Below are 72,089 nucleotides of genomic sequence, written 5' to 3' on the forward strand. Positions count from 1 at the left end.
TTCTTGGGCTTCCAGGCTCATATTGCAAAGACCTGCTAAATTTTTCATCCACATGAGGCCACAGTAGCTACATGGCTGTCTACTCAGTTACAGAGTGAGGAAAGAGGAGATGGCGTATAGTCAGAATGCCCAATAACAACAGCATATGGCCAGTGATAGCTGCACTAATTTAGAAAAACTTTGCGCTTTAAAACAGCCTACAAAGCCACATAGCCAGATGAACACTTTCGAGATTTTCCTCAGAAAAAGAATGCATAAACATGCATTTAATAGCTGGATTTACATGATTCCCACAGTCATGGAAAACCTGTAAAAAAATAATAATATGGACATAATAGCCTAGAAAATAATGATTAGATGGGCTGCATTTTCTATATTGTGCTCTATAAGATTTAAAAGCAACTAAAACCACAAAGGGGAAGTTGTGGCCTAATGGTTAGAGTGTCGGACTCCCAATCGAAGGGTTGTGAGTTTGAGTCTCGGGCCGGATGGAATTGTAGGTGGGGGGTGTGCATGTACAGCTCTCTCTCCACCTTCAATACCACGACTTAGGTGCCCTTGAGCAAGGCATCGAACCCCCAACTGCTCCCCGGGCGCCACAGCATAAATGGCTGCCCACTGCTCTGGGTGTGTGTTCACAGTGTGTGTGTGTGTGTTCACTGCTCTGTGTGTGTACATTTCGGATGGGTTAAATGCAGAGCACAAATTCTGAGTATGGGTCACCATACTTGGCTGAATGTCACTTTCACTTCATATTTCATTGGCTAGAAACAAATTTTGTGTTGTGTAAAAGTTGTTTATAAGCCATATTGGTTTTTCTGAGGGGTGAGCAAATTGCTCTTTTCAAACCAAGTGTTCAAAATGATGAATCTGCAAAGTTATTATGAAAAATCACATAGAAACTCAAGGGAAACATAATGAAAATTAACTGAAATTCATCGGTCAAAACTCTAGGAACCTATAGCTCTAACATTCCATATGCATTCCTCGCTGTTTTAGTTTTTTTTGAAAATGTATAAAGCCATAAAACCTCTGTATACAAAGCTTTGCATTGCCCTAATTGCAGTCTATGTTTGATATCTCTGTCTGTGGAGGTTACTTTATATATTAGAAAATATAATTCCACTTGACCTGGTCAAAAGTCATTACAACACGCTGCAATTACCTTCATGGCTGTGCTGGATTTCAAGATGTAGCCTAACTTGTATACACAAAGAAATAACTGGTGACTTTACGCATGATGACAACACTTACCTTAGTAATTCATAAAAGCTCAATATTTTAAAGAATAAAAAAAAAAACACACAGAATAATCCTAAGAACACAGTTCCTTGGTCCACCCACCCACTCCAGTCATGAAACAGCGATTACTCACCTCCTGTGGCAGGCAGTCCTGCCCAAAATGACAGGTTATGGATGCTCATATGCTGCTGCATGAATGTGGCTCATATTCCAACATGTTTAAAGACTGTTTTTCCAGAATGAGGATCTGTCCTGTCCACTCGACAACAGCACATTCTCTATAGAGTGAGCACTGGACATTGTACAACACTAAACTTTGTTCATAGCTCTCAGCTTACAAGCATTTAAATGTGAATGCTTCGATTTCATCCTGGCGTCTTTCATGCATCTCACGTTGCAAGTAATTGCGGCTATACAGGTACACGCACACACGCCAAGTGCAACTACTAACTCATCCTCAGCCATTGCTAAATAACTTTACACATTCAATATGTTCTCATGCTTTCTGTTTTTAAAACAGCCACAACATTTTTCAGTGTCACAGGAGTTGTTTTTAAGCATGAATTGGTATGAGGAAGATTCTGAATTATTTAATTATAGAGTGTAGATTTAGTTGATCTTTCCTCAGAAAAATGCATTTATCCCTCATTATGTGAAGACTAAAACCTCAGACACCCACACAGCTGTCAGCTTGCACATTCCTGTGGTCAGGTAGCTACTACACACATACAGTATACAGAGTGTTCAATATGTTGTGCATGTATTACGAAGCTCAATGAATGTATCATTTAAAAAAAACCTTTTTTAATTTTTTTAATTTTTTTTTAACCTTTTTCTAAATATCTGATACCATTTATTAACTGCCCTCGGAACTCTGACATACATTAGTCAAATCAATTTAGAAAAAAACTGATTACAGTTTAGAGGGACCATTCAAGGACAAAAATATAAAAAGTATACCCCAAACACCCATGCATTTAAAATGTGAGACAAAAGTGAGAGCGAAATAAAAAGAAAAATAACAAATAAAAAATAAAGTAAAAATAAAATTAAAGGCTCGAGGTGCATAAAAAAACTATAGACAAATGCTTTCATTCACAAATGTAGATGCCCCTTCAACAGATATAAACTCAGAATTCAGAGGAAAAAAAGGTCAGAATTGTGAGATATAAACTTGCGCTATTGTGAGAAGTAGTTAGGATTGATATTTAAGATCCTGAGAAAGAAGGTCCAAATTGCAAGGTATAAACTTGCATGATGTTTACTTAAAATTGTAAGATATAAAATAAAAACTGCAAGAAATAATAATATATTAGATGGTCGCAATACAATGAAGTTCAGGAAGCTTACCCAAAGTACATCTCTATAACTTTTGATAGGTCTTAAAGGGTTAGTTCACCCAATAATCAAAATTATGTCATTAATATCTCACCCACATGTCGTTCCAAACCCGTGAGACCTCCATTCATCTTCAGGACACAGTTTAAGATATTTTATATTTAGTCCGAGAGCTCTCAGTCCCTCCATTGAAGCTGTGTGTACGGTATACTGTCCATGTCCAGAAAGGTAAGAAAAACATCATCAAAGTAGTCCATGTGACATCAGAGGGTCAGGTAGAATTTTTTGAAGCATCGAAAATACATTTTGGTCCAAAAATAGCAAAACTACAACTTTATTCAGCATTGTCTTCTCTTTCATGTCTGTTGTGAGATTTCAAAACACTTCAGTTTACTGATACACAGCTCGCGAATGAATCATTCGATGTAACCGGATCTTTTTTAACCAGTTCACCAAATGGAACTGAATCATTTTAAACGGTTTGCGTCTCCAATACGCATTAATCCACAAATGACTTAAGCTGTTAACTTTTTTAACGTGGCTGACACTCCCTCGAGTTAAAATAAACCAATATCCCGGAGTAATTCATTTACTCAAACAGTACACTGACTGAACTGCTGTGAAGAGAGAACTGAAGATGAATACCGAGCCGAGCCAGATAATTAACAAAAGATTGACTCGTTCTCTAGTCAAGAACCGGTTGCATCGGTTTTCAGATCACCAGTAGTTCTTTCAGACAGTTCGATTCAATAAATCGGTTGAAGAAAACGGTTCACCGGTTCTTTTGCGCTCGACGCAATGGCGTCATTTGCGATGACTGCCCTTGATTCAAGCCTTCGGTTTACCCCCGCTCATAACATTAGCATAGAATCAGTTCAGAATCAATCACCAAAAGAATCAGTTCAGTTCAGACGCTCTGTGTGTCAGTCTGCTTCACGCTGAATCACACATGCGCAGTATCATCAGCGCCTCGGTTCACGAATCGGACGCCTCTGACAGAACCGGTTCTTTACTCGAGAACAAGTTAATCTCTTGTTCATTATCTGGCTCGGCTCGGTGTTCATCTTCAAATCTTTCTTCACAGCAGTTCAGTCAGTGTACTGTTTGAGTAAATGAATTATTCTGGGATATTGGTTTGTTTTCACTCCGAGGGAGTGTCAGCCACATTAAAAAAAGTTAACAGCTTAAGTCATTTGTGGATTAATGTGTATTGAAGATGCGAACTGTTTCAAACAATTCAGTTCGACTTGGTGAACTGGTTCAAAAAGATCCGGTTACATCGAGTGATTCGCTCGCAAACCAGATATGACTACACTTGAGTGTTTTGAAATCAAAAGTGTTTTTCTCAAAACTTGTAGCAAGACATTTAGAGGCTTTTCTGAACTCAACTATGAACATGAATCGTTTGCTCACAAGGCAACAGTAACTAGAAAAGAGATGGAAGATGTGAAAAGGACCATTTTAATACATTTTAGCATTAAGCAAATATGCATGCTATGAGAAAGCGTCATCTCAGAACTCACAACAGCATTCACTGAGATGCAGTGAAGTGAGGAGAGACCCTTTTCAGTGCACTGTCAGTAGGGTGCCATAGGGCTTTGAGCTCCTAACAAGTGTTTTTTAAAAAAGTAGTCAAACAAGCTGCAGGACAAATAACACATCTGTCCCTCAAAGCCCATTAAGGTTTAAACAATCCTCAGAGTGAAAGCAGGACCAAATAAAGTGGAAAAAGAGTGGCATCAATTTGTGTTACCATGCAGGCCTTTCTCCTTCAAAGAAAGAGTGTCCTGTATAGAATAAAACTTTTAATTTGGAAGGTGAAAAGAAAGTTCCTTTGTATTCAGTAGCAGTGATGAGATGGGATTTTCATATGCAAATGCGAGAACTCAGTCCTGTATATTCACTGGCCAAATCCCAGACCGTCTGAACTGACAAGTGTCTGGCTGAAGGATTCTGAGGCGAATCAATCTTGCCAAATAAAACAGATTTAAATTTCAATGATATCTTGAATGCAAAAATTTTTCTTAACACAGAAGTAAGAGGTTACAGAAGCAACAGGTAATCACGCTGAATATGTTCAGAACTTCATTCATTTACAAAATATTAGACAGAAGCATCGGGACCACATTATCACAAATGAAAAGTATTCATTAAGAGACTGGAAAATGATGCATAACATGTTGAAGAAGAAATAGGTGTCTTGGCAATGAGTTACAAATGAATTCTCATGACTTATGTATGGCCACATTTTATTATAATAATCCCTCGTTTCAGTTAAATTGTGGCAATGTTGTACTAATTTGCTCACTTGCTTTAGTGTTATTAAATTATGCTCACTGTTTAAAAAATTGGGGGTAAAAAAGAATAAGGTTTTCACACCTTATGGTTAGGATTAGTTTAGGTAACCAAAGTTTTTTTTTAAAGAAGTTGATCCAACTTGATCCTCCTCTGGTAAAACAAACATGGTCTCTGCCATCTTTTGGGATGGACTGCTGGCGTTGAGCAAATGTTCATTCACTAGACCATCAACTTCAGAGATTGTGGGCTGGCAGGAGGAAAAACATGTTTTCTTCTGCAATATCTTGGTGTTTTAGAGCTGGGACAACAGAAGAGCTAACGATGACCTCAGTGGCTGAGGCCAAGGTGTGGTGAAGCAGGATGTGCTTTATGGCACTGCCATGAACTGCAAGGTAAACTCCAACTCTAACTCCAGCTTTATTTATAAAGCACCTAATAAAACAACTAAGTTGACCAAAGTGCTGTACAGTAAGTTCAATTAAACAACACGTCCAGCACCATTTTCATCACACTGAAAACTGGGTCCCTCCAAGGATATGTGCTAAGCCTCCTCCTCTTCACCCTGCTGACCCAGGACTGCACTCCGTCACACAACTCTCTTCATTAAGTCTGCAGATGACACGACTGTGGTGGGTCTCATTAGCAACAGAGACAAACTACAGGAGCGAGGTGAGCCATCTGGCAGGTTGGTACAGTGACAACAATCTCTCTCTGAATGTGGAAAAGTCGAAGGAGATTGTTGTTGATATCAGGAGAGTGCGCACTCTGACTGTCAATGGTGCGACTGTGGAGAAAGTGAGCAACACCAAGTTCCTGGGTGTGCACATCTCAGAGAACCTTTTCTGGATAGAAAACAGTCAGTTGGCAATAGGCAAATTAGCACAGCAGCATCTAACTTCTCTCGCAAACTGAGAAGAGCCAGAGCCCCGCCCCCCATCATGTGCACCTTCTACAGAGGCACCACCGAGAGCATCCTGACTAGCATCATCAGTGTGTCGTATGGAGCTTGCAGCGTGTCCTGCCGGAAGACCCTTCAACGCATAATGAGAGCTGCTGAGAAGATCGTTGGTGTCTCTCTCCCCTTCTTTAGTCTGCTGCCATCAGGGAGGAGACTGCGGAGTGACCAGGCCAGGACCAGCACACTGAAGGACAGCTTTATTCATCAGGCTGTCAGGAAGCTGAACTCCCACATGACCTTGCCCCCTCTCCCCTCTTTTTCCCCATGCACCACTGAACTCTGATCCTCTGATGCAATTTCAATTCTATGTTATGTGTTTGCTATACATGTGGAAGAATTGACAAAGCAGACTTTGACAAATGCATTCATAAAGGGATAGTTCACACTTTAACAGCAAATTGCTGGACATCTGGCACTATATATTACCAGTTTTCAACTATTCTGATATTTTGCTGGATATAGTAGTTGGCAGTGCAGCTGCGCTGATCAAGTGCTTCAGGACGCACAGACGAGGGAAGGGAGACGGTGCGCTTGTGAAGTTTAGGAAGTGCGAATTTCGAATGCCGTTGCCTAGCATCCACCTGGCGAAACTCCGCTCTCTACCTAACTAAACAGACAAACTCTTCCTGCTTTCCAGGACAAATAACGATTTCTCACACTCTGCTGCCCTGTGTTTCACGGAAACCTGGCTGAATGATGCCATACCGGACAGGGCGTTAAAGTTTCCAGCTGTTCAGAGCAGATCACATTGCACAATCAATGGGGTAATCGTGCAGCGGCAGGATATGCTTTTACATCAACGAAAGATGGTGTACAGATGTAACAGTGTTAAAGATGTGCTGTCCTGGTTTAGAAGTGCTCTTCATTAACTGCAAGTGGAAATTTTGCTCGTTCACTCTCGTGAGTGGTTACATTCCTCCGCAAGCTTTGGGGAACTCTGATCACTGTTTCCTTCATCTTATACTGACTTAAAGGCAGAAACTGAAATCAATTAAACCTGTATTAAGGACTGTAAATAGATGGACTAATGAAGTAGAGCAGGTGTGTTTTTGAAGCTTCTGCCACCTATCTGGACGAGATCACAGAGACTGTAACATTATATATCAGTTTCTGTGAAGATATATCTTATAAATTCCTACCAGGAATCATCTAATTTACAACAACGACAAACCATGGTTCATCGCAAAACTCAGAAAACTCTGTCAAGCCAAAGAAGATGAATACAGAAAGGGAGACAATGTATAAACATGCCGATACACACTGGAAAAAGACATCAGAGTTGTAAAAAGGATTTTTCTTGGAAAACTAAGTTCACTTCCAGCGATTCAGAATCAGCGTGGAAAGGCCTGAAGGAAATTGCCAACTACAGTACAAGAAACCATCCCCCAGCACTGTGGAGAATCAACAACTGGCAGACAATCTGAATGAGTTTTACTGCAGGTTTGAAAAAACACCCCACACCCACCCTGAACACCTCTCCACATGACCATCAACACCTTTCACATCTCCTGCAACCCTCATCTCCCCCACACCTGCAATTCAGATCAGCGAAGATGAGGTGCGCCAGGTCTTCCGGAAGCAGAAAAGGAAAAAAGCACCAGGCCCAGATTGTGTTACACCAGCCTGTCTGAAATCCTGTGCTGACCAGCTGGCCCCCATCTTCACACAGATCTTTAACATCACTGGAGCTGTGCAAAGTCACTTCATGCTTCAAATGCTCCACCATCATCCCCATTCCAAAGAAATCAAAAATTTAAGGGCTTAATGACTACAGGCCTGTGGCTCTAACGTCTGTGGTCATGAATTCATTTGAAAAACTGGTGCTGGCCCACCTGAAGGACACTACTGGGCCCTTGCTGGATCCTCTTCAGTTTTCCTACAGAACAAACAGTAAACATTGGACTACATTATGTTCTGCAACATCTAGACAGACCAGGTACTTATGTGAGGATCCTGTTCGTGGAATTCAGCTCGGCCTTCAACACGATCATCCCAAACCTCCTCCTGCCCAAATTAAATCAGCTCTCCGTGCCCACCTACATCTTTCAGTGGATCAACATCTTCCTGACAGACAGGCAGCAGCTAGTGAGGCTGGGAAAACTCACATCCAGCACCTGTATGATCAGCACTGGAGCACCTCAGGGCTGTGTTCTCTCCCCACTGTTCTTCTCCCTTTACACCAACGACTGCACCTCTAAAGACCCCTCTATCAAGCTCCTGAAATTTGCAGATGACACCACACTCATCGGCCTCATTCAGGATGGTGACGAGTCTGCTTACAGACAGGAGGTTAAAGAGCTGGCTGTCTTGTGCAGTTTTAACAATCTGGAGCTTAACACGATCAAAACTGTGGAGATGATCGTGGACTTCAGGAGAAACTCACCTGCTCTCCCACCACTCACCATCATGAACAGCACTGTGACTGCAGTGGAGTTATTCAGGTTCCTGGGCACCACTATCTCTCAGGACCTGAAGTGGGACAATCACATTGACTCCATTGTAAAAAAAAAGCCCAGCAGAGGTTTTGCTTCCTTCGCCAGCTGAGGAAATTTAACCTGCAACAGGAACTGCTGAAACAGTTCTACTCTGCCATCATATAATCCGTCCTCTTCAATTCAATAACTGTCTGGTTCAGCTTAGCTACCAAGCCTGAGAGGGTAGTCCGGACTGCTGAGTGAATCATCGGTACAACCCTCCCTTCTATTTAACCCTCTGGGGACGGATTGGGCGGTACCGCCCAAAATGGCATACTTTTACAAATGTGTAGTTATCTCAAAAACTATTAATGCTAGAGAGATGCGGTTTTTTTTGCCGTCTTCCTCAGATTCCGCTGAAAACAGCGGTGTTCAGTTTGTATATTAAACACTTCCCTTATTGCGCAATACCACTGCGTAAACAGGCCAATGAAAACGATTGTGTTAGGCAGATTCAACACGCAACAGCCAATGGAAAAATTGCCGCTGGGAGGAGTCTTTTTCTAACCCAATCAGAGGAAGGTTATGTCTTCTAGCCTTTCAGAGGACTGTGTAGCTCTGCTGTAGCCTTGTAAAAGCTGGCTGGACTATAGTAAAAGACAAGTAATCAATAAGCGTTCGGAGAATCAGCATCAGGGTGGAGAAAGCAGAACGCGATCGGAGTGTTACAGAGAGCGATCGGAGTATTAGCGAGCACAAAGAGCTAAATTCGAGCGATCGGAGAATCCGCATCACGTGGAGAAAGCAGAAAGCTATCGGAGTGTTAGCGAGCACAAAGAGATAATTTCTAGAGAGATACAGCATTATTACAGAATTGTTTTATCAAAATTGCAAGCGGTAAAAGATTTAGGGCAGAACAAGCTCTGGAACAATTACTGGAAAGGCCTGGAGAGGCCTTTCTTTGCTCACTGGCATGCCTAGGACTGTTTTTTAAAAAAGTTAATTATTTAATTGTTCTTTACACATTTGATTAAACAATAACACATTTCTGTCAAGCAAAGAGTTTGAAAAAATATATTTTCTTTGTTCAATAACTGGTCTATATTGTGTGTTTTTCAGTAATAAATGACAAAAATCTAATTTTCATTTTTGAAATTCTCTAGTTTATTGTAAGATTTTTCACTCATACTTCCTTTATATAAACATATTGCATGCATGCTTATGGTAGCTTAGGGTCTTCTGAATCCATAGATACCAAACACGGGGTGTTCCATCTCCTTTACATATTTATAAGCCCAAATATAAAAATAGAGAAAACAGACCAAAAAGGGCTTAGTTCCAAAAATAAAAAAAACGCCTAGGACTGTTTGTAAATAAAGTTAATTATTTAATTGTTCTTTACACATTTGATTGAACATTAACCCATTGCTGTCAAGCAAAGAGTTTGAAAAATATATTTTTGGGTCAAAAACTTTTAACTATTGTTGTGTGAGGTAGGATTTTCAGTAATAAATGACAAAAATCTAATTTTCGTCTTTGAAATTCTCTAGTTTATTGTACAATTATTCACTCATACTTCCTTTATTGACATATTGCAAGCATGCTTATGGTAGCTTAGGGTCTTCTGAATCCATTGATACCAAATACATGGTGGTCCATCCTCATTACATATGGTTTATAAGCCGAAATGTAAAAATAGAGAAAACGGACCAAAAAGGGCTCAGTCCCCTAAGGGTTAAGAACTGTACTCATCCAGAGTGAGCAAAAGGGCTGGCAAAATCACTCTGGACTCTTCACATCAAGCACACTCTCTCCTTGAACTGTTGCCATCTGGTCGACGCTACAAAGCTCTGGGCACCAAATTGGCCAGACACAGGAACAGTTTCTTCCCTCAAGGCAATCCATCTCATGAACACTTGACAATAACTGTGGAACACACAACACTATTTATACACTCATATACTTATCCGTCTAACACACACTTAGGCCCAATCCCAATTCTACCCCTTAGCCCTTCCCCTTTTCCCCTTTTGTCTCAATTCTCTTTTGGTTGGAGGAGTAGGGGTAAGGGGAAGGGTCGGATAGCACTTCAGACGAAGATTTTTCGGGACCACACTTCAAATGAAGGGGTATGAATTATCTCGGCAACATGGCTGCTACAGCAAACAAAAAGACACATAAATGTAAGCTTTTTTTTGCATAAAGAGTTTAATGAAAAGTAATAATTTGTTTTATGTTACGTTCAATTGTGAGTTTATATTAGCGATCATGTTACTCAAAGAAATGTTTGCAAAAAATCACTAATATTTGCTAAAGTCATATCATTACAGAATGCATGATAGTGCCACAGCATATGTCTGATCAGGGCGATAACTGCCATAGACATTAATGGGGGATAATCCCCCCAATAATTAGAAATCGCTCAACCATTTTCTCAAATATTGCCTATTTGAGAGAGAAAGAGAGAGAGAGAGAAAGAGAAAGAGAAATGGAAGTTGCGTGTATTCACGTCTGTGCGTTTATCTTTTTAGAGTGATTTTACTTAAAAACAGCGATTGTATCATCTCGTTGCTGGAAAATATAATGTAGTGATTCAGTATTTAAACTGTATTTAATAAAAGTCATGGGGCAGCATTGACAAGTTTATTTTCTCCTGGATGTGTGAGCTGCGGGGTATAAAATAGAATTGGGATTAGGCCTTAGTCTACATTTCAAATTTGCACATAATTTACCTGTACTTACAAAACTGTCTACTGGAATATACCTGCACACATACAATTGTAAATTTGTATATTGTTATTCCTTATTTACTTGTCCTTTTTTTCTCTCCGTTTTTGTTCTGTCGCTGTCATTCTGTTGCACTGCGGAAGCTTCTGTCATGAAAAGATATTCCTTGTATGTGTAAGCATACCTGGCAAAAAAGCTAATTCTGATTCTGATTCAAGCGGACCCTTGCGACTTCTAATTGTGATTGCAGATAGAGTGTCAATGGTTCATTTGAGAGATAGGTGGCGGTAATGCACTTATAAGTCTGCTCTGCCATAAAGCAAGAAGAATAGGAGGACACATTCAAGAAAGTTCTAACAGTTGGGACATTGTGTGAATCAGAGGTAAAAAATTTTAATAAAAATAAATACTATTTACTGTTCAGTTTCTTGCACAAACCGATCATTTTATGTCTTTACACATCAATGTATTGTCACGGGCTGCATAGTTTACTTTGGTTTTGTTTTTTAGTTTTATTGTATGCTTTATCCGTGATTCCCATCCACTTAGATCATAAGAGTAATAGAATGCAACGGTTTAAGTTAAAAATCTTGATTTGTGTTCTTCTGAAGAAACAAAGTCACGTGCATCTTGGATGCCCTGGGAGTAAGTATATAAACATCAAATTTTCATTTTTGGGTGAACTATCCCTTTAATGATTCTAATGTGTATGATCCTAATGAAAAGCTTAGTTGTCTATTACTGCCGGTTTCCCTAGAAATTATACTTTACTTCTAGATTTGAATGTAAGAGGCCTGTAGAAATGTTTTGAAAGCTCTGGCTTTATTCCATAAAAATATTAAATATATATAAAAAACTGACCTACACACAAATCATTATAATATTTTTTTATTGTTATAGTACTCTACATAAGAAGTGCAAATACATCTTTATTAACCATTAGAGGAGTGAATGTTATTCAAATCTGTCTTCATCTTAAATAAAATACATTCCATCTTGTCACTGATATATAGAAAATATCATAAAAGATTATTTAGTATAAAAGCCTCCGATATTATACTTATATTATGATACTTATTTGCATAGTAAATATTGGTTAAGCCTAAGAGTGTAATACACATTAAGAAACTAAAGAAATTTAGTTTATAAAACGGAAATAAAGGGGTTTAAAATTTTACCTCCCCGGAGCAGTACCCTTAAAAGTAAATTTTTCAAAAAAAATTTTTTTTACCCCTAATAAGTAAAGTAGTAAAACATACCCTTAAGGTACTAATGTTTACCTCACTAAGGGTAAAAAAAAAAAAATAATAATAATAAAGATGTCATTTTAAGGGTACTGCTTCAGGGACAAGCTACTGTACCCCAAAAGGTAAAATTATTTTGCCCCTTAATTTTCTTTGTGCAGGAAGATTTCGAATAACAAATTTCAGTTTAAAAATACCAGAAACACATCACAAATTTGTCCATTGGCTATGTAACAATATCATATATTTTATATCAATGCAGAATGAAGAATTAACCTCCAAAACAAAGTCACTGGTAACCTTTGTCACTGTTTATCTCAAGATTTTAGATGCTTCCCCCGGTTTTTGAATGCAACCACAAAGTGTATGTAAATTCAGTACTAACCCAAAGGCTTAATCAAGATATTTTGCAGACACAAGCACGTTTTTGAAGATGTAGCACTGTTTTACAGTGCTGCAGGCTAGCAGTTACAAACATGACGAAAACTTTTTTCTTAAATCTCTCCCAAACCCAAAAAGCAAGTGTTCTCTCTGTTTATTTCACAGTAAATCTTTGTGCGTAATGTGAAAAAATTATGTTAGTGCTCTGCTGTGAGAGACAAAACAACCTACTACTAAGCAAAAGATATGCATGTACCTAAACTGCGTCTTCTAACATATTACAAAAGTGCAAGAGCTAAACAGATTGATGACCAAGGCCACATAGTTAATATAACTAACAACTACTCTGAACCACCAGTGTTTTTGATTTTGCCTTTGTCAGAGAAACTATCTGCAGATGTCTTTCCCAGAATGCCACTTGCTCAATCACTTGGCAATAAGATTTGGCTTCAGCTGAGAGGTTTTCAAGCCAGCTGGCTGTAAAGTTCAAAGTTCCTGCAGATAACACTGTAAGTGAGAGAGAGGAGACGACGTGTGCGGGGTGAGCGAGGTTATCCCAGCAGCACTCTTTGAAGGCGATCGGCAGGCACGCTGTTGTCTTCGTCTGAGTCAGCGTCGCTCTGAGGGTTGGAGCTGCAGGGAGAGGTGCATTCTGGGGAGCACAGGTAGTGCATCAAGGGCAGGCGATACTTCCCGCAGAAATCCACAAACTTGATGTGACGCACGCATGAGTCAAAGTAAACACCTGGGAATGAGGTGGTGAGATATATTGTTAGAAAAGATCTATTCACACCAAGGATGATTTAAACACCAAAACAAGCTCTTTCTGTAAAGCTGTAACAATATGTATCATGAAAAGTACTATAACAATAACCTTGAATATATTGAATTGAATATATAAATGACTTTGCTTTCAACCCCTCTGGATGCTCTTAGCCTATATTTATTAAAACTTTTATATCATGTTTCTCCTCCCACCTGCACATTTGGGGTTGGGGCACTTGCTGGCCATGTCTAGGTAGTTGACGAGATGGCTCGGGAGGTCTTTATGGGAGTATGGGAGGTTCTTGCTTTTGACGGTTCGGCCAGCCATCTCCAGCAGTGACGGGGGGTCGTAGGTCATGTCCTTGATGAAGCGTACCACCAAAGGATTGCCTCTGAGACTGAGCTCCTGAAGGTGCACCAGGCTCAGGATCTCTCTCGGAAGATACGTCAGCAGGTTATTATGCAGACTAAGAGAGCGCAGGGAATGGAGCCTGGGAGGGTGGCGAGAACAACAGGGCAGGCCAAAAATATTTCTTTCATCAATACAACTACTACAATTACTTATATTAAGTATTAGAATATATCACAGCATATACAGCGTGCAGAAGAAAAGATGACAGCATGCTTTGATCTTCTGCAGACCGATCAGCAGAAAAGGACGTTTAATTCCCACCCACATGTAGAAATAAAGTATTCAGGCTGTTTATTCATTTGTCTTCCCCTGAATGAAAAATAAAGCCGAACTCTTGACATCTCAGGCTTACCGGTTGAGTTGAGGTGGGACGCTCTGGATGCGGTTATCACACAGAACTAGGTAACTGAGGCAGGGTAAGTTAGCTAGTTCGGCAGGGATGGAGGAGATCTGGTTACCGCCCAGATACAGCAGCTCTAAGCTAAAGAGAGAAAAAGAAGAGAAAGAAGAATGTTATAAACAAAACAATGTCAAAATAGTGACAGAATCACAGTTAAAACACGGTTGTACATTAATGTTCTGTAACTAAATTTAAATAATGTACTTATTTGGGCCTCCCTGGAAGTTTGCTATTGTCCGCTATAGAGGGTCCTGACCTCCTAATAAGAACCACTGTATTAAAGTACATTACAATAGTACAATAGTAATTCTGTCCTATGGTTACTGCCACTGACGAAGGATACGTGGAGCTTTCTTATCCTTGTAGGAAGCCTTCCAGTGAGGAAAGGCAGAAATGCAAAAAAGATAACCACTAACACGCAAAGGCTATGAGGAAATTGCTCACCTTCCGCTTCTTTTAAGCCAATACAGATCAATGTTTCATGATAATCAAGATATCTTCTTTCAACATCCTGTTTTTGGTGCATCACAAACACTTCTGTCCTAGACAACACACGCCCAGTACTTTATGAGATTACTAGATTAAGTACATAGTTTTGTACCTTAGTCTAGTCTGCCTCAAATCAACGTTTGTAACATTGTGATTCATCTCAAGAGCTGATTTAGTTCATTGCTGGGAATCTGGTTTTAAACTCCCATGGAAATGAAAGGAATTCTTCATCTAGAAAAGAATGAGGCACTGAGAGAAAAGGAGCGAGTGAGAGATCTAGCATTTTACCCTACTGGCCACTTTGTCCATTTGTTGTCCTCCCTGAAGAGAGGCATTCATGATTGCTTCAATACATCATTCCTTTCACCAGCCCATCTCGACTTAGTCTCTACAGAGTCTAGGCAGAGACGGCAGAGGGAAAAGGACCAACTCTGTGTAATGTGGGCCAACAGGGCACATCTCTTTATGATGGGAGGGCTCGCAGCCAAGTCGGCCTCAACAGACTCACGGTTCCAGCACGGCTCTACTCAGGCCACATGGCAAACTGATCCTGCGGCTCGGAGAGCTTCCTTTACGCTCTCACTGTCAGTGATAGTAATATATTAAAATTAAACTTATTTCAAATAACTGTTTTATAATTGAAAATACTTTAAAATGTAATTTACTCAAAGCTGAATTTTTTTTCATGAAGTCACATGACGCTGCAGACTGTATGATGTTTGTCTGCTGTTTCCCATATCAGTCATTGCCAAAATCAGTTAATAACGTACCGTAATCATCAACTACTGGGCTGGTAGACCGTGAGTCACATTTCCTTGACCTTGCGAAAGGGGTTTATTATTATGCACGTGACTAATAAATACAACAATACTGATAAGCTTCAGAGTGAACTTGCCAGCACAAGGAAGCAGGTATTTGGTAAATAAAGGTTAGCAAAGAAATGCATCTGCTAACTAGCAAAGACGTTCGGACTTTGAACCAAACTAACCAACTTTGAGATAAATTACATCATTACAAATTGTTTTTAAGTGGAAAAAAAGTATATGAATACTGAAAACAAGACCAACTATAAGACTTCTATGACTCTATTCACAGCCTGAATAAAAAAATACAACTACAAATTTGACTAATATGTTTAGTGCTGTCAAACGATTAATCACATCCATGTGCTGTGTATATTTATTATGCATATATACACACACGTGCATGTATATTTTTGAAAATATTTACATGTATTTGCATGCATATTTATATATTCACATCCCTCTTGTATTTCTGTGGTTCAACATAAAAATACATATTACATATTAGAATACATATTAGAAGATTAGAGTCCCTAATAAATTAAACATGAAAAATGGTTTACTCTGGTTTAATATGAGAGTATGACCTATAAATGATCAGTGTCTGATTAAACGTTGTGTTATTTCAAAAGATATATTACCAGTCATACTTTCAGACAAGTTGGGTAACTTTGGTACATATGACCTCTCAAAATCCCCGCTGTTGTGATATCAGGACACAGTCAGAACTGCTGCCTTCATACAACACATTTCATTTGCCCCTCATCTTTCATCTGATAACTAATCATCACCATTATAAACACTGAAACATATAATCAGTCAACCTACATGTGAGAGAGACCTTTTTTTTTAAACAGTATCTTTAGAAATATGCTCAGACCCAACTCAGACACTTAAATTATAAGTGTCTCAGAGCCAGACAATTATAACTGGATTATGTAGGCAACACAAGACAATAAAACTGAAAAGAGTTCAAGTAGTTTGGTCAGTGAGAGAGTTGCTACCTAAATGCTAACACATGAGGTATATTTACAATCAGGTAACACAAATTCACAAATATGCAGCCCCACTGTGATAATAGTAACTCTTGCCTTGATGACATATATGACCCTGGACCACAAAACCAGTTTTTAGTAGCATGGATGTATTTGTAGCAATAGCCAAAAATACAGTGGGTCATTGAGTATGGGTCAAAATTATTGATTTTTCTTTTATACCAGAATCATTAGCATATTAAGCATAGATCATGTTCCTTGAAGATATTTTGTAAATTTCCTACCTTAAATATATTAAAACTTCATTTTTCATTACTGTTATGCTTTTCTAGGGACTTTAAAGGTGATTTTCTCAAAATTTAATTTTTTTTTTTTTTTTTTGCACACTCAGATTCCAGTAGTTCATTCAAATAGTTTTATCTCGGTCAGATATTGGCCTATCAATGGAAAACTTATTTATTCAGCTTTCAGGTGATGTATGAATCTCAAATTCAAACAGATTTCGCCACCAAACTAACATTTATATTATTAACATTGTTTGGTCGCGTGTAAACGTAGCTATTGTTAAATATATATAACAACTACCGCAACGAGAATGTGAGTTTATGCGATTGTCAAATCAAGTAATTGTAATCATTATTAGCAATTTACATATTTACATTTTCTCAACTAAAATGATCTCACTTCCTGCAGCATGACGTCATTGTGTTTCTAGGAAGTTGGCCCTCAGGTACATTACCAAAATAACATCTGCTCAAGTTTGTGAAATTAATTTTTTTTTTCAACAAATTAGGACATATATGATTGGTGACACTGAACTACTTAACGGGAATGACCTAGAAAGTTAGGTGAATTAATCATTAAACTTTAATTACACCAAGCAAATCTGGCAAAGTGTAACTTAGTATGGTAACGTTAGTCCTCCAAAGAGTAAGTTGGCGGGCTCGACCTGAGATGCCTGGGCTGTGCAGTGTTTTGAGAAAGTCAAGTGCAGATGTTTGTGCATTACCTGGCGAGACTCTCGATTTCAGCTGGGATGCTCTTCAGTCTGTTTCCTCCCAGAGACAGAGACTGGAGCCGCAGCAGCTGCAGACACTGGCTCGGCATCTCCTCAAACCGGTTCCCACTCAGATTCAACACTTCCAGCTGCAGAGAGCCAAAGTGCTTGGGCAGAGAGAACTCATTCAAACGATTGTTCTTGGCTATGAGGGTTTTGAGTTTGGTCAGTCGGGTGATGTCCTCGCAGATGACCGACAGCGTGTTGTTACTGATGTCGAGAAACTCCAGGTTCGAGAATAAAGAGATGGACTCGGGTAAAAAAGTCATCCGGTTGTAACACAGGTACAGTTGCTTCGTGTCTTTCCGTCGTTTTTCGCTGACCGTGTCCAAACTATTATTGTTCAGATTCAAACGGGACAGATCTAAAACACTCTCGCTGCTGCTGGCTCCTTCAAAACCCTCCATTTTAATAGACGATAACGGTAAATAAAATAAATTTTTTTTGGTTCAAGCTGTTTCCCAACAATATGTCCGAATTACTGCCAACGCCAAGCGTCCCGATCTTCCATGTGTAACCTTAATAACTCAGCATTTACACGTTATAGTCATTATCAAAGACGGTCCGTCTATCAAGAGTTCACAATTTAACATTCATGTTTAGGGGCTCCACAGGAGTTTGGCTCCGCCCGACTGTGTTAACCCTTTACTAGAACTATGGCAAGCCGTTTTAGCTTAAAATACTCCCACCGTAATTGCATTTTTACTAGTAACAATTTAATTAGAAAGCTCTACAATTACATTCTTACTAGTAACAATGCCAATTACCGAGCTCTCTAATTAAGTTATTACTAGGGGTGTCACGATTCTCCAAATCCTCGATTCGATTGCATTTTCAATTCTAAGGTCACGATTCGATTCTCGATTTTTACATTTATTCTTTTTAAAGCACATATTGTCATTTTTCAAACTAGACTTTTATGTTATATAATATCTGACCTTTGTTTGCAATGTACCACATTACACTGTCAAATTTAAAACTTTTATTAACAACATAATGTAACAATAACTTATATCTTTAGTCAATTGAAAACTTAAAATAAACTGCCATCTAGTTTCTCTTTTGTAAGTGCAGTCTTCTTCACAAAAGATGACATTCAAGTTCATAACAAAACAAACAAAAACAATAAAAAATGACTAAACTAACCTTCAAATATTACGATGTATCTATTTAAAAGATTAAAGATAAAACACTTGTTAAACACTTCACTGTCATTCATTTAGATTTTTATATATATATATATATATATATATATATATATATATATATATATATATATATATATATATATATATGTATGTATTTATGTACAGTATGTGTGTGTGTGTGTGCATCATTACAGTCTGTAAAATATGTGTATCTCTTATTACAAGACTGCAATCACTCGCAATCAGAAGAATTCCAGTTAATCAAGTATCTACAAAAGATCTACTCTATAAACAATGCATTAAATTACATTAAAGACAAAAATAAATTAAACAAGCAAAAGAAATGATAACTCACATGTATATGGTCCACTGATGAAGTCATGGGTCAAGTCAAGTGAATTATTACTCATTTTCTAACAGGCGTCGAATACTGACTTTAGGAAAAGGGGAATAACCAATGACATTTGAGATAACAACTAAAACAGCAAGCCCCGCCCCACGACTGACAAAAATAAAATTGTTGAGATGATCGAGCGCGAGGATGTGGGGAATGAGCATGCGCGCGCGAGGGCTTTTATTGCGCGCAGAGTACATGTCACGCGCGCGCGCGAGAGTTTGAAATGAGCTCGCGGGCTCCCGTTTCTTCGCATCCGATTCAGTTTTCCACTCGTGGAAACCATATAGCGCGCGCCAGCATCAGTTGAATGCTCGGTTATTTTTGTCATTGATTTGCCGTCATACAACATGGGGGCGTGGCAGCATCGACGATTCCATTTTTTAATTCGAAGTTTGAGACTGTGACTTAATTTCGATCGATTTCGATTTAAAATCGAAATCGTGACACCCCTAGTTATTACTAGTAATAATAATAATGATTTATTACACACACACACTTATATATATATATATATATATATATATATATATATATATATATATATATATAGAGAGAGAGAGAGAGAGAGAGAGAGCTTTTCTAGGCACTCAAAGCACTTTACATTGTGAGGGGGAGTCTCCTCATCCACCACCAGTGTGCAGCATCCACCTGGATGATGCGACGGCAGCCATAGTGTGCCATAACGCCCACCACACACCAGCTGACTGGTGATATGGGGATTGTTAGGAGGCTATGATGGTCAGAGAGTCAGGACCTCGGTTTAACATCTCATTCGAAGGACAGTGCTTGTTGACAGTATAGTGTCCCCATCACTATACTGGGGCACTCGGACCCACACAGACCACAGGGTGAGCACCCCCTGCTGGCCTCACTTGGGGAAGTCATGGCCTAATGGTTAGAGGGTTGGACTCCCAATCGAAAGGTTGTGAGTTCTCGTCTCGGGCCGGACGGAATTGTGGGCGGGGATAGTGCATGTACAGCTCTCTCTCCACCTTCAATACCATGACTTAGGTGCCCTTGAGCAAGGCATCGAACCCCCAACTGCTCCCCGGGCGCCGCAGCATAAATGGCTGCCCACTGCTCCGGGTGTGTGCTCACAGTGTGTGTGTGTGTGTTCACTGCTCTGTGTGTGTGCATTTCGGATGGGTTAAATGCAGAGCACGAATTCTGAGTATGGGTCACCATACTTGGCTGAATGTCACTTCACTTTTCTTTGCACCTCTTCCAGCAGGAGGCAGCAGCAACCTAGTTTTCCCAGGAGGTCTCCCATCCAGGTACTGACCAAGTTCAACCCTGCTTAGCTTTAGAGGGCAACCAGTCTTGGGCTCCAGGGTGATATGGCTGCCGATGTAACAATTGTAGTAACAATTATAAATTAGAGTGCTCTCTAGTTTCCAATTAAAGAGGTCTCTAATTCAGTTAGAGAGCTCTATAATTAAATTATTACTAGTAAGAATTGCATTTTAGAGCTGTTTAATTGTAATTATTACTAGTAACAATTGAATTAGAGAGCTCTTTAATCATAACTGTTACTAGTAAGAACTAAACTAGAGAGGTCTATAAATCTCTAACTAAATTAGAAAGCTGTTTAATTGTAATTTTAACTAGTAAAAGTTGATTTAGAGAGCTCTCTCATTGGAATTGTAACTAGTAGGAATTTAATTATGAAGCTCTCTAAATGAATTATCACCCACGAAAATGCAAGTATGACTATCTGGGAATATTTTAACCTAAAAACGCTTGCCATAGTAGAACTATCGCGTTGCCTAACATTTTATACTTTAAATAACTCGAACAAACTTTCCTTTCTTCTCTTCTAGAACGACATATCCAATTTCTTATCTTTAAAATCCATGAAATTATTCAAAAGCATTTATTTTCTTTAGTTTTTAGGGTCCTTTTGCTGGTTATGCAAGCACAGCTTATTTCATTATGCAAGAAGTCAGCGAGTTTCATAACCCATCCATCCTGTTTTATTTATATAGTCAGTTCCAAGTGGCAGAGTTTTTATAACTTTGACTTTTTCTTTTTTAACAGATAGATAGATTTAATATTACAAGGGAGTTCATTAATTAGGATATTTGTCAAACATTTTGTAACTGAATTGTAACATGATTTGTTTCCCTCAGAAACCAGTGTTTGCTATAGCTTAATTTATTAAAATCATAACTGAAATAAAGCTATAAAATATACATATTAGATACAAACCTAGAAAAAAAGGGACTGAAATGAACTACAATAAATAAATAAAACTTTATAATTATAATGAAAGCTGAAAATATATAAACAAAGGTTGTTCTAATAGTCTATAAATAATACTAAAATAAACCTAGAAATTATAGATGTCTAATGGCACACTTTTCAGGCCTGTTTAACCTCACAAAAAATTCAACAAACTAAAACTGAAAACTATACAATAATTCAAATGTTGAAGTGATGCAAAGTTACTATCAGCAGTGATTTAATGGCATTTTATTGACCACTGAATCTTATTACTGGTGTAAGTAAAATGAATAGAAATTATAAATTGTAACAAAATAAATGGATTAAAATGGACATTAAAGATTATGAAAACCTATTAAACAAAAAGCTTTTTGGGGGGCAATAGTATGTCTTTCACGTATCTTACAGCCTCTTCTGAATTGAGGGAAATATGTAAGCCACGTTCAAAACAGTTATGCAGGATACAATTTCTTTCCAAATGGAACATAAAAATAAAAAGTCCACACGATAGATCATAAGACATTTTTCTAAGGCTCAAGATATCAAAGGGTTGTACCTTTTATTTTTATTATTACATTATTATTAGCACAAATTACATTTAAAATAATAATCAGAGAATTCAAACAGAACAAGAGTTTTTACAATAAAATGTTTTAATTCTGCCCCATTGAATAAGACAATCATACAGACATATAAAAGGCAATTGCTAGTTGTCTACCATAATACTGGAAAATATGCAATATGTCATATATCAGGTGGTTTATACCTACAGAAGAAGCCACTTCATCCATGTCACATGGTTTGTTTGTGTATATAAGGCACTTAATACCACAAAGGATCCGTACTGTTAGTGGAATTTAGTGGAAATGAAACGAACACACACACACGCACACACAAACACACACACACACGCACACACACAAATTCTCTAGAGTGGGTAAGAATGCAGCTACACTACAGAGGCAATAGCGAATCTAATCCTTAGTCTGACAGCTATTTTACGTAAAAGGTATAAAGTAGTTGCTGGGTCCAGAGTAGTGGTACACCTGGAGGTTTTCGTACAACAATTTAAACATCCTAAACATCAGGCTTTGGTTTCAGATCACTCCATCTGTACTCAGTCCCAACAGCTCTATTTCTTATAAATCTGGCTTGTAAGTTAATTTTTGGTGGGACTGAGCACAGCGTGAGAGTTTCAGCATGAACTGCCTCTAGCAACTAATATAAATACAAGCTCAAGCGTAGCCAATGCATCCGTGCAGCAGTTTTCTTCTAATGGAGGTGATCTACTCTAATCGAAGTCGATAATGACAGAAAAAAGCATGTTTGCCAAGTAATAACAACTTGGTGGTTTTGTTTTCCCAAAATGATATTAAATTCAAAGGTATTGCCTGCTCTCTCCACTGAGCCACACTGTCTTTGCTTCTAGTGTTGTATATCCTACCGAGCGTCATCTACCGTCTAAAGCAAGAGAGCAAAGCAGCAAACAGAGGAATACTAACATTAGCACCTTTACGAAAGGTCTCAAGACTATGACTGCCTTCAAGATGAGAGTGAAACTGAGAGCGGCCACGAGTAACTTCATTTAATTTGCATTTACATCCATCAGGCTCCTACTAGCATGATCTACCCTCTGACTGAAGGATATCCATCGTTCTGATGCTCTAAAATCACAGTTTGATGGATGAACCCGTGTTGTTTTGTTCTCTCAGCATCACTCTCGAACCCTTTCCTATTCTTTATTCTTCTTCTATTGCCATTGTCTCAATAAAAAAAAAAAACATATGTCCACATATAACTGTAGATAGACAAACAAATAAATGGTATAAAGAATGATACATAAAATCAAACAATAGTGAATAAAACAAGGGCCCTCGTTATAAAGTGCCAAGGCCTATTTGGAGTGACACTATCAATTTACAGCACTTAAAGACACACAAATGAATAAACAAAGCTAATGAAATATGTAAAAAGGAAAAACCGTAACATAAAACAGAGAATAGATGTGGTATGGATAGCAATACAAGTAATAACCTATCTATAGAAAATGGTGTGATTCTTCCATTAACAGTACATAATCTCAGGAATCCTGATAGTGATCAGTAGGAGAGGAATTTGTCCATGTCATCTCCCTCCTCGTGTCTCTGTCCTGGTTTAGACCTCCTTTGTGCTGGTCTTCATCTTCTCCACAGTCTCCTGAAGGAAGGAAATCATTATAAATCTGCCTCTGGCAATTAAACTGACGGCATCAGCTTATATTTCACTCTCAAATCAAGAAGCAGTTCTTAAAATGACACCTAACAGCCCACGAGGAAGGTCACCACCTGCAGTTTACAGCCTCTAGAAAGAGTATTAGTCAGTTGAAATGACAAACTAAGTCCTGCCTGGGGCTCAGGGAAACCTGCCTGGACTTGAACTAGCCAGTTCTGGATTTTTGTGTCAATGACATCTAGAAATCAAAACACCACTTACTATGCAAGTCCCATGATTTTGTGGTTAATGTTACTTCACTTTACTTATTTTAAAAGCGTAAGTGAGAGAGCGTTAAATTCTCTTTAAATCAGCAGGCTCCAGTTTGACTGAGGGATTAGCCAAGACATTCAAGGACAGATAGGAAGCAATTTGACAGTTAATTTATAATGAATGAGATCAGTCAGCTGACCTGATGCTTGTTGAGTTCAGCCACACGGCGGGTCCATTCCTCTTCAGTCATCTCCTGATCCCCGTCAGTGTCAATAACTGGGCTTTTCTCTGTGGAGAGAGTCAGTCTCATTATCAGTTTATAATCAAATGGGATCAGTACCGCTCATGTGGGGGTGACAAGTCATAGTTCTATGGCCTGTATTATTGATGCTTCCTGAAATATAATTAGGTCCCAGTCTACTTTCACTGTGACTAGAGAGCAAACTGGCACAGCTTACCCCACTCTCTCTTTTTCTATCATGAATTTGGTGATTTAATCTCACCATCACATGTCATGGCAGTGCAGACCCAGTTTCCACAAGCGCAGACGCAGCGGTTGCACTCCACCTGCGTCTCAGCTCCATCCTCATAGGTCTCATCTTCCAGAGCACACTCTGTGATAACACAAACATTGTTACCACAATCGTTTTCGAAATAAGGCTCTGATTACCATCACTCTTTTATTATTCCCTATAAACTTAGGTGAAATCAGAAAAAGCAGTCTTGCATTGCACGGCTGTGTCTGCAACCAAATAACTGTATTCCTGTGGCCCAGATTCCCAAATACAAAACAGGAAATCACTGTGGAATGACTACGCTGCTACAACCCTCCAGGAGAAACTAGGGAAAATGAGTATGACTGAAGAGTGCGGTTCTCAACCATCATGGCAAGTCAAATCAAAAGCAGAAACCAGGACATCTACTTCTGATTCTGATCTCATATGACATTGCTATAATTTACCTTTATAAATGTCATATATATCTTTCTACTGATCATATATATATATATATATAGTTGTTGTTTTAAAGATCTCTATTTAACTTGGTTTTAGAAATGTTCGTCTTTCAACTTTAAGCTTTTTTGTTTAATCTAATATTTATCTTTTATTTGATTTCAGCTTTTTTGTTTGTTTAATTTCTCAACATCAGCACTGGTTTTGTGTTTGCGTGTGTAAAGGCTGCTTCACATGATGCCAGAGAAGGCAGCTCCTCCCACTGAACCTTCACCTAGTTCTGCATGTGGAGCCGGAGGAACATTCTGTGGAAGAGCGGAAAACCCCGCGTTCGCTCCCTCTCCGCATTCACAGAACAACAGTTCTGGGAAAACTCAGGAATGTAACTTTGTCTATAAGAAGAATCTTCAATAAGGAAGCAATTAAAATTTCTCCTTGACAGTAAAAAATAAAAAAGCACCATGGCTTTATTTACACTGCTAATAAATCTAGACAGTCCACATTGTAATTATGCAAGTGATGAAATCGTTTGTTCACATATGTGGCTTGAATTTCAGCTGTCATGTGTTTCTGTGCTGCTCAGAGTTTCTGGATGCAACAACATTTCTGACTTTCGCCTGCTGGCTCAACAAAGACTTTGTAAACTTTGTGCTGGTGGATGCAGACTGATGCAAGACAGACAGAGACTTACTCTTCTCAGGAGGGTTGAAGCCTGGTTTCAGGCAGTTGAGGAACTCATCAAAGCTCAGTTTCCAGTCGGCGTTCTCATCTGAGAGCTCAATAAGAGCATCCACACAAAGACTCCTGAGAGATACATGTAGGGATCATTTAAACATTCCTTTCAGAACAACACATTTTATTCAATGTGATCACAAGGGTCAAAAATATAAGACTTGTTTGTGTTTTCAATCCACTATCTGGCTAACCGGATATGAGGTGGTACACAGCTGTGCAGTGAAATGTTTGCTTGGCTTTATCAGTGTTTGTAGACTGATTTTTCCCCCTCTGGCTCATCCTGACAAACGGATGGACACAAACTCACATAACCTCTACTGTGAGGGAAACAGGAAGAAGTCCAGTGGGACAGAGATGATTATAACTATGGTGCAGGCTAGGGATTGTTCACTCAAAAATGTAAATTCATTCCTCATTTAGAAAAGATGATATTTTATGCTTCTCTTTTGAATGCCAGTGAACAGTTCGGTTAAAATACTGCAGATAATATGCACAAATATGTCACACCAGGACTGCATTTTGTAAACTATTGTTTAAAAGTTTGAGTTTGGTAAAGCTACATTTATTTAATCAAAAAGTTTGACTAAAATCAGTAATATTGTGAAATACTATTACAATTTAAAATAAAATAAATAAAATAATAAAAATTTATTTATTTCTGTGATCAAAGCTGAATTTTCAGCATCATTACTCCAGTCTTCAGTGTCACATGATCCTTCAGAAATAATGATTTGCACCTCTTACTATTATCACAATTGTGCAGGTTAATATTTTTGTGGACAGATTTTTTATTATTTTATTTCATTTATTTTTTCAGGAGAAATTATTTGATGGAGAGAACGTTCAAAATGAGCAACATTTATTTCAAATACAATATTTGTAGTCATGTTAAAGTATATATTTTTTTAAGTTAAATTCTTACTGACACCATCTTTTTGAACGGTAGCGTACACGTGCGCACTAGTTCTGTGTGGTTATGTGACTGTGTGTTTTCACCTGAGCAGACGGTTGTTCTCCTCTTCAGCGTAAGAGTTCATCTGAACCGCGGTTTCATTGTGCTGAATGAACTTGAGCAGCTCTGCAGAATCCAGCTGAGAGTCTCCACTATCATAATTCTATAAGAGACAACAAATTATTTTTGCACACTTCAGTTTCAGCATTGAGCAGGAAATGAGGCTGAAATGGGATTGGGACTCTTTGAGTGCTCTCTGTGCAGTTTGCTCTGACAGCTGTTCAAACCGTTTTGTTTTTGAAACATATACATTTCCAATGTTAATAACTGTGGAAACACATCATCCCATTCTGTAAAATATCTATGACACCTAAAACAGCCATAGATACAGACCAGTGATCACAAATCAGCTACTTTGAAACTTACACATCATGCTGTCAGTTTAATTTTATCTCAGCAGTTTATCAGGAGAACGTATTCTGCCTGATTCAGCGGATTTTGACACGTTCACCAATAAACAAGATGTAAAGGTCAAACTTTCACCAATTGGAGGAATAGTTCACCTAAAATGATTATTCACCCTCATGTTGTTACAAAACTGTTTCTTCTGTGGAAAACAAAAAAGGTTTTGTGTAACGTTTCCACTCTTTTTGTCTATACAATTAAACATCTGACCCCACTGACTTCTGCTGTACAGAAATATACTGTGTGTGTACATATACATATACATATATATGTTCCACAGAAGAAAGAAAATCATACATGTATGACATGAATTTATTTCTGTGTGAACTGTCCCTTTAATTATTTTAGAGAAAGATGTCTAACAGATAAAGCTAATTTGATAAGCATATGGATTATTGGTTTGATGATAGTGTTCAGTCAGATGTATGGATTGTGCTGACAGTTTTACAGTCTTGTTCGTCAGCTCTCTGAGTGCAAAGGTGAGCTAATACTGAAACAGACTGATTCATCAGAAGCATGAACTGCTGCTACGCAAACAGAAGTGGTTTTAGGTGTATTTTACACGCCTTAGGAAACTATCAGAGAAATGATGTGGCGTGTCCTGAAGACACTCTGAAGAACGGCAGGAGGCTGCAGAGACGGTAATATACACAAAGCCCTGACGATGAAGGGACCAAAGCAAATGACTGCTTTTATGCTGCAAAAAAATAATTTCTTTCTTTGAAATATACTGAATATGCTTCAGTCAATATGCTTCAAACATTTGTGTTTGTACATTTATAGACATTCAGAAACCAAAGCGTTCTCATATCATGTTCTGTCTCTGTTATTATGTAAATAATTCTGCATGTTGTTGGGCGTTATATGTTGAGAATATTTTGAGAACATTTTTTAAATGTTAAAGCCAAGACACCCAGATGAATAGGGTAAAAATTTAGTGAAAAAACAAATAATACCCTAATAAACACATCCATACTTCAGTAGTTGATTGTTTACTTTAAGAATTGCAGACATTTTAATTTAATAATTAAAGTCATATAACTGTCTAATTAAATATGCACTAGTTTGCATAATGCTCAAGAACACTTGAAAGGCAGATTCAAAACAGCATGAAAATAAACACATTTACACCATGTTTTTAGGAATAAAATGTTAATGCCAGGTGAATGATACATGAATCCCCTTGTAAAAAACTTCAGAATACAAATAAAACTGAAAAAGTTTAGTGTAAGTGCTACTGAAGTGGCTTTTCGCTTTGACAAAACCACCTTTGAAGTTATGTATTGTAACTGAACTACAGATAAAAAATAATAAACACTTAAATATGTATTATTCATGTTTTATCATGTTAAACTCTGAAACAACACATCGTAAGACACAAATAGCCCAAAATCTCTCAAAACTGACCTTTGGACCCAACACTGAAAAGTTGTGACTTAAAATACTTCTCTATACAAATTCTTTCTGGTTTAAAGTTGTGAAAGACTGTCTGTACACACCTTGAAGTACTTGAGGAGGATATCAGTGAAGTTGGAGCCCTTGGTGAACCAGCCATCTGGAACAACCTCGGTCTGCAGCCAGTCGATCACACGTCTGCGCAGCTCATTACGGTCAGCGACATAACACACAACTTCATCACACACCACCAGACGAGAGGATAATAAACCGTTAGAAACAAATACAGATACACGAGTCTACATATATCAGTCATGTTAATGGATTTGTCAGATTTCGTTTATCCTCTTAGGATCCAGCAACTCATTTCGGTCCTCACCAGAGAACATTTGATTAATGAGATCCACTCCTACATCTCGAAAAGGACTTCTCAGAAATGTTTGGGAGTTTGGTGACGATGCCAACTTCCTATCCTGGGTTTTTAAAATGTGTGATATATCATGTCTGATTTCATAAATGTCAGCTATTTGAATTAAAACAATTTTAAGAGAAAAAGGGAAAGTATGTTAATTCTCTGCCATGACATTATCTGTTAAGTTTACGGACCCTAAAACACAAAACAATGCAATGTAAATTCAAAATACAGGTAAAACGCCTGTGAAAAATCAATACGGAAAATTCCATGATGGAATTTCCATGAATATTCGAAGTACATTGTATCCTATTTTATAGACTTAAGTGTAGGCATAATATTTTGTAATCCTGTAATGTTGTTTGGTAAATATTTATTTGTGATTTAAAATAGTTTCTTACATAAATACCTTAAATGTTTTAAAAGCACTTATTAATCTTTATGTTCATTTCAACACTTATACTTTATTAAAATCAAAAGTCAAACCCGTTAATATTATTTTAATGGCCCTGAGCTAACAGATAGTAAGCAAACAATAGACAGCTGTTTTTGCATAAACTTATGTTAACTAAGATCAACAGATATACAGTAAATGTATTGTGTCACGATCATTAGATGGAGTGCCCATGAACTTCAGTAGAGGGCACTCCACTCAGGACCATTCCACCCATCAACCACCAGATGTCACTTGGACACTTGCACCTCTCATACTGTTGCACCACACCCGAACTACATTCCCCATGAGTCACTGCATCACAAACACCTTGCCACACCTGCACCTCATTCCCCAGCCAATTTCCTTGACACACCTGCACCTCATTTACACACACATAAAAGCAGCACAATCACTCTCACTCACTGCGAAGTCTTGTTTAGCCTGTCTAGCATTTCCAAGTGTATTCCCTTGTGTTTGTTCCTCCTGTGTATTATCTTGGCTTGTTTAAACCGACTCTGATTGTCTGCTGCCTGCCCCAATCTCTGCTTGTTACCGTTAATGATTCTGGATATCCCTAACACACTTGACGCCGTTCCTGATTTCTGCCTGTATGACCATTTTCTTAATAAAATTCTGCAGATGGATCCGAATGACTCTGACTCCTTGTTACATATTGTTCATTATCAGTTAAAGTTTGCTTAAGTATTAACTGACTTTAACTAATCAAGCCTTATTTTAAAGTGTTACCATATTATATAAACAAATCATTCCTTAACATTGTGTTTGAATTCTGGTTAGTAAATTAACTATTTAAATGGAAGTTAAAGTTTCAGAGGCAAATTATTAGTGTATTAATAGTGTCTTCGTTTTCCTCTATAGAGAACATACAATAAACTCATGCTACACATACTAGAACAACATAAAAACGACAAAGAATAAAGAGTATAGAACAACATAAAAACGACAAAGAATAAAGAGTAAAACTGCATCCTGAGAGGTTAAATACATTTTCTACATCTAAACAGTGCACACGTACTTCCACTGAAGCCATGTCAGAGAGGTTATGTCTGCTATCAGTATCTAGGAGCTCATAATAAGTTGGTAATTAATGTTAATCTGTGCAGCAGGCAGATAAGTTGAGTCATCACAGAGCCCTCCGGCTTGGCTCTGAGCCCGTGCGGGGTCATAATACAACTCACCTGGGCTGGCCGCGGCTTTCTCCTGCTTCTTCTCTGTAGGAGACAAGATAAACAAGATAACCCTGAGTGAAGCGATGCCTCGCCACTGAACAGTCTGCATGCAGTTATAGCTGTATCTTCCCTTGGTTATCACTTGAGCAGCGGCTTGCATTATAGATAAGAGGTTACAGCGTCACCTCAAACATGTCGTAGTGCAAGCATATAAGGGGCAGAATAACATGATATCGGATTGAGACCTGGATTTCACCGTATGTCCAACGTCCAATGAGCCATCGCTCTCTGCTGAGATGGTAATAAGTCAAGATCAGAGTACAGTAAAGAGTACATTCGTAAGAACTGGTCCCAATGGATCTTAGCAGGTGGATATGTGTACATGAGTTAATACTTAATGACTCTTCAGCGGAAATGTGTGATGGAGCTTATGCTCTATTAATCAGAATGATTTCTGAAGGATCATGTGACACTGAAGACAAGCAGTGACGATGCTGAAATGTCACCTTTGCATCATAGAAATAAATGACAATTTAAAACATATTCAAACAGTTATTTTAAATTGTAATATTACAGTTTTACTGTATTATACTCAAACTTTTACTACTGTAAAAACTCAAACTTTTGAACAGTAGTGTGTATTTATGAACCTTATAATATAAGAAAAAAGAAGACCATCACTGCCAAATATAATTGAGATTTATTAGTGCATTTACACCAATAAATGATAAGGCTTCCACAACCTCGCTTCATGAGTATTTCCAGACATTATAGAGGGCTCTCTATTAAGCATGTAAGTAAATATTAGATTAACTATAATATTGGGATGTCTATAGTACTCAGGTGGTTCTTAGGTTAAATTATGATGCATTTTTGTCCTAATTGGTTTATTTTGTAGTCATTTATTTAATAGTTACACTTTTTAACTAAAATAATGCTCACTGCTGGTGAGTTTTGTTTGCCAAGTGATGATATTTGTGCATGCATGTTTAACAACTGGTGCAAACACTTCTCCAGGGATATTAATTACCACTGCAAACACCCTGCGGATTAATTGTTTTCTAAAGATTTAGTATCTTTATTCTAATGTGATGATAAAAAGTTATGACCAGACTTGAGTCACTCACAAATCTTAGCTTAATTCTGAAGCTAAGAATAATATTATGCTATCTTTGCTATCTTAGCAAGTTTATGCAAAACCAATGCACACGTTATAATTTGCAAAGGAAGTAGAAAGGTATTTCCAATCTATATTATCTTTCATGTCTGCAGTTCATTCCTATTTTCCTGCATGTTTATCTCCACACACCTTTGCAGTGTCCGTCGTGGTCTACTTGGATCTTGAGTCCAGTAAGGCAGGCGTCACGGTGCAGCTCGCAGTGGTTTCGGTATGTTTTTCCATTACTGCCACACACTGAGCGCTTATGAGACTTGCATTGCTGCAGGAGAACACAGCATACTGTTAACAACACAACAGTTTCAACTATTTCCTATTAACTGTCACATCAAAATCTGATCCTTGCAAAATGTGTGTGTATATATACAGTATATATATGTATATAAAAGATGGCGACTAAATGTAACACTCTGGATGTAATTAAATGTTTCTCTGACGCCTCTTGCTGGAAGCTGACATTAAGCCTGTAATAATATGAAAGCATGGGGCCCAGCTGGTGGCAGGACAATAGGGTGAATGTCTGTGTGTTATATGGAATATTTTTTGCTGTATAATCTGCTGAGCTGAGTAGACACACGACATGGCATATACATCACACATGACCCCAATCCCACACACACTACTGTTATTGTATGAAACTGTTTAATACTTTGTTCAGAACGATTTTGACTTGAAGTCTAACAATAAAACATCAGCAACACAGATCAACTTAATATTTGCTATGATGGTGGAAAAACATTAGGAAAGGGAAAAGTTTCTAATGGTTAGAATTTATTGATGGTGAAAGAAGCGCACTTGTAGTGTATACTTCAAATCTTAAAAGTACAGTATATTAAAGAAAAACTGTAAAAGCAGATATTATTAATAAAATAAAAGTCTTACATAGGGCCCATTTTCATGAATGTTTCCTGAAACATTGAAGTGCCTGTTGTACTAATGTTAAATTAAAAGTTTTACTTTAAACAATACTTGTTTTAATAATCAGCTGTCATTTTAAAGTACACTTTTTGATGTATTGATTAACATACTAAAACACATATAAAGTACTTGATTATAATTTGACTGAAGAATGTTAATCGCTAATGCAATAAACTGCTAGTTTATATTAGTTTGCAAATTAAAAATATGTAATAAATATATATTTAAAAACATGACACACAATTTTCTACAGAAATAGCATAAATTATATTTTAGTTTAGTACACTTGAACCATATTTCAGAGACACTGAATAGAAGCAATAATGAAATTACATATAAAGATGCACGCAAGGCCTACTTAAGTATGCCAGAAAGCACTCTTAAGTTTAACTATAGTTGCATTTAATATAGATTTAGGCTATAATGCATTTTAATTTATTTGCAATTTTCTGTAAATGTTACATTCAGTTTGTACTTAAGTATATATTTTTAAACGATTTTATTTCCACAATGAGTAACGTTATATCGGTTTTTAGAAGTAGGCTAAAACACAGCTGTTTCCCCAGTCATGGAAAAGCAAAAAATGTCAGAGAATTTCAAAACCCTAGAGAGCCACTAAACTTACTGAAAGTCATTCAAATTTCCATCATGAATATACTTCTTTTTCTAGATTTACTCTGCTTTAAATATTTCATCAGCTAGAACCTGCTTTGTAGCAAGTGCACTGACTGCAGTCTCTCTAAAATGTTTAAAATTCCTCATCCAGTCATCCAAAGGAATAAAAGTCAAGGAAGTTGACTAGTCAAGGGCTGCATATTTCATCCAGGTTTTCATGAATTTCTTTGAAAAGAGGCCTTACCTCGATGCACAGACAGCTGGGCTCTCCTTTCTCATTGACGGCACACTCTCTCCCAGCACCACAGAACACATTAGCACACACCTTTGATTTGCTCTGAGCCTCCTGCTGAAACACAGAAATCAACACCATCAATAAAACACACAGCTGCAAACTCTAATGAGGTACTGGGCAGGAATACAATACGTTTGTGCACATACAGAATCTCACCACCAGAGGGCGGTATTATAAACACATAATAATATACAAACTCGAACTTGCAGCTCTATATTTAGTATTCATAATGTTTACTTGTAAAGGATGTGTTGTTGTCTGACATCTCACGAAACTAGCCACTAAACTAATAAGCTTTGGAAACAGAAACTAGCACTGGTAGGCTACAGGACCACAAACTCACTTTCACCACAAACACCAGGCAGACACTTGCTGTTTCTCTCTCACACAGTGTTTGTCAGTGTCCGGGGACACAAGATTGATAACTATCTCCAAAAATGGCCGAACTCTCCCCACAACAAACACTCCTGAGAGCCTCGTGCCAGCAGTGTCCCTGACAACTAGCGGTTCTCCTTCAAAACTAGGACAACTACAGATTTGGGACATCTACCTCTCGTGCTATAACAAATGTGTGCCCCACAAGGTGCGAGAGCATATCTGATTAACTGTGTTGAGGAGTTACTTGTTACATGTAACGGCGTTACGTAATTTAATTACAAAATAAATGTTACCGTACCTGTAACATTTACCGAGAAGAAGAAAAAAATGCATTAAAGTTAGCCTCCAGTTAGTCTACTTCTGAAACTGCTCATGATTACCAAGGGGTTTAAATCTGAATATTGGCACACACAGATATGATTGATATGAGACACCAATGTTTTCAGTCATAGCTATGCAATGATTTGATTTCAAAAACAGTATTGTAGCTATTATACTACATCTTAACTAAAAACACGTGCTAAAGTCTGATTTTGTGGAGGCTGTACTTTATAATTAAATTATTATAATCATTAATTTAAGTGATGAAGGCTTTTGAAAGTTTGACAGTAATCAGAGTTGAGTACTTTAAGGTTACCTCTGCCTGCCCTAAATGTTTGAAACAGTTTAGAAATATGCAGATTAAAATTTTTTTTTTTTTTTTTTTTTTTTTTTAGAAAAGTAATTAAAAAGTAATCAAATACAATCATTCACATTACTTTATTAAAGTAGTTAAAATAGTACAATTTCTTATTATATTTTAAATAAGGGAACATGTAATCTAGTAATAATTTCAAAAGTAAACTTCACAACACTGCTAACAAATGCAATTTAACGTTCATTTATATTATGTACTAATATCTGCGAAATGAAAACTAGCTTTTGTTGCTATTTAAACTGCTATTTAATTTCTATAAATAAGGACATACAAATCTAAAACATAATTACAAATATAAATCGGAAAACATAAAGATTATGTAAATATGCCAACACGAACAAATTGACTAAATTATAATACAAACGCGAGTGTTAATACAAACATAACATCAATTATTTATTTATTTTGAAAGAATTTAAGAAAAAAAGAATATATATATATATATATATATATATATATATATATATATATATACAGTACAGACCAAAAGTTTGGACACACCTTCTCATTCAAAGAGTTTTCTTTATTTTCATGACTATGTAAATTGTAGAGTCACACTGAAGGCATCAAGGGCTATTTGACCAAGAAGGAGAGTGATGGGGTGCTTCGCCAGATGACCTGGCCTCCACAGTCACCGGACCTGAACCCAATCCAGATGGTTTAGGGGTGAGCTGGACCGCAGACAGAAGGCAAAAGGCCAACAAGTGCTAAGCATCTCTCAGGGAACTCCTTCAAGACTGTTGGAAGACCATTTCAGCTGACTACCTCTTGAAGCTCATCAAGAGAATGCCAAGAGTGTGCAAAGCAGTAATCAGAGCAAAAGGTGGCTACTTTGAAGAACCTACAATATGACAAATGTTCAGTTCTTTCACACTTTTTTGTTATGTATATAATTCCATATATAATTGCACGTGTTAATTCATAGTTTTGATGCCTTGATGCAGGGTGAATCTAAAAATTTTTATAGTCATGAAAATAAAGAAAATTCTTTCAATGAGAAGGTGTGTCCAAACTTTTGGTCTGTACTGTATATATATATATATATATATATATATATAAAAGACATAATTGAACAAAAGGCTATCAGAAGTGATGTCGAGTCTTCGACCAGCAGGTGGAGCTCTGATATCAGGTTTGTTGAATACAGCACGATTAACGGGCCGTTCGCACAGGACGCAATCCTTCCTTTAACTACACTGAACACAATGAAATTCGGATTTCAACATGTTTCCACAATGTTTAACTTGACACACAGCATCTTTAAGCGTCTTAAAATGAAATGTAAGAACGCATCCTGTATTAAGCGCCCCAGAAAGAGTTCAAGTGCATGTTTAAAACAGACACTGGATCATAACAACACCAGACTTCTTTGGTGTTTTTTCTCTTTACACTCTTTTGTCCTTCTGAACTTGTTCTCCGGTCATATCTCTGAAATGTTTGATTTATGTGCAAGGTCACTGAATCTGCCTCTAATTCCCTAGCCTTTCCTCTTACTCTGTGTTCCCAGCTACAGGACCCCAGTCTCCACATCACAGCAAAGTCATGTGAACACTGTGCTAGCCAATCACGTGCTGCCAAGTTGTGCCTGGAGTAACGATTTAGGAGTTTCCTGAAATATCCCTCCTGCTTTCCAAAGACTCCCTAGCTTCCAACTATAATCAAATGCAGTCTGTGTGTATATGTGTGTGTGTGTGTGTTTAAGAAGGGTGTCGTCACATTTCAAATCTTGCCTGTTCTTTCCTTTCCCATGAACTGTGATTTCTGGTCCCACCCTGACTAACTTCAACACACACACATACACACACTTCACACACACACACACGGGCGGACCCCAACCCCCCTTCCAGCTCATGCATGAGTCATATACAGTGTAGGCAAACTTTCCAGGGGAGATTTTCCACGTTCAGAGGGAGTCTAAAACAGATCAACAGTCATTTCTAATCACAGTCTGCTCCATATGAGGTCATCAGAGGACTTTCAGACACAGCGCTGGCATATTAAAAGTTTATGGGATATTCATTTGAGAGAGTTTTGTCCTGACAATAGAGGTGGATACTATTGCGGAGCAGCGGTAACAGAGGTGCATTAAAGGAGAGAGAACAAAACCGAGCCTCATGCATAAATGAATCTCCTTCTCTACAGGGAAGCCATGCTGACATTTAAATGAATGAACGTCGTAGCGTGCTTTAGCTAAATCAAATCAAAAAGCAGATATGTTTCCATGACAACCAGGCAGAAGGGCTTGAAAAGAGCCATACAATTTACTGTAGGAGAGAGTCAATGAGGGATGGGGTACAAGACGCCTGCAGCTGAACTATGACCTTCTAAATAACCCTGCAAGCATGATGCTGTTACACTGTCTCTGATGATTCTTCTCCAACTTATGATATCTCGGTCTTTCTGAAAGTTGTGCTCTTTATTGATTTGCTTACATTGCACACACACACACACACAAATTGTTTTCCATACTTTAACAATATCCAAAATGGTGTAAAAGCAAAATGGTGCAAGCTAAGAAGACTTTCCAGAGAAAATACACAACAATTTAAATTTTGGGGTCAGTAAGAGTGATTTACATTTCATTTTTTCAAAAGAAGTTGAGCAAGGAAACATTAAATTAATAAAAAATGACAGTAAATACATTTATAATGGTAGGCAAAAAGAAATATTTCTGAGCAGAAAATCAGTGTATTAGAATGATTTCTGAAGGTGATGTGACACTCACTGAAGACTGGAGTAATGATGCTGAAAATTAAATTTTGCATTATAATACGAAAATTTTATTTTAAAAATACTAAAAATAATATTTCACAATATTGCTGTTTTTGCTGTATTTTTATCAAATAAATGCAGCCTTGGTAAGCATGAATGACTTAATCTCTAAACCTCATTAAACTGTATTAGATGTATGTCAATAATTCATTTTTTAAACAATTTAGGGGAAGAAATTATGAACTTAATGAAACAACCCTGTTTTTTCTTTTTTTTTTCACCCTCAAATAAATTCACCATTTTTTAGGGATGTTAATGTATTTTTTGCAGTATGAATGCAATCAACCTCAGGTGCTCAGGAGTTGTGGTTAAAGTGTTTACAGATCAGTAGTTGAGTGGGAAATGAGTCTTTCCCCCTAAGCACATCTGAACAGTGATGCTGTTGTTTCTCCAGAGGGCAGTTCTGGCAGACCGAGGGCCGCGGTGATTGCCGAGGAGAGAGGAGAGGGGAAAGACAGAGAGCAAACATTCCTGGTGCAGAAGAGTCGAGGAATGTGCGGTTGTGTCTGACTCACGAATCATGACCAAACAGAAATGTGACCTTCCACTCAACTGAATCACATTAAATATAGCTAACACATACACTAATGCAGTGCTATATGACAAACGACAGTGTCGGCAGATGTCACGGTGCCATAGTGAGAGTTAAAATGCAAATCAGTTCACATTCATATTAAAATATGAAATCAATCTCCTCACTCAATACTTATAATGACATGAATTACTCTCTGTTCCCCTTTGACCCAATGGTGTACAGTTGATTTTAACACTGGTAAAAACTTGACCAGTTTCTTTATTCTTTATTTCTTTATATTTCCAAATTCTTTAAAAAAGAATCAGCTACTATTTAAAGTATGCAGGTGTGTATTCAGATGCAACACAAACCACATCATTTCTGGAGTAATATTACATCAGCCTGAGCACTAGACATTCTCAGCGCAGATGTTGGTCAGTGGCTGTTAACCAAATGCTTACAGTGGTAATATAAGTTTAATATAGTGAAAAATTGTTATGTGGGTTTGTGCCTCAGGCAAGGAAGAGGCAACTTAGACAGTTGAAGCAGCTCAGAGCATGTGCATGTGTCTGAAACATGTGTATTGACTGTGTGAGGCGGCCATTGTATTGGTAACTGTATTGATAGATGCTTATCATATTTCTGAACCATGCCTCACCATCAAAAGTCTGCTAATGTTGCTGGAAATTTGCAAACTCTCAATGAAAGCGAATGACTGTAGGTGTGGACTACTTAAAATTAAAATTCTGTCATGTACTCCCCCTCGTGGTTCCAAACCTGTACGACTTCCTTCTGTGGAACACAAAAAGGAGAAACTAATGACTTGTCCAAATACCCACACTAGCGCTACAGGAAGTAAGTGCGCAAGATTGTCTAGATCTTAAAAATGCCAAAGCGCAGTGCCCTTAACGCACACTAAATCCACACTCTTGAATACTGCTCCAGAGCGGTATTCAAGGCTTAGTGTATCCCATCATGCATCATATTGTGGAAGTAAGCTAGACTTTTTGCTAAGATCGCGATAGTGACTTCCATATGCTCAAAAAAAAAAAAGAGAAAAAGAAGTCAATGGGAAGTGATACTGTTTGGTTAACAACATTCTTTAAGGGTGTCATGAACTGAAAAGACAGTTTTAGAGTTTTAGAACTACAAACATTCTCATTAGTCTACAAACAGCTTATTTTTAATCCGGTCTGCCAAAACGACAGCTTGTGGAATGTTCCGCTCTATGATTTAATAGTGTGGCTAATTTCTGCCTCTGCAGAAGAAGACCAACACCTGCTTCTGCATCACTGCCTGATTAGCCCCACCCACCAATTCTACAGTACTGCCTGATTAACCCCACCTACTGATTCTACATCACTGTCTGATTAGTCCCGCCTACTGATTCTATATCACTGCTTGATTGGCCCCGCCCACCAATTCTACATCACTGCCTGATTAGCCCCATTTACCGATTCTAAATCACTGCCTGATTAGCCCCGCCCACCGAATCTAAATCACTGGCTGATTAGCCCCGCCCACCGATTCTACTTCACTGTCTGATTAGCCCCACCTACCGATTCTAAATCACTTCCTGATTAGCCCCGCCCACCGATTCTACATCACTGCCTGATTAGCCCCGCCCACCGATTCTACATTACTGCTGGATTAGCCCCGCCCACCGATTCTACATCACTGCCTGATTAGCCCCGCCTACCGATTCTACATCACTGCCTGATTAGCCCCGCCTACCAATTCTACATCACTGTCTGATTGGCCCCACCCACCAATTAAAATGTAAAAAAATTATTCAATGAACTTTATTTTTTAATAAACATCCAGACCACATCAGTAAGAACTTGGTCTTTTGTTCACTTCATTTTACTGTGGAATCATTTAACAATCATTTAATCATTACAAGGCACAGATTGCCACTGGATTTTCAGAAAGGATTTTCGCTAGTGAGACTTGAGCACTTATTTTGATTTGTAGAATGTCCCAGGACATTTTTCAAAAGCAAACCCACTACTTCAACACTACAATCCCCCCCCCCCCAAAAAAAAACAGAGGCAGTTCGTGACCCTTTTAAAATATGTTCTTTTGTGTTCAACACAAAATATTGTACAGGTTTAGAACAACTTAAGGGTGAGTAAATTATATAATTTCTTTTTCTGGGATAACTATCCTCTTTTGGGATAATGAGTGGCATGAACAGCTGAAATCTCTCTGGACGGGACAACAGATGTTCATTACGACTCTCCAAACGGTTCAGACAGTGGTACTGTGGGACTAACAAACACAGAGAAACTAAAAGGTCAGATTATACAGATGTACTGTGCTTGATAATCAACACACCGCAAGGCAGTTATTACACTTATTTTAATTATTTCATTGTTTTAATTAAAATGACCGATTTAGGCCACAACAAGCTGTTGATGATCAGCCCAGAAGTTTAGTGGGTATATTCTACACTCGTTCAAATGCATCTATAAGGAAAGTGTGGAGAATACATAATCAGGAAAAAAACCCTGAAAATTAGAAGAGACAAGAAAGATGGAAAGAGTTGAGGACAGCTAGAGGGAAGACCCAGTGTCTTGGGAAGGAAGAGAGCTCCAATTAAATAGCAATGCCTAGGAGGAAGAGTCTTCAGCTACATGTCACCCTTATAAGGTTCTGCATTTATAACCTTTTCTATTTGAAGTTCAAATAGATATATAAAAATACAATACATCTCATCTGTGCAATGCTGTTCAAAATGTTGGTGTCTTCTCACCAAAGCTGTTTATTTAATCAAAAACAAAGTAAAAAAAATTATTGTGAAAAATTATTAGAATTTGTCATAACTGTTTTCTATTTTATTATATTTTTAAATATAATTTATTCCTGTGATCAAAGCTGAATTTTCAGCATAATTTCACCAGTCTTGAGTGTCATGTGATCCTTCAGAAATCATTCTGATATGCTGATTTGCTGCTCAAGAAACATTTTGGGCCCTATCTTGCACCCAGCGCAATTGACTTTGTACACCGACGCATGTGTCATTCCTATTTTGCACCCGCGCGAAGCGCGCTTTTCCCTCCACAGAAGCACGTCGCTAAACTAGTGAATGAACTTGCGCTCCCTGGGCGGTTCAGCGCAAAAAAGGAGGCGTGTTCCGGCGCAAACAATCCCTGGTGCTATTTTGCTGTTCCATTAAACAATTGCGCCACTGACCAGAAAAAACCTAGTCTAAAGTCAGTGGCGCGTTGCGCGTTGTTCATTATGCTATTTTAAGGGCGCATGCTTGACCATAATGTATAGCGTGCACAACGCGCATACACTTTGCTCATGTAATCTACACAGATGCAACAGTTATTTGTGAATCATATATTGCAAATCATAAACTGTTACACTAAAAAAAAATATTGTAACGATAAAAACTTCCTAATCATCGGGAAGAAGGAGGCGGGAACCGGCGCACAATCAAAACTCATTTTAATATCCAAAATAAATAAAAAACGGCGCACCAGCCCCTCACGGCCGACTGGTGCGCATAAATAAAAAGCACACACATTAAAATAACGTCCCAGGCCTGGTCCTCTCTCGTCCTTCACGGTCGTCACTCCAGTTTTATATCCTTCCATCTCCTACGTGGGACTCGATACTACCGGTGGGGCGCAGGTATAGCTCATCTCCAATCACTACACCTGGCCTCACTCCTCGTTCCCGCGCCTCTCGGCCCCGCCCCACTCGCCACAAATATTAACACATGAGATGACGGAAATCATTATGGTGTGCCACGAAGATGTGAAAAAATAGGCATAAATCTAGCTTACAAATTATTCAGGCTAATTGTAGTAATTAAGGATCAGACCTGTTTGCCCAATAGTGGCAAGGTATTTAGGCTATGTAAGGACATCTGACAAATATGTTTGTCCGTCAAGAACCAGGAAAAAAATTGATGAAACAATTGTGGCTATTTCCTCCCACGCCTGTTTAACTGATGCAATTTTGGGTGGGTTTCTCCCATCCCCATACAACACAACTTCTCTGTCTTTCACTGCTCTTACAAGAACATCAGTCTCCTCGGCTGTGAACCGCTCCTGGCGTGCGCCTGGTAAATACGCCATAATAATAGCAATCCATAATGGAACTTGCGCACCTGCTTTTAATGGGGAATGTTGGATGACGCTCTGATTGGTTTATTTCACGTTACGCCCAAACCACACCTATGAATAATGAAGCTACTTCAGACCAACCCATTTTAGATTTGCGCCGGGCGCAAGAGCCATTTATCCCGCCGGGAAAATAGCAACAGCGCCGAGACCCGCCCACAAAGTTACTTGCGCTTCGCGCTTTGACACTTGCGTTTCAGATCGTTAAAATAGGGCCCTTTCTGTTTCTTTTATGAATAGACAGTTAAAAATAACGGCCCTTTGGATCAATTTAATGCATAATTACAAAAGATAAAAATAAAAAATACTTACGAACCCCAAACTTTTGAAAGGAAAACCCTTTTAATCTAGAATTCCTAGAACTAAAATACAGTATGCGTCCTACACAAGCTAAAAAAACTCTCAGATATGAATGCTGACTTATAAGTTGGTGACTTCTAGGGTTCCTGTATTCCAAAGAGAATTTTTAAAGCAAGAACATGTAAAGAGTTCTGAGGTTTGTGAACTGATGGTATACTGTATGCCTCAGCAGAAGCAGTAACTCAAAGAAACTTCATTTTTAATAGCTGAATTCCTGATGTAGTACTACACTACCCAAATTCCTGAAGCGAGATCCACCAATCAAAAATTCACTGTTACCATAGAAACAGAATGGTGGCCACAGCCAGGAGTTCTTGCAGGCGAGCTGAGTTTGCTTGCCACATACCACTGAAGAGATAACTCTCAGAAAAAAATACATCTGTCATCATTCATTCACCCTCATGTCACTCCACACTGACAGCTGAGCTTCCTTGCTCACTGGAACACAAACGGAGAAATTCTGAAGCATGTGAGCAAGAAAAACCGTTGGTGGTAGCCACTGACATCCATAATATTTCAATGGGTACCAGAAACTGTTTAGTTACTAACATTCTTCAGAATATCTTTTGTGTTCAGCATTATAAACAAACTCATAAAATATAATACATATATAAATTTCACTATGGGGATTTTATATATGTTATAAACTACACCTACCCAGAGAATGTCCGTATTCTATATATAATTGCAAACTCATGGTAAGAACAGGGTGGGTTAAGCAGAATAAATGATTTGAAAAGACTCGCATAAGGCACCAGATACATTGTATGTAATTTGAAGGGGTTCAATTAATAAATAAATAAACATGCATGGACGAATCGGTCACCATAAGATCAAGAATTTCAAGAATCAAGAACTTGAATTTAGAAAATTGATAGGGTGAATGCCTTTTCAATTTGGTTTGGTCCTTTGAAAGACGCTTCCACATCCAAGACCGCTTAAAAAAATCATTTTCTTGTCCTTGTCTAGTCCGCGGAGACATGTTTGTCACATCTCTGTCATCCGGCTATCTGTTCTCATTTGTTCCTATGGACCTTGTGGAAGAACAGAACAGGGCACCTTAAAACGCCTCTCTTTCATAATAGCCCAGATAACATGCTACATCGCAACTGAAGATAACAGTCGCCCATTTTCTCAATAAAAGCAGAATCATGTCCTGTCTCAGTGAAAGAGTCTCACATGGCTTCAATCTTTCATTTACTTTACTCTTTCCTTTTATTCCTCCTCTTCCTGTTTTTGGCTCTTTCTTTATCACACTTTGTGCTTACTGAATTTCATAAATTAGGCTTCCAGCAGCAGAGCATTGTGCAGTGCTGACTACAAGTGTATAGAGGGCAAATGCAGACTCTCAGCAGAGAAAGGAATAAATTGCAGAATGAATAGGCTGAGAGAATGACAACAGGAGAAGGAGGTATATTAGTTTCAGGGGACGAATTAATGGGTGCATACAGAGAGCAGTGACTGATAGATTGAGGAAAGCCTGAACCCAGGGCTGCAGGTTAACTGACTTCACAATGCAAGGAGGAAAATGTAGATGACAGCTTATTTTTTTTCTCCCCTTGATATTTCTCTCCATGCTGGATCTCTATTCACCCAGAGAAAAGCACATTCCTGGACTTCCTCACTCCACAAACTGATTTAAAGAGTGTGTGACTATCTTATGGCTTCATAATGGAGATCGTCAACAAAACAGAGAGAGAATCATTACCTGATCGTCTCACCACAAAAATGACTAAACACCACACTTCCCTTCACAGTATGCAGTGCAAAAATCGTATTAAATAATAAAGGTGGATGTCAGAAATTCCCCCTAAATATGATGTTTCATGATATTTTTGTGCCTGCATATTTTACATTTATAACATGCATTAAACTAACTGATGTAATAATCCCTTAAAATACCTGCACAGTGCTGAACACACAAACACAATGCATTACACATAAAGTGTAGCATAAACCCCCTCTGTACATAATAACTGATAAATATAATAAAAATGATAAAATACTATAGAAATACTTGTATGAAAGTTTTTCTGCATTCAAAAAAGGAATATTAGCAATACTTTTCTGTAAAAGAGCATGTATTGCATTATAAAATAACTTTTACCGAAAGTGAAAGGCAATTTATAATTTTTATTTTATCGTAGAAAATGTTTGTTTTACAATACCATTACATGTATTAAAATCTAGTCTAATATCATTTTAAACATACAAAATCATCAAAATTGTTTATAATGTTATAAAAGAATGTTTTTTGAACGTCCTATTCATCAAAGAATCCTAAAAAAAAGATAAATAAAAATATTATTAAGGAGCTCAGTTTTTCAATATTGATAATAAGAAATGTTTCTTGAGCAACAAATCAGCTTATTAGAATTATTTCTAATGACTGAAAACTCAGCTTTGAGATACAGGAGCAAATTATATTTTAAAATATATTATAATAGAAAATACTTTAAAAAAAAACACACATCACAATATTACTGTTTTGTATTTTTCCTTCAATAAATACATCCTTGGTGAGCATACGAAACTCAACCAACTGTTAATCAAATAGCAGGTGTTTTTTACTGTATATAAGCATAATTGAGGATAATTATGCAATGTATTATGCAACACAAGCATAATCATGCCACGAGTGACATTTGAATTGCATCTCCTTCTGATCTGTGTTCATGTTTATGTGATTCTTCCACGTCTTTGTTTGCTTCCAGCTCTTAGTCAATGGCATCGGAATAATTAGCAAACATCTTTTAGTTACCAACTGCTAAACCACCAGGTCTTCAATGACCTTTTACCAACACAAAAGCAACTCAAGCTAAACACACATATTACAATATTTCATTAGTAATTCTAACATTTACATTTCAATGTACATATAAACTGTAGCCAGTGGAGCTTTGCTAATGGATAAAACTGATGTACCAGCACTAACATTATGGCAGCACACTATGCGTGAGTCATTTCACTCGTGAAAATGTACTTGTAAGTTGAATCTTTAATTACCGAAAAAGCTGCATGCTAAAAAGGCTGATGTTTACTGTTGAATTTGCTGGAATCAGATAATATGCCGTCCAGACCGCATCACAAATGCGGGGTGCACTTCAACAGGAGACCTGCGTCAGTGCAAAAACATCATCTGACATGCACAGCTAGTGGTGCCACTTATCTTAAGACAGCTTTCACTGTCTTTGCTTTTATAAAGCAGTTCAGTAACCAAAAGGCATGAGATTGTCGGGTTCCTTTCAGCACGGTGGTAAGAGTTTGGAGAACTGAATATAAACAGAAGCACTGAGGAAGGGAAGGGAGTTTGTGTTGGAGCACTGAAGACAATCTGAAAACAAAGAGATACAGCAGATACAGTACTACCGGTGGCAGTGATGGCAGGGCAGGAAAATGATTACAGTGAATGCAAGAGAAAAAAACTACATGTACTGGTCTTGTGTAGCTAGTATTTTGACTTGCAGCCATCAGCAAGCAGCCAAATTTTGTTTTAATATGCTGGAGAGAGAATGAAAAACTCTGTGACACCACAACAATAAACTGGCATGGAAAAGAACTCATGCAAATTCAAATAAGTGTATTAAGAGTTGCTTCATGAACAGTGTAGACTTTGTAATTAGAATTTCTGTCAATCCAAAAGTTAAAAGACACAGATTTTTTGACAGAAATGAGTCAGAAAACCAATTGCAGTTTATGAACATCTAATAAGGGAACATCTAGTTGACTTGCCACTACGTAAGTGCTTCAAATAAAACTCCAAACATCTTCAACGCCAATGGAAAATTCAAGATAATGCGCCAAGAAAACCCCTCCAGGAAACTATTTCCAGAGTCCGTTGACTACAACTCATTGCCCCTGCTTGTTTAGCTAAAGGGTTCATTGTTTTCTATGTATACCAATAAGTTGTGCTGATTAGAATGAGCTGTTTTCTCATAACTAAGTCAGCAGCTGTGTGCGCTTGATTAGACTCACAGATGGATGCGACCCAAACCCCTGTAGATGAGCGTAGGAAACCCCAAAGGAGCCTGTTTGTTTGTATTTGAACATTATTTCTGAGTCAATACTGCCAGAGTGAATGTCACCAGCCAGAGAAAACCTCCATTGATCTCCCTCCAGGAGCATCAACATCTCCATAACTCAAGCATAAATGTCACCCTGTGAGGAAACAGCAACACGCTGACTTCAGCTGTTCTGTATGCTGCTGGGCGGAGCTGTAAATGTGTGAAGCAGGGGATGTACAGAGGAAAACGGTAATGTAATCGTAAAACATAGAATGGTGGTGTACACAGATGTAAGTATTATGGGACAGCATCAAATTTAACCACAACAGATGTTCACTAGTCATTAAGGTATTTCATAGAGGTCAGCGTAAATGCTTTCTTTTTGGTCGGTGTTCATACAGTATATGGGTCAATGACAAGATGTCAGACATTACAGAAATTACACATTGTGACTTTAAAATATCCTACTACCTTTTAAAAATGTTCTGGCCCTTCTAAGCTTTATAATGTCAGTGAATGGGAGTTGAGATTTTGAAGCCCAAAAAAGTGACACCCATTCACTGCCCATTATAAAGCTTGGAAGAGGACATTTTTTTAATATAACTCTGATTTTATCTGTCTGAAAGAAGAAAGTCATATGTCACACCTAGAATGACTTGAGCATGAGTACATCATGGGGTAATAAAAATTTTGTGTGAGCTATCCCTTTAACAGTTTTAACTGTAAATAAATGATATTCAAATAATAATAATAAACAATGTCTTTATAGAATTCTAAGTTTTTAATAGGAGTTTCAATCTCCAGACAATGTTTACACATCCCAGGCCAGGCCCACAAAAAATAACTCCGAAATTAAAAACATGTTCATCATAAAAGGTGTATCCATAAATCATAGTCATCTGTATAATTATAATTTTTTATGTATTTTTGAATAACTTAATCAAAGAGTGTGTCATTCTACTGACCCGTATGTATTTGACAGCCACAAGAGTCAGAGAGGATAATTAAAAATTCTAGCTGAAGGCTTATTTTATAAACATAATTAACTCTGTCCCCAGGATGCATAAACACATTGATCTTACGATGCAAACCACCTGAGAGGATCATACATTAACTCCTGAATCACTATAAAAATGTGCGCTTTCACAGGCACACAATGCTTGTTTTAGCGGTTTGCATGGTGAATAGATGTTGTCAAAAACATAACTGCTGTGAGACTGTGCCACCATGATGACTAATCCCACACGTTATCGCTAATGTGTCATTATTTTCAACTGGGAGATAATATTTTTTTTTGAAAAACAATTGTTCTTGCGTGTCCACATAGCATACTTCACCCTTGCTCTATAAGGAAGATAAACGGTTGCACATGGCAGGCTGGGAATTCGAATTGAGATTTTTGCTCATAAGAATGCAAGTGCAAAAAAAGCAATCCTTCTCTAGACAAAGCCAAGCTTTCACTTCCTGACCTTCCCCCACACAGACACACTAAACCCAAGCAGAGTCTGCAGATACAGTGCTGCTGGAGCTCACACATTCTCTGCATCGAGAGGGACATGCTGGGAAACGGTGGACTGGAAATGAGCAGCGATGAGAGGATGCGGGAAAACAGATTGCAACCGAGCTAAAAAGCACAAGAGACTACAAACCACACTCAAGGCCTCCTTCTAGCATCACTATAAGCTGATTACGTTAGATGAAAGGCATGTCAAATAGCATCTCTATTACCATGGCAATCTAGCAAAGCCACAGCTGAGCAAGAATTCAACACACACGAATGCAAAGCTGTGCACCAGGATACACTTACATGGTCAAAATAATAAGAAAGAGAGGAAAAGGAGATACAGCATGATTATGATACCACAAAAAATATGATTGGTCTGGCCACTTTGTGCTTTAGCTGTCTAGTCAAGAAGAAATGAGGCAGCTGCAAAATGAATGGATCAAATTTAATTTAATTGTCTACTTTTACCTAAAATTGCAAGAGCTACAACACAGTGATATGGAAATATGATTTTTCATAAAAATGTATCCCATACTAAGGGAGAATAAGAATTTGAGAATATGTGGATGATTTACTTTTCAAAAAATAAAAATGCGCACAAATGAGTTGCATACTGCATTATATATACAATAAACTGTTAAGAAATGATAATGAATACATTATACTACCTTATTCCAAATACTAATTTATTTTGCTTAAATACATAATTCACATTTTTCTGCAACCAAGATAATGCATAATGCATAAACCAGCCTATACATATTTAATATTCAGAAGAATATTTATTTGATTGTTTATAGATGTTGTGTTGTGCTTAATAATTTGTGGTTAACTGTCAGTCAAATCATCTACTTGGTTTCATGCAATTCATCATCATCATATAATATCTATAGTATTTTAGACTTCCCAAATGTTTCCTTTTTAGTTAAACTACATTTTATTTGCATGTGCAAAATTTGCTTTTTGCAAAAAAGCTTGAACATAATTGCTTTACAATATGAATTTGTCTGTCACCGAAAACTGATTATGCATGCATGCAACTTTTCAAAGTTTTCTAGAGTTAATCGGAAGCTGTGGTGCATCTTACCCCGCTCTTCACAGTACAGTGTTTTACACTACAATGGAGAAACTTGCTTTGCAAATAGTAGGCAACAATGTGTAGAATGCATGCATATAAATACAGTATAAACACAAGCAGCAAAACCATTGTAAAATACAGCTCTAAATGACAAGCAAAGCATAGCACATCCTAATGAGGCAGAGCGTTTAGGTTTGTAATCAATGGCCTTGTTAGATGGTGATTGTTGTACTGCTGACCCAGCACCGTTACACAACACTGAGAAACACAGGGCTGTGGCATGCTATTTTCCAGAGCCAAGTAAAAATGTTGGATTATCAAAGCCATAGGAATAATTCAGATGAGACAACTTTTTCACACAGGTTTGAAGTAACAAAATTATGGTTAATGATGGTTCTGTTTGTTACAAACACATAGCTTTTCAGTTTACAAGACATTAATTGGTGAACTGGAGTGGTGTGTATTATTTTGTGATGACTTGTAGATTATTCTCAGCTGTTTGGACTCTGATTCTGACGGCACCCATTTAGTGTAGAGTGGTTCCCAATCCTGGTTCTGGAGGACCCCCAACACTGCACATTTACATCTCGGATACCCTGAGGGTGAGTACATTTACATTTTAGGTGAACCATTCCTTTTATTTCTTCACTTTACGAAATATAAATTCAAAAATAAGCATTGCCCTAAAATCTTGTGCATTTTGGGTGTGTATTTCATTAGTTTAAAAGATGATGTCACAGCTAATGAGCTCAAGTTCTCTCTAAAGTATGCAATGGTATGATGTCATTTCTTTTCTCTTCCCTCATTCATCTTTTATTTTCTCTCCCCTTTTCTTTCCTATACACAAGCTTCAGAGCAAGTCTGAATTCTCCCAAAGACAACAGCGTTAGTTATTTCCACTCCATAGAAATTCCTCCTAAAGAGAGAGCATGGAGGACAGAGAGGAATTCATCTCCCCTGAATTCTCTCATGGGACATTCCAGTAGAGTCTGTCCCATTTCAAATCCCTCAGTTATATAGGTCAGAGGAGCTGTCACAAAAATGCAGCTGAAATTCCAGTACACTTCAACTGCTCTCAAAAGACATGCTTTTTCTTATGAAAAACAAAAACAACAAAACCCTTCTGACTGTTATATCAAAACTCCCAACATATCAATCAGAGAAAAAGGTATGCGTGCCGTCCCATCTGTGCATTCTTCACCATTTCTCTCCTTTATTGAAATGGAATGCCAGTGATGTCATTCTACTTTAGTGCAGCACATTCCAGGTTGTATTGAGCTCTCAGTAATCGGCAGCGCTGAGGCCTCAGGAGCGTGCTCTCAATGACACACACAAAGGAACCGAGTGTGTGAATGTGGCAGAGCTGTTAAAAGTTCAAATGAACCATGCAGATTCTTCTGTAGCAGTGGGATACAGACAAGATGAACCACAAATGTTCATTATGGGGGGTGTACACTGCACTCAAGAAAGATAACAGCATTCTTTTCTCATTTCAATTGTCTATAAGAACTAAATAGGCTTTTAAAAAGCCATCAAGAAATAGACTTGCTCTTTCTGAAGGAATTAAATTAAATTAAATAACAGTGCTTGCAGACAACTGAAAATGACATTGTATGGAATTTTGGCAAAAAGATTTACAATACAAACAACACAACAAGATTATAGAAACCTTTGTGAGGGAACATTTTTACATGCAATGCAATGCAATAAAATAAAACTAATATTGTCTCCAAGTGGATTTTAATAAAGCAAGCTGTTAAATATGATAATATAATTTTAATCAATAAGTGCTGTTACTGCACTAAGTATGAATTCTCATAAACCTCGTTGACTGAATAAATCCCAAAAACGATCCCATCACTGAAGTGACACAATTTTATTGCCCATTCAGCAGTCTCCAAATCTAGTCTTGGCAATAAGACAGTGAATGGATGCCAGCGCACTGCGGGCAGCATGGGACAGTCTTTTTCCTTTTTATTTCCTACATTTTGACTGCTGTAATTACATTCTCTCTCTATTTCTCTTCTCCATCTCTCTCTTTAAAGCTTCCCTTCAAGTGGCACCATCTCTCGCTGCACCTCAGTGAATCGATCCATTTAACTCCTCTCTGGCCTCTAGTCTTTTGCCTCATTTTGGCTGTTGCTCAGGAGTACAGCCAGTCTTCTGCTTTTTGTAGATCCCGCCAACTTCTATCTTTCACCCAAGTTACTTTTCTCAATCTATGTGCCACCTTCCATCTGTATCAAGGCTCTGTTCCAGCCGTCCAGGCCTGTCTGCTGTGGTTCTCTGTGAAGGGTCATGGACTGGGAGAGTTACGTTAATGGCTGACATGTGTTTGCAGAAGGAAGTGTGCTTGTTTTCAGTCCCACATTCTTCACAATGGTCTTGTTCTTTGCACAAGGCCCCATAGTATGGTTAAGGACCTGTCTGCAAGTGGATGGATGTTGTATTCTCAATCAGAAATGGCCACGCACTGCTGTTTTCTTAGCTTTCATTAAAACCTCTTTAGTTGTGCATTATGGTAATTTATTCAAAGGAGACAGGGTGTTTTACGGTCCTGTGAGACCCGAGGCACCACCCTCTTGTCCCACACTAGACATTTGACGCAAGTCTGTTGTATCCAAAGTAGTCATCAATTGCACAGTCAACCTATTTTTGTTGCCTTTACATAGCGCAAGCTGTATTTACTCTATAACTCTCTGAATAGTTTAGCATGGTAATGATTATGACAATGCTGATGTATTTGGTGTTAGAGGAATCGATTTGCTATGCTGCTGCTGTTGATGCAGAGCAAGTGCAGAGATTTGTTACTGCCAATATGTCCTAAGGCAAGCTGCTGTGAACATCTACTTCTGCCACACAACATACATGATGCATATGTACACATATTGTACATAAATTACCCGGAACAGATCTATACAGGCGGAGCTGGGGGAGGTGGAGGGTTTCTGACATGGGTAAAGCAAACATTGAACCAAAATATTTAAATCAACTTGTGCCATGTAGTAAATTATGTGATAGCTATCAGATTGCATTAAGGTCATATCAGCTTGTGCCATCTATACTTAATGAATGAATTATATATTCATTGTCTGAAATGTTTGGATTTACCGGACAAAGCATTATGGTAGATTGTTTCCAATGGAAATCGAGTAGGAAAGAATAAGGAGAAAAGGTAACATTTCAAAACTGTGTAGTGCAATTCCATTCTAGTAACTACTCTTAACTAACAAGAAACTCTAATTAACAAATTTGTAAGTAACAACACTGAAAATGGTAGTTCACTATTAGCTAATCAGTACTGTTTTCATGCCTCTCAGAGAACTAGTCAGAACTACGATACACAGGTTCATAATTACTGTAAATAATGCAAAATGTATAATTCATTCTAAAGTGAAGGCCATGGTGATCCACTAGTAATAACTCAAGTATTACCAAACCCTTTAGAAAAGATTAGTAATTATTTGGATCAATATTCTAAAGTGAAGAGCATGTTAACTCCCTACTATTGACTTAAGTGTTGCCAAATCCATTGGAATTAATTACTATACAGAACCTTACAAAAAGATCAAAAGTTTACATTGACGTCAGTCAATATTAGGGAGTTATCGTGATCTTCACTTTAGAATACTGATCCAAATAATTAGTAATTCATTCTGAAGGATGTAGTAACACTTGAGTTATTACTATCCAATTCTTTACAAAACCCTAATTTCTAGAGAGTTGTCATTCACTTTAGAATACTTATCCAAATAATTATACTCATCCCTTCTGAGGTATTTGTTTCTTGTTAGTTAACAATAGTTACTATAGTATTGCCCTTTTTTTCCTGTTTAGTTGTTCATTAATGATGGAACAGTATTCTAAAGTATTACCAGAGAAATTAACAGAGCAGGATCACACAGAACATTTCTTAAACATTCTCCCTCAGTGTTAAAGTAAATATTTTAGTTCAATATTTTAGTTTTAAGTATTTCCATATTCACAGTTCTCCGATGTTGGTTAATGATCTCATGACATGCAAGTAAATAAAAAAAATAAAAAATAAAATATTATGTGCTTACTTTGATTATGGTTGTTTTATTTACTTTCATTTCACACTGTCTATGTTTGAATAAATTATTAGCGTTTCATCAACTCAACAACCCCCTGCAGTTCCTTCAGGAGACCCCAAGGTTTTAATATTTTAAGTAATTATATAAATATTGATATTTAAAATATTAATATAAAATGTTGGTTTAAAGTTGATGAAATAAGAGATGCTAAAAACTAAGCTAAAGCCTCTCAACAAAACTGCATGGAGAAACTTTCAGCTAAAATGTTCTCTGCCTCCTTTAAAGTTTAAACTGTTTAAAGTTTAAAGTTCTCTGCCTCCTTTAAAGCAAAACCTTCAACAAATTCTCTATATACACAGGACGATATATATATATATATATATATATATATATATATATATATATATATATATATATATATATATATATATATATATACACACACACACACACACACACACACACATTACACAGGGCTTCCTTGAGACCATCGTTTACACATCCCATTATCAACGTAATTTTGTGGAGAACAACTACAAGCACCATAAAAAAATTATTTCGGTTATTACCCAGAAAATAGTATTTTTATTACATCTTCCTTGACTCTCCTTGTCCCTGTTTCACCTCATGCACTAGTATCAGAACTAGCATAGCTAAATTTCTTGATCCCTTCTGTAATTTCCCTCATCACCTCATCCTTCCCACTGTCTGTTCCTCATTCTCATTACAAGCCTCTTTCAAGCTCTGCCAGCAGTGATGGCTATACAAAACAGCGCCATAAAACACCAGCACAAAGCCAGTGACAAGACACTGCTCGTTCATAGAGAGACATGGGGGAGGAAAACGGGTGAGAGAAAACAGATGGTAAACAATGCAAACTACAGAATGGTGTTGAAGGAGATATGAAAGAAAATAAAGAAAGAGAGAGAGAGAGAGGAATCAAGATAAGAGTGAAAGCACATCAAACGTGAGATTGAGATCGGAAAAAAAAGGAAAATAACAAAAAGGAGTGGATATGGATAGTGTTTTTTTTTCAATGTTAATATGCAGCAGATGGTTTACAGTCAATTAGAACTCTCAAGAAACACTGAGCAACACAACAACCATAAGTTTGCATCAGCCCTGTTCTTCAAACAAAAGACTTTTGTGTCCGCACTAAAGTTCAGTTTTAGCATTCGGCTGTTTATGTCCGTCTAAATCGACACATGGACAGGTCATACAGAACATACTGATTTTTTACATTCCTATTCTTATTTTTTGGTAATATACTGAAGACTGGACTCAGTGTGAAATGGAACTAACTATACTATACTTTTATTTGTAGCAAAAAATACTGTAGTATTCAGAGACTGAGATGAACAGATTAAAATATCTGCTCTTATTTAAGCTCTTTTCCCAGTGTCCCACTGGTGTAACCAGATGAGCAGTGTTTATATCCTCTTTATAGAAGACTGACCAGCTGTTTGTGGACATTAGACTCACACCCTGAGGGAGAGAGAATTCCTTCTGCCAGAGCCTCGTTGCAAGAGATTACTGAAAGCATTTTATTGAAACTTATAAATACTGATTGTGCTGACAGGAAAAATGCTGTGTATCATTATATTGGGCCATGAAGACATCAAGTCCAAATCCAATGTGTGAGTAACATCCTGTTTACTAAAGGCTGGAATACACTACATGACTTCAAAACTAAACAGAAACACTAGGCATCATTAGTTTGTCGACTTGGCATCACACAACTAAGAATCAATCAACTTCAACTTCAAGACACATAGGTCCATAGAGACAACAACATACAGTATGTATGTATGTATATATATATATATATATATATATATATATATATATATATATATATATATATATATATATATATATATATATATATATATATGTGGAATAGTTCAATACAAGACTTTAAAGTCACTCCGAACACAACAAACTCACACAGCTAACAATCTGAGTTCTAAAAAGCGTTCAAAATACAAAATATATTTGATATATGTGATATTTAATGAAATCTGTCAATTCAAACCTGCAGACTGGCTCTAACTTTCAGCAACTAGTGTCTACTCGTCCAGACTGTAAATTGGGACAAGAAATCTGGGAAGTCATGTAGTGTAATCTAGCCTTCATCTGCTTTGCTCCCTATGGAAACCAAAAGTCATTTGTATTCATTTTGGTGGTTGGTGGAAACTAAAATTTTAGATATACCAAAAATGGTGAACTCCTTTTACTTATGAATGGGAGAAAGTGTCACGCACTCTTCTCAATGAAAGAGCCCATCACCAATTGATAAAGTCATCACATCACTGCAGCTGCCATTCGAAGCTCTATTGCTCTCCACCTTATTCTTAAATGTGGAAGTAAGCCATTTTCTGTAAATGTGCGAGACTTCTGGTTCATTAGCCGCTGTAGGGAAATAATGAGAAGAATAACAACGTGCAGTTAACAGTAAAACTGAAAAGTGTGTTCATAATTAAGATAATACATTAAAATAATATGGTAAGACACACCAATTTGCAATTTCAAGCATCAAAACAAGCTGTTTTGTACAGCTAAAAATAGCTGGAAGCAGATGAAACCAGAAGCCAGACCCACAAAAATAAGGTGGATAGAAAGAGTCAGTGTTCTAAGATGTGTGCTAGGACTGTGCATACATTGGCTGATCTAGCCTGAAAAATAAGATTTTTTAGTTAGTTGTTGTTGCAGATTTCATTGGTGGGTTCAAATTTGAAATCAAATCGTAAGCTTTGTTAACAGTTTTAGAGAATTCCTAATAAATGCCTAAGTGCAGTTTGAACACAGTGGGCCCTATCATACACCTGGCACAATGCAGCACAAGTGCAGCAAAAGTGTTTTTGCTAGTTTCAGCCCGAAGCAGTTCTCATTTTCCCATCCTGCGCCATGTTGTTTAAATATCATATGCTTGGGAGATGAGAATCTGATTGGTTCATAGCAAATTACGCCAAAAACACCCATTACTCATTAAGAGAATAGTGACAACCCGTTTAGACCATGCACCCATAGTTGCGATCCTTTTCCTGTTGTTAGACTAGCAATAGTGTATTCAGACACGCCAAGTGCACCTGCACCGTGCACTTGAGACCATGCGCTTAGATCTTTAAAATAGGGGCCAGTGTCCAAATTATTGTCCCCCAAAAAAAATGCATCCGTAGCAAGCATTTTGATAGGAATGGAAAAAAAAATGAAAAAGCATATACAATTTCGGAATCAAGGAGCTGTGTGTAAGGACCTTTAAAGTACACTTCCTTGTCTACTGAGAAGCACGTATTGCTGTCATTGAGAATTGTTTGGTTATTGTCTAAATGGTTTAGAGTTTAGCTTGCTAGCTTTAACAGTTAGCCCCTGCTGGTAGATGTAAAAAGCCTCTTTCTATTTTAACGGCCATTCAAAGTTAGTGTATTCCGCTAAATCAATTTTGGCTAGTAACATATACATTGATTATAATGGCTACAAGGTCCATTGAGATGGAACGCTCACAGACTTACTGACCTCCTGTGTAATTTCTCAGCTCACGTGAATGTGTTCTGGATCATTAGACATGACGTTATGCTGCACTGGCAGCCTGTCTGCAACCAGTTTCCATATGAGGGGCCTTGCCTTCATACAAAAACACTAAGTCATGGACTGACTGGGCTGTGAGGCAGGCGGCTTTTCTGCCAGAACCACTAACATGCATTAGGAACAAATGCATTTACATTTCTTTCATTATAACGCCACAAAAAGACAAAGGCATTACATCGGGAAAAATCAAAGCAACATTTTCACTATGGTCTGATTTGTATTTTCCTTAAATACACCATTATTAGTTGGAATCACAGCAGCCTCTCATTAAAGCTTAGTTACTCTCTTAATAAAGCCCACTTATCTCCAGGAGACGGGCATTGTGACCCTGACAGTGTTCTCTTTCACTACACCTCTCTTTTTCCCTACCTCACGCTCTCTTTCTCCCTCATTTTTTTTCCCTCGGTAACTTCTATTTTTATCAGGGCTTGGAGCACAGTTGATTCACCTGCTGTAAGACAGCAGCGAAACACAGGTAGAAAGCAACTCAAAACTCTGCGAGCACTCTTTTTGATCGTAGGATGGGATTTAAGAAACTGCATTATCCTGCCTCTGCTATTACATTTAGTCATGTTAGAAAAAACCCAGTGCCATGAGAAGAGCTGAATTTCATTCTCCTCGGAAATTTGTGATAATGTGCTTGTTTGTGAGTGTGTGTGTGTGATAATGTTTCACATTCTGGACTGTCTTCTTCTATTTTCTTTGTATACTAATGCATGCTGTAAGCAACAAAGAGAGACTGATGGATAATACTGAGAGGCAAAGAAAAAAGCACTTTTAAATTTGTTGTTTTCTATTTTTTTTTTCTTTTATTGCATGTACCAGAGTTTTTCTTTTCAGAGTTTGATCCCTAGGCATGCTGATTTTTTTGCATTAAGTTCACACAAAAACTTTACTTCTCTCATCATGTACTTGACTTCACATTGCTCCAAACCTGTAAGACTTTCTTTCTGAGAAAGATTAAAGAGCTTTTAGAATGATGTCCTAGTATTTTATTTTGTCCATACAATGAATGTTTGTTTACCAATTTTTTTTTCAAGCATCTTCTTTCATGTTCCACGTAAGGAAGAAAGTCATACAGGTTTGGAACAACACATAGGTGAGAAAAAAAAATGACAGACCCCTTAATGGTTTAAAGTTTCTTGAAGACTACCAATAGTAAAACCTGCAATAAAGTGCAAAACAGTAACATTCTTAACTTAAAAAAAACATTCCTTGGCAATAATGTGCACACCTTTCAGTTAAGACCTGCCGCAAAAGATTGTTGAGAAATGATATTTGCATATACATTTTTGCTTAAAGTTTATGGTTTGAATTGGAGCTGGTTTGGTACTCTTTATAACTTCTCTTTAAATCCATATGGAAAAAAATCATAGTGAAAATATGTCTTTATATGTGCTCTACTGTATATTAAAATACAATCATGAACAATGAAGAATATACTGTTTCTTTGCCTTAGACTCCAGCCATACAGTGCACACAAATCCACTTGAACTTACAGTGAGCATACTCTACCAACCAACTACAAAATGATCCCAGCACAAATTGTATTGTAGGAGTAGGAAATTCAGTGTTTTAATTTGGGGTGACACTCCTTAAGAGCTTGTCTATGTAAGCAGCACATCATGCCTTTAGGGAACACAAGCTCTGACAGCTCCAAAGCCCCCACTGAGTGAGATACAAGAAAGAGACAAACCACATCATGCGGGCTGCATGACACCCATTATGAGTTGCTGTTCTTTTAGCTTAAGTGTTTTCTTATCAAGCCTGTCAGCATGAAATCACTTACAGATAATTCTAGAGCAGAGTCCATATCATTTTGTGCATGTTGTAATACAGTAGCATGCTCTAACAACAACTACCCTTCATTTAAATAAAAAAATAATGCTTGCGAACATGTGATCTCATGTCATACATTTTTAAAAATCTAAAGCCACTTTGCTTTTTGTATAATTGTGCTTGTTTGAGAATCTGCAGATGTTTTACACAGAAAGTGCATTCTTGCTGCATCTGTCACTGACACAAGAGACAACTTTCACCAAAATCCATGTTGTTTCTTAAAATACATAAAAGTAGAAGGCATTCTCTTGCATTTAATGAAAAATGAATGCGTAGGTAATTTCCACAATACAGTGTAAGAATGCTTCCATTTATAAGTGTTGAGTTCCTCTTCTTGTGTGGCTTAAATGCAGCTCACCTGGCAGGTTGTTGAGCGAAAGAACACAATTAAATCAACACTAAAAAACACAACATATGGCCCCCATCAGCAGCTGCATCTGAGCATTGAAATCAGTGTAAACTCACTGGACAAACACCTCCTAACAGTTTGTTATTTGGTTGGTTTTAACAGCTGTCTGTTTACAGCTCTTTTGATTTTCAAATGCAAAGACCACCAACCTCTCACCACACACAGACTTCATTAACCACACAAACACAAGCCAGGTGATGTAAATGTGCGTTTTGTGACAGATGCATCTTGACAACTCAGCTGGTCCACCAGTCTTTATAAACTGGGTAAAACGGTTAGTATATTTTACAAGAAAATACAATTTCAAATACTGCTTTTCTACTGCAAAACTTCATGTTATTATTATTTTTTCCCAATATCCCATTTCTTTGTATTTGTGAAATTTACTAGTGATTTCTGAATGAAAAATGAAAAAACTTTTGTTTTTCAGGGCAAATGTGATTTTTTTTAAAGTGATTTATTATTACGAATAATTTCTTGGAAATGTCCCAAAGTCTGGTTTCAGTGACTTTCAAACAATGTGGTAGCCTATGTACAATGTATTGTTTACCAATAGAAATGACCCAAATACAATCAAAGCAAAACTCTTCATTTTTATGTTTACCTATGGGTCTTATTTTTAGTTCCAGGGGTTTTGAATATTATACTGATATCTAGATGCCTGGATGCATTACATCTGTTTACTCATGACACTTCACATTAAATATATAAAATAAACATTTTGGCAATTAAGTAGGCAGTCAATTACACGAATGATCACGTGATGTCAACATGACGGCGCCCATGAATTGCGACCCGCTCCATGCAGAAAATGCTAAATTTCCCCCCTAGACGACTGATATCTGGAGTCATCTAATGTGACTGTATGTCATCAAAACTGCTTTTCGTTATGTGTTAAACTTTTCCAACGAGCAAAAATCAGAAAACACGAGTTCAGCTTTCAAATAAGCACCATTAGCAGCTTGCTTTGTCTGAAGTTACCAGTTGCCCGGACTCGTTTCTTTTACAGTTCATTAACTGCGAGTTGGATTCCATAAAATAATGTAACCCGGTTCCCCATAAACACTTTTTTTTTACGAGCTCTTCTCTTCAATGAATGCAGGTTTGCTATAACTTACCTCGGCATGACAGCAGACTACAGCCAGGAGGAAAAACACGGGGAAACAGCGAAACATCTGTAACGGGCGTTACGGGCGGAGAGAAGAGAGAGAAGAAAACACATTACACACAGAGAAAGCGTTCCAGGCAGTACGACTCAAGTTGTTTAGACGCTGTAAAAGATTGCAAATAGTGTTAAGGTTTCTCACCATTTTTGTAAAAAGAGCCGATTGAGTGAACTGGAGGAGGAAAGCGCTGCGTCTCGCTCCGCTGTGGATGTGAGGATCTGAGGATGTGAGGATCGCAGAAACCCGAGCCGCGCGCAGGAATCCGCTTCTGCCCCCTCCGTGACGTGACGTGGCCCGTGGAAAGCCGTGGAGCAGATCCAGATTAAGAGCACACACTCACATTCACACACTCCTCAGAGAGCGAGTGACCGACTCAAACTGCTGGAGGTTACAGAGTCCAGTCCAGCGTATACTGTGCATGATCATTAATCGCATGCTTGTGAGGATATTGTTTCAGATCAAAGGTAGACAATTTGTAAGCTCAAATATAGACAAAACGTTTTTATTTATTAATTTGTTTATGTACTTTAAGTAATAAAGGTCACATTGTTTTATATATATATATATATATATATATATATATATATATATATATATATGTATATACAGAATTTTCCCCATTAATTATACATTAATGCCTCACAGTTGTTGCATTATCTCCATTACAATGTTGCTAATAACAGAGCTTTATTAGACGTTGGAGAACCTGTTTACCAGGGAGATAGCAGTTTGAGATGAAATATGATGTGCAAAGAAAACAAAGAAAAAGTAAGGTAAATATCAGCTGTCGGGTTTCAGCTGAAAATTCGGTATTAAAGTTGCGGTCTGAACATTGATGGAGAGTTCCATCCAGTGTTGATTTTTATTATTATTATCTTCCCACCTTTTTGAAAAAAGGTCAACACCATTCTGAAAGTTTGTGGAATAAATTAAATTAATAATATTTCTAACAAAGGTAAAAATCTGACTGTATTATGGTAAATCAAAATTCTGTGATTATTTACTCACAATGGGCTTATCTTTCGTGGTGGCAGACAGCCCCTGCTATGCTAAGATAAAACCTTGCCAAACCGTCACTTTAGTATCCCATTCAATAAAATGTAAGCAGTGGTTTGTAGGTTTCTTTTCAGCAGCTGTGCTTCATGACGAGATGAAAGCCTGTGTACCATGAAATAATGGCAAGACAACAGCAGCTTCTTCTATTGACTTCTCCTCAGGCTACACACTCATGAACCAGCAGTGTAGTCTGATTCATAAACAAATGGCTCTTATGAACTAGTTCTTTTTATTGTATCAAAACATACAGAACCAGTGTAGTTTACTAGTATTGTAGCATCATAAATAAACTACTAAAAGAAAAAAACTACCGAACAAATTACTATTTCGGCTAACTCAGAGGTCATCGTATAAATCATATTTCAGCTGGACAGGCATGTATGTGACTTCAGTCAAATAAATGTTATTATTTTTATAATGCTGCTCTTTTTTTTTTTTTTTTTTTTTACCTTTATCACATATCGACTATGGCACAAAATAGCAAAATACACTTTGTCATTTAATTTAATAATTTATTTTTGTATTATTATTCTATATACAGATAATTATTTTGTTGTCCATTTGAGGAAATGCAAATGTTTTGCATATCCATGGACTTTAATGTGTATGTCAGGCCCTAAATGAATAAACTGTGCTTGAATGCTTGATTCATTGTTGCCACCTCTCATAGTCTTTATGCCACCCTCATAATTAAAGGGGTCATGTGATGCTTTTTTTAAAGATCGTTATTTTGTGTATTTGGAGTGACAGAATATGTTGACATGCTTTAATGTCCAATAAACACATTATTTTATAAAATACTGTACATTATTGCAGGTCCTCTATGGCCCGTCTTTCTCAAACACTAGTTTTCTACAAGGTCTCTCCTTCTGACAAGCAAAGTCTGCTCTGATTGGCCAACTGTGCATTGTGATTGGCCGAAGACTGCAAGCACTCGTCAGAAATAAAACACCCCTTTCCATAATCGCCAGCTTTCAAAATAAATGTAAAGACAGTTAATAATGTCCTTAGTTTTACCATCAGTTAAAGCCTGAAAGAGGAACAGAGTCACATGACAGACACAGTGATGAAGCTCTTATGTGTTTGCAGTACACAAGCCATGGAAGGTTAAGAAAGCTGACTCCACTGTGTGATCCTGTCTATCTCTCTCTCTCTCTCTCTCACACACACACACACACACAACAAGCACGATGTGCAAAACTCAACACTGGAACATTCAATAGAAAATACTAAAACTATTTAAAAAAAACATACTTACTGTAGCTGTTTCAGAAGCAAAAGATTGTCAAAGTCTTAACTTTGATAAATAATATCTCTTTGGGTTTGAGACTTTACTCTTTGTAACTTTACAGATCTTCTTCATGCACCAACAGCTTGTAACACTCCAAAGAGAAAGGAAAGGTTTAAATTGCATTATATGACCCCTTTAAGATTTGAAATCTGCCCCCTTCGTGTTGTTCTAAAGATGAGATTTTTAGGGAGTAGAAGACTCTCAGCAAATAAAACAGAATTTCATGTTATTATAATGTGGCTTCAGACTGTGTCGATGATGACAGAATTTTCATTTTGGGTGAACTATCACTTCAGCCGAACAATTCATTAGCTGCTTCTCATAGCAACAAGTCTCTCTTGTGGTTGGTCTAGTTGAAATGCAGAATTTCGATGAGATGTTTTGCCAAATGACTGATCAAATTGAAATAATATCCATGGCAATTCCTCAAAGGGCCCTCTTCTTTTTAAAAAGAGAAAATGAGCTTTGATGAATAAAAAATGGTGGAGGTATGGTGGTATGGTGGAGTTGTATCAATGTATATGCTAATTTGACAATGGATTTCTACTGCAATAAAAGTGTGAAACAGAATTGCACACTGAAATAACGGCAAAATACTTTGCTTTCGAGTGAGTGTTCAAGTACATTCGTTGAGCCACATATAGATCTGTTTTTGTGAGACTTGCCAATCACAAGAGCAAATAGAGGCTTACCTAACACAATCTTTGTCCTCCTAATGTCTTTCAGCCTAGAGTGCTTGGTAATCAGAAGAGCACATAATTGCCTCTCCACAGCTACTTTTCATCAATGTTTATCTAACAGTGTCTGCATAAATTCACTTCATGAATGAATAACCTGTCACAAATGCATCTGCTATTCAATCTCCTGTTCTACACCTTTAACAATGGCCAGTCGGATATTCAGAAGCAAGGTCAGTGATGATGAAGCCTTTGTTTTTCCTCCTGTATAATCCATTCATGCAACCACCATCACATCAGACCAGCTGGTAAAACACATGTTGGTTTGAAAAGTATAGGTATGCCCATGAAGAGTGTGGCAATTCACAGTAAAATAATTACAGAATTTTTTTTTTTATTACACGTTTTTATATTCACTGTAGTACAAAGGGTTCATGTATTATAGTTAGCCAGATGGCTTTATTGCCACTAATTCAATGAACTGTGCAACAGCAGTGGCTCCAGAAACATTAAGAGATCAAACACAGCTTACAATCAAAACTGTTCTAAAAATATATGTGGGTGGATTTTAATAAGTGGAAAACGGGTTTGAGTTTTTCACTGATGGAAGCATTAATATTATAGACTTTACCAGAAGCAGTAATTTAAGGTTAAAACACTGTAATGAGGAATTTCTTTGTACTACTTCACAAAATGCTAATCGATGGACTGGATTGGTGTGGATTACTTTTGATGCTTTTATCAACTGTTTAGACTCTACTTCTGATGGCACCCATTAAATGCAAACGATCAATTTGTGACCAAGTGATGCAATGCCAAGTTTCTCGAAATCTGTGCAGATCCAGAAAAAAATATATATTTTTGGATTTTCAGCAAATGTTCGTTTTTGGGTGAAATATTTCTTTAAAACAGAAAATCCTTCTTTATTCTATTTGAAATCAATTTGACCGATGTGGTTTCTTGATTGTGTGATCCATCAGCTTTGACTGGCCCAAAGCCTCTGTGCTGTACCTAGATGATGTATGAACAAAAAAATACTTTATTTCTAATCTATATATTATGCATGTCTGCACATCCATGTCAGAGGACATTGAATCACTGTCAATCAAGTACTTTGAATGAAAGTTTTAGACTTATTCATCAGCAATGATATGACATTAATTATGGGATGATTTTGACAGTAATAAGTCACAGTCTCACAATATAAGAGTGAAAACTTTCCTGTCTGTCAAAGTAAGACAAGTTCCCTCCCATCACAGAGAATGCTGTCAGAATCATATAAGCCAGATGTCCGACACAGCCGATCAGACTCATACAGCACATGAAGAGTGTTTCACGATACACTACAATAGATTCTTCATCCCTGTCATGAGTCTGTTATACTGAATCTATAACCATAATCCTTCAACATCTCCTCAACATACAGATTCTTCTCCACATAAAATATATTTACCACATCATTGCAGCAAACTGAAAACAGTCTCTGTGCAGTGGATTAATTAACAGATAAATGCAATTTTATAAGGTAAAGGAAAGCATACCAGGATCAAGACAAACAAAGGTAGTGTGACATTTGTGCAGTTTTCACTATGAAAATTACTTCAGAAGAAGCTTTTCAGAAAAATTAAACTAATCAACAGCAGAATGCATGCTTTACCATTTAATATCTTTATGTAAAATCTTGTAGTCTGTGCAATCAGCAGAGACTGAGAATGTGGAATTCTCTCACAGAGATGCAACACCTCCTCTTTGTGGTTGAAGTGTGAAGTGCTCTTTTATTAGTTAATTATGATTTAGCGTGCTTTCTATTCTCAATAATGGGAGTTTAATGGTTGCTTGATAAATAAATAATTAAATAATAAAGTAAATAAGTAGACATAGGATGGCTGTATAATTATTAAAGTGCGATGAGTTTCAGAATGCAAAATATTTTAGTTCATTTGTAGTGAATGTGCTTCAATTTATATATTTTTCATGCTTTACTTCCAAAACATTTGGATCCCACACAAAAGAAGGGATCCTTTTATTTCTTTATTTAGATAATTATTATTATTTAACTTCTGATTTGATGTTAGATGCTAATAATGCAGTTATTTGCATATTTACCTCAAGTCACGAAATATACTGTAAGCTCATAAGCAGTAAATGATTAGTGTGGTTCATGTAACCTTCAATGGTTTATTGCTTCCAAAATGGTACAATAATTGGAACAAAATACATTTTACCAGCAAATGTGTTTGAAACAGAAAGAATATGACAATCCTCTGCTTTAACCTCTTCCTCGTTCAGTACATCTACAACCCGTTAGGATACCGAGCAGACAATTAAACAGTATTATACAGAATGTATTTATTTCTATTAGTCATAGCACTGTATGGTCATTCTTGTATATGTGTGCATAGATAATAGACACCTAGATAAATGTCAGTGATAAAAAAAAAGGGCAAGGGACAGTTTTAGTTATTCAATTTAATATCAAATTATTTTATAGTTGTGTAATTTTCTTTCTGTGCTTGTGCCCTTGTTTTGTTGTGGACTTTTAGTTTGTAGTTTTAGCTGGTCCTCGTCATTAGACTCGGTTGTTTGTGTCTAGTTCATCTGGTTTACACCTAAACCCTTGTGTTTCCTGGTGCCCTTATTTCATAGTTGTCTTGTCGGGGCTCAGTTCTGTTAATTCTATTTGTGGATTCCTGGTTGTCTTGTGTTTTTGTTTCAGTGTTTGTTTCAGATTCATCTCTGAATCTGTTTATGCAACAATTTGTTCTATCATTTAAAAATGTGCTTTTGTCAGTGTTGTGTATGTTTCTTCTGAATGTGACTTCATAAACTGACTGTAAACCAGTCAAAATATTTTCAGTTTAGAGGAATGCTCATGGATTGAGCAGCATTGAATCTCATAGCAATATTTTTAGAAATGATTTTTAAAAATCACACAAAATAAGGGATTTTTCTATCTGTACGTTTGTAAATGTTGATGAAACTATTGAGCTAAAGCTGCAGAGGTTTTTCAGGTAAAGAGCAACAATCATGCAAGAAGATTCAGCATTTACACTGTGAATTTCCTGTATTGCACGTTTGTAAGGCAAATGTATTTGCAACTTGATGGGTTCTAGGCCAGATCATAAAATTATTATGTTTCCAGGCGAGGAACATTTTTAGAGCAAACTAGACCAAACAATTTGAGAACCAAGCAATTTGAGAGCAAACTAGACCAAACAATCATTACACTGGAGAAATACCCAGTTTAAAGAGAAATCAACTTAAGTACAAGCCAGAGAATAAATAAAAACAGCATAGAGAAAAAAAGAAGGAGAGATTATTTTAGTAAACACAAAGCGGAATATGAACAAGTGTGTGCTGCTTGACATAAACACAGTGACAGGATGTGACAGTTGTGCAGTGGAAAATGAGCTCTGTGGTTTCACTGGTCACTGCAAATAAAAGCACAAAATTAAATATATTTGTATACAATTAAAAAAATAGGTATCATATTTAGGTTACCTATGTTGGCATTCACACTTTAAATCTTTAGCATTTTTTTAAAGACAACATAAAAAATATATATATATATATATATATGTGAACATATGACTAATGCAAACTATTTTCTGTGTAACTGATCATGTGTGATTTATTTTCAATAATCTTCTACTGTACAAAATGTTATATTTTGGATATTAGGATATTTGCATCTACTGTTTTAAGCATTGCCCTTTGTCTTCACTTCTTCATTTACTGCTTCAGTCTCTCAAGCACATGTGTAAGATCCTGAGCGGACAGTAAGTTTACACTCATTAAACTGAATGTCCTGCTATGGCAAATTTTCAAACCAGGATTCTTGGTCTGGATATCTGCGTCGTCATTATTCTTCTGATTCATGCAGGTACCACTCATTTATTTTTTGGACTTTTCAAAGCTGATAAACAGAACGTGCCTTATGTTTATATTGTGATGCATTTATTGAAAACTGATGATTGCATTCAAATTCATTCCCATCACGTTAAAAGCTACCACATGAACAATATGCTTTGTGTCTCACGAGATTTTGCAATTGTGCATTTTTTTCCCCAAACTACATGATGACAATGAAAATATTTTTCCTAATATATTGACTAATGAAGTTACTGTAAACCATCATTTTGTGTGATTTTCTGTCTGTTTCGTCAGATTATTCCAGATCTAATTGAGAGCAAAAGATACGGCAGCACATCAACAAAACAGTGTATGTGGGGGAAACAGTTGCACTTAACTGCAACAAAACCCAATATGATGATGATTTAATATGGAAAATAAACAACTCTATTATTTTTAGTCAAGACTCTAACAGTAACAGAACAATGAGAAACTTGAGCTCAAACAGGATTCACTTCGACACTGCAGCTCCAAGAGAATTAACAATAGATCAAATACAAGCGTCTGATGCAGGAAACTACAGCTGTTACCCAGCAGCAATGAGATGGACATTAACAGTAACAGGTTATCATCTGATTTCATATTTTCTGTAAAAGAGTTCACTCCAGCAAGTATAAGTTTGTAACTATAGTGACTTAGTGCTGGTTGACAGATCTCATAATGTTTCACTCTTCAGAAAAACAGATCAGACCAGAATCACTCAAACAAATGCGGCCGTACATCTTCATCATCGTCATCATCATCATCCTGATCTCATGTTGTGGAGTTATTATGATCTGTCTGATCATCAGCATCAGCATCTGCATACACAGGTAAGAGATCCTGATTTTTAATTAATATGTCTCAACCTCAGAAAGACTGACATGCTGTTCCAGCTCCAGCTCGTGTTATAGAGTGATGAACAGTTTATTTCATACCTGTTTCGTTTTTTTCTACTTTTCGAATTATGTGATACGTTTGAAATGTATATTTGTAGGTAGAGTGCAAACAGCCAGCTTTGATGGCAAATATTATTTTAATTTTCTCTGCCTACCATTGCTCAAAAACAGCTCTCACATTTGTGTGAATAACATCCATACTATTTGCACTTACTGTGTAAGCAATATCTTAGTGCTATCAGTTAATGTAAATGGTATCAATTGTTTTAAAAAATGTAAATACAGTGCCTGCCATACTTTTATGCACAGAACTATGGACATAGGCCGATACTTTTATATATAGACTCTTGTCCAGGACACAAAACTTTCAATTTTAAAAGAATAAACTTTTTTAGACATGAATAATAATTTCAAAGATGTCTTTTTTTTTAGATTTTAGATTTGTAAAATATTTCTTATGAATTGAGCTGTATTCTGTTCTTCTCCAAATGTTTAATTGTAACAGGAAACCGCGTCAGAAGATCAACTCTAGTTCAGAAAAGCAGGATGTAAGTATGTTTACCACAATGCTGGTTATTACTGAGCACATATGTCTGCTATAGATGTATATTCTTGTCTTTGTATTTGAACATGATCTGTACAGGCGATGATCTCTGACTGTGACAAACACACAATAACAGCCTGCGTAAGTCAGCTGAGCTCGACACACACCTACACTCCTCCATCATGTTACACATCGTTTCTGTTAACAGGCCTCAAACAGCAGCTGCTGCAAAACATAGCATGCTAAAAAGTTGTAAGAATATCTTCTTTACAACTAATTAAATAATAAAAAAAAAATTGTATTAATCAATTGTATAATCACTTATAAACTGTTCAGCAGATATTTGAACAAAAGCTGGAAGGCTTGTTGTTTGTGTTTCATTGTTTTATCTTTGTCTTCATCAGGTCTACAGTCTGCATAAAGTTTAATGAACGTGATCTTTTCTTCTCAAGACAGCAGTCTTTGTCTGACACTCATCATCTCAATACAGAAAGAAGATTGTCAGTCATTTCGATGGGTTCTAGAGAATGAGACCATCATAAGAAAAAAGTACAAACAATCAATGTGTATTTGCCTGTAAAATGCTTATTAAAATATCTAGAAATAAATGTAATTTAAATACAGAAAAATATGAGTTTTAATTTTGATATTCTCTAATTCGATTTATCATTATCAATATAAATTGTGTGTTGTGGTGAAAATAATGCAGAAAAGATCCATCAGGATAAACAGAGTGATTGAAAGGTGATTTGCTGCAATAAAATGTTTATCAAATGTCATCACAGAAATAATATTGGACTATTACTTTTGACAAATTGCTGTTGTGACTAACTGACAGTATAGTCAGAACTGACTTCAGAAGTCATTGAGTTCTTACTGCAGAAAAACACAAGAGTTATAACAAACACTGAGCTGCAGTAATGCATAACTACTAACAGTAAAGCTGAATGAGAGACTTTATTAAAAACGAGCTGTCCAAAACAAATAGGAATGAAGAAACATTTAATATATTCCATCTTCCTCATGAACACACAGTTGTCTTGAATAACCTAAACAATACAGACATAACAAACATAAAATACATAAAATAAAATGTTATTAAAATAAAATGTATTTCATTTCATTAGTTTAATTAAAACATGAAGGTTCCAATAGCAGGGAAATCCCTGTAATACACCAAATACTTGCAAACTACAGGTCAATGAGCATGAATAATACCATCAGTTATGTATGGTGTTACACCACAGCTGTGCACTATAATAATAATAATAATAATAATAATAATAACAATAATAAATTATAAATTTCACAATCAAATATTCAGCTATGTTATCATGTATAGATTAATCACTATCACATTAGCAAGAGAAAATTTGTCAAAAGTTTTAAATATCAGGTATAAGACTTTATTTACATTTACATTTACATTTACATTTAATCATTTAGCAGACACTTTTATCCAAAGCGACTTACAAATGAGATATTTAATCATATTTAATCATATTTAATCTCAAATAAAAATACTGATCATTGTACACATTCAAAGACAATGTCAAATGTAGCTACAAACCTGAGAAATCACGCCATTGATCCTGTGATGAGCAAGGTTTGAGGTTTTGATGTGGTGTAAAAATGTAATGATTTGTAATAAAAGAGAGGTTAATCAGAGAGTTGAGAATGGGAAATGATGAACATCCTCACAATCAATATTCATGTATTTCCAACAATTTTGCATAAGCTCAGTAAATTCGTATATTGTTTACCCATTTTCAGGGATTCAAGTGGCAGAGTGTCATAGAGTTTGTAAATGTGCTTCATTTTCTTTATACATTTCACTGTAGCATCATGAATAGAGTGAATAGTGTTGTTTCTCTGTCATTAGCTCTCTGTGGCTACTTACTTCCCACTTGTCTTTTCCTGTCACTGTTAGTTAGTGAATCATGAGTGATTCTGCTTCTGCTTATCACATTAATATACTCCAAAAATGAGAGAGATTACTGAATTTTTTCTTTTGTAATATTTTAAAGGGGTCATATGATGTTTTTTTAAAGATCATTATTTTGTGTATTTGGTGTAACATAATATGTTGACATGCTTTAATGTTCAAAAAACAAATTACATTTAAAATACTGTACAATATTGTAGGTCCTCTCTGCCTCGACTCTCTCAAACACGTAGTCCCTCCTTCCACAAGCACAGTCTGCTCTGATTGGCTAACTGACCCAGTGCATTGTGATTGGCCAAACACCACAAGCACTAGTCGGAAATGTAATGCAGAATGTAAAGTCAGAATGACCACCTCTCCAATGTTCAAGAAACAAATGTCCATAAAATGCATTGCTGTTCTGTTGTAAGTAATCTTAAAGATACCTAAATGCATCTACTTTCAGAAGGCCAAATAAAGTGCTTTTGAAAAAAGATTAAATTTTGTGAAGTAATTTGTAAGTATTTAGTAAGAAATAATTGACGATGGGCCGTTGAATTATTAGAAAACCTCTGGTGTGCATTATTTTTCTAATAATTCAAAGGCCCAGAGTCAATTATTCTGCTTCTACTATGGTTTACCACACCTCAAGACATCGATCAGATGATATATTTAAAGGCATTCGCCCGGTTTTTGTACTTAAATCGCTATTGTGAGTTGGATTATTTCTTCTGCATCTCATCCAATGCTTCATTTGCTAGTTCCAAAACATAATTTTAAAGTTGGTAATGGAGGCATGAGCCATTGATAGCATTTTAATGCAGTTATTAATGAATTTAGAGTGAGAGTGAGAGAAACAGAGACACACAGGCAGATAGAGAGAGAAAACTTTTTTTAGTTAAGTTTATTAGGATAGGGACAGATACAATAACATAGATAAACTTTGACAGTCATCTGATGCATGTATCATAATGTTTTTAGCTAAAGCTAATTTACAACACTTGTCCCTAGTAGGGCTTTTTGGTAAAAAAAAAAAAGGAAACAAACAAATACAGTTTAATTCACATCAACATTAAGATAATAACGGGAAAGAAAAAGGCTAAAAATGCAATACAATGGGAAATAATACAAAAGTACTAAAAGTATATAGAAAGGACAAACTCAGAAGACTAAATATGAGAGCAACTTTGTTCCTGAATTAACCACAATTTGATTTTTTTTTTTTTTTTTTTTTGAAGGTTGCTAATGTTGGGATGCATTTAAGATGATCTGGAAGAGCATTCCATAATTTTGCCCCTTTCACTGAAACAGCAACCTGGCCAAATGATGTTCTACGAAAAGGGATGTAACAATTGATTTTAGAAGCAAGTCTGGTGCATCTAGTACTTTGCTGTCTTGTTATTATTTTGCAGAGCGGTAGTGGAGCAGCATCATTTAAGCATTTGAAGACCAGTTTAACCAGATGCAGAGAAATAAAATTATATATATTTATATATACTTATACTCATATTTACTTAGAATTTGGCAGTGATGGTACCATATTCTCTTCTTGTCCAGAACTTTCAAGACTCGGTTGTAAAGACACTCTATGGGTTTGACTGATAACTTATGAGCTTGAGACCATGTGGTTAAGCCATAAGATATGTGTGAAAGAATCATAGAATTAAAATATATTAACAATATATTAACAAGATTGGTGAGAGGCTGGACCAAAATGCTGCTATATTTTTTAAGAAAAGCTGTATCTAAATTAAAAATATCTTTTGAGAAGGTGGTGTTAAGGTCCTGTATAGCTTTCAAAACAGCTGTCTCGCCAACCTCCCTGAGCTGAAATGAGTTAACTTGACCTTCAAACAGGTCTACTTTTGTTAGGCCTATATCGTTACGGCATAGAAAGCTTGATGCTAGGTTGTTAACTGATTGTATAAAAAAGTTATTGAAAACTTGTGTGAATTAGGGTGTGAATTAGGCCCTGACATTTCTAAACATTCTTCTGCTGCAGCGTCGCTA

General features: G+C 37.0%; 3 protein-coding genes across 4 annotated transcripts in view; all 3 read right to left on the bottom strand.

Annotated features, from left to right (window-relative positions):
* Nucleotides 1-1,538, bottom strand: part of gpr156 (G protein-coupled receptor 156) — a 17,113-nt gene extending 15,575 nt beyond the window's left edge. The window contains exon 1 of the mRNA XM_026272416.1: nucleotides 1,376-1,538. The gene's annotated coding sequence lies outside the window, so the exon portion shown is untranslated. The remainder of the gene's footprint in view (nucleotides 1-1,375) is intronic.
* A 10,982-nt stretch (nucleotides 1,539-12,520) lies between these two features.
* Nucleotides 12,521-18,142, bottom strand: lrrc58b (leucine rich repeat containing 58b). Its single transcript, XM_026272419.1, has 4 exons — nucleotides 17,476-18,142; nucleotides 14,132-14,260; nucleotides 13,581-13,858; nucleotides 12,521-13,347 (listed from the first exon to the last, which is right to left on the bottom strand). Exons 1-4 carry the CDS (start codon nucleotides 17,928-17,930, stop codon nucleotides 13,154-13,156), a joined length of 1,056 nt encoding a protein of 351 aa, XP_026128204.1. The 5' UTR covers nucleotides 17,931-18,142; the 3' UTR covers nucleotides 12,521-13,153.
* Nucleotides 18,143-21,822: 3,680 nt separating this feature from the next.
* fstl1b (follistatin-like 1b) lies at nucleotides 21,823-60,131 on the bottom strand. Of its 2 annotated transcripts, none has more exons than XM_026272421.1 (11): nucleotides 59,939-60,131; nucleotides 59,750-59,806; nucleotides 33,247-33,351; nucleotides 31,602-31,731; nucleotides 30,302-30,334; nucleotides 28,359-28,489; nucleotides 26,439-26,557; nucleotides 25,399-25,511; nucleotides 24,258-24,368; nucleotides 23,954-24,042; nucleotides 21,823-23,487 (listed from the first exon to the last, which is right to left on the bottom strand). In XM_026272421.1, exons 1-11 carry the CDS (start codon nucleotides 59,939-59,941, stop codon nucleotides 23,446-23,448), a joined length of 933 nt encoding a protein of 310 aa, XP_026128206.1. In that variant the 5' UTR covers nucleotides 59,942-60,131; the 3' UTR covers nucleotides 21,823-23,445. The 2 variants fall into 2 exon arrangements, with proteins under 2 accessions (XP_026128206.1, XP_026128205.1); XM_026272420.1 differs by having other exon boundaries at nucleotides 33,247-33,348; nucleotides 59,939-60,130.
* Nucleotides 60,132-72,089: the final 11,958 nt, after the last annotated feature.

This window comes from Carassius auratus, chromosome 9 (genome assembly GCF_003368295.1).
Source record: "Carassius auratus strain Wakin chromosome 9, ASM336829v1, whole genome shotgun sequence".
In the NCBI taxonomy this organism is placed as follows: Eukaryota; Metazoa; Chordata; class Actinopteri; order Cypriniformes; family Cyprinidae; genus Carassius; species Carassius auratus.

Excerpts from the sequence above, each read along its gene's own strand:
- lrrc58b (XM_026272419.1), bottom strand. The coding sequence starts at position 17,930 with ATGGAGGGTTTTGAAGGAGCCAGCAGCAGCGAGAGTGTTTTAGATCTG. Across the intron at positions 14,261-17,475 it reads GAAATCGAGAGTCTCGCCAG|CTTAGAGCTGCTGTATCTGG; the intron begins GTAATGCACAAA and ends TTCTCTCTTTAG. Across the intron at positions 13,348-13,580 it reads CCCCAACCCCAAATGTGCAG|GTGTTTACTTTGACTCATGC; the intron begins GTGGGAGGAGAA and ends CCTCATTCCCAG.
- fstl1b (XM_026272421.1), bottom strand. Across the intron at positions 33,352-59,749 it reads TAGTCTGCTGTCATGCCGAG|CAGGAGGCTCAGAGCAAATC; the intron begins GTAAGTTATAGC and ends TCTGTGTTTCAG. Across the intron at positions 24,043-24,257 it reads CACTGCCATGACATGTGATG|AGAAAAGCCCAGTTATTGAC; the intron begins GTGAGATTAAAT and ends CTCTCTCCACAG.